At 36.1% G+C, this 72,089-nt stretch overlaps 3 protein-coding genes across 8 annotated transcripts in view; all 3 read right to left on the bottom strand.

Annotated features, from left to right (window-relative positions):
* LOC136039910 (BICD family-like cargo adapter 2) overlaps positions 1–15,432 on the bottom strand; it is a 154,797-nt gene extending 139,365 nt beyond the window's left edge. The window contains exon 1 of one of the 2 annotated variants that reach the window (XM_065723901.1): positions 15,297–15,432. The gene's annotated coding sequence lies outside the window, so the exon portion shown is untranslated. Of the gene's footprint in view, positions 1–8,101; positions 8,202–15,296 lie in introns of those variants that run through there. The other variant, XM_065723902.1, reaches the window with a different exon arrangement.
* A 13,979-nt stretch (positions 15,433–29,411) lies between these two features.
* On the bottom strand, positions 29,412–62,108 carry LOC136039909 (mannose-6-phosphate isomerase-like). Of its 5 annotated transcripts, none has more exons than XM_065723896.1 (7): positions 61,994–62,108; positions 45,031–45,339; positions 41,639–41,783; positions 39,631–39,792; positions 36,729–36,893; positions 35,023–35,225; positions 29,412–31,722 (listed from the first exon to the last, which is right to left on the bottom strand). In XM_065723896.1, exons 1-7 carry the CDS (start codon positions 62,042–62,044, stop codon positions 31,516–31,518), a joined length of 1,242 nt encoding a protein of 413 aa, XP_065579968.1. In that variant the 5' UTR covers positions 62,045–62,108; the 3' UTR covers positions 29,412–31,515. The 5 variants fall into 5 exon arrangements, with proteins under 5 accessions (XP_065579968.1, XP_065579969.1, XP_065579971.1 ...); XM_065723897.1 differs by lacking the exon at positions 61,994–62,108 and adding an exon at positions 56,030–56,051; XM_065723899.1 differs by lacking the exon at positions 61,994–62,108 and adding an exon at positions 50,003–50,091.
* Positions 62,109–62,398: 290 nt separating this feature from the next.
* LOC136040025 (uncharacterized) lies at positions 62,399–64,423 on the bottom strand. Its single transcript, XM_065724090.1, has one exon. It carries the CDS (start codon positions 64,421–64,423, stop codon positions 62,399–62,401), a length of 2,025 nt encoding a protein of 674 aa, XP_065580162.1.
* Between the last annotated feature and the right edge of the window lie 7,666 nt (positions 64,424–72,089).

Below are 72,089 nucleotides of genomic sequence, written 5' to 3'. Positions count from 1 at the left end.
GAATGTGGCTTTTGGGTTTTCTCAAAAGAGTAGCTAAAATTCTAAATTTCCTCGTGATTCATGATCGTACATCAGAGAAAAGAGGACTACTTGATCATATGATGTCAGCGCAGTGAGGATGCAAAAAAGGATGGAAATGATGATGTTAGCATGTAAGGTTCACTTAAAAAAAAACGTAAAAGAAGACTTTTTATAGGGACTTTTTTCAGTTTCGAAGCATTATAAATACAAAAGTTAAATTTTGGCATAAAAGCTAAGGATGGATTAAAATGAATATGATAGTGAAAATGAATAGAAATCAAATATCTAAAAATGCGTAAAAGTAGAGACCAACATTATATAAAAAGGGTGTTGATACTCCCCAATATGCCGCTCTCTACACTATAGTGACTATTGTTTCTCATCGCTTAAGGATTGTATCTTCTCACTTAGGAGCACAGTGCTCAGGAGTAACGTAATAAAAGTTTTGAAAAAGAGCGCATAGAGTGCAAGTTGAATGCTATTGGCGTTAGAAGAAACAAGAGAAAGATAATCTGAAGTCTAGAGTAGACGAGAAAACTCAAAAACATTTGAGGGGAATCCAAATTTTTTGTATATGTCATTGAATAGTGGTTTTGCCTTATATTTGCATCTCGGTAATCTCAGAAAATCGGCGGTGCACCTGTGCCAAAGTCTTTGCGGTGTCGGAGGGTTGAAATATTTTAGGTGGTACGCAACCGGTTTTCGTCGCGGCTTCGGGGACTGTTCCAAATTCCTACTTTCAGGTTTGTTCTTGACGTTTCCAATTCAATGTTCTTTTCAAGCTAAGATTGACGGAAATTCAGGCAAGCATAGCTATAGCACTCTCTGTATGCCGGCCGCAATTGAGGCTGCAAAGACGATTTTTTCTCGTTTCTAACCTGTCATCATCAATAACTATTTGACATATTTATTGAATGTTCCCAAGTTGTCGAGACCAATAGCTTTAGCATTTATTTTATAAATATGAATATTGTACAGTAACTACCCATTTACAGTATAAAAAACAGCAAATGGTTAGTACTCAAAGCAAGGATTTAATATCCATTTCAAATTAATAACAAAAAATATATATAAAAAAAGATTTTCAAAGAAAAGTAGAGCCATATCAAAATATGAAATGAGAGGAAAGTCGTCAGACCTAAAGTCAAATGGTTATCAAACTTGAAACAAACAAAATTACTGTGAATAAAACATTGAAACCCAAAAGAGCAAAGATTGAAACGAATAATCGAGTCAAACTAAAACGAGTGGAAGCTATTACAGAAAAGAGCAGACCTACAGCCCCTAAACCTTCCAAAGGCCAGAGTGTGATTTGCACTTTATTGAAAACGATTCTTATTCTGAGAAGTGTGTTTCTTATTCCTAATAATATCAAAAAACAATGAAATATGTTTTTGGTCCCATGTTAGGAGGAACCGTCCTCCTAGGCTGTTTTTTACATTAGGCTCCCTTTAGCCGAGGGAATCACAGACGTAAACTTCAATCTGGTTAAGACAATAAGTTTTTTCGTTTCTATGTTTAGTTGTGAATTGGGCCCCCATGACCTAAGGACTAAAGGGTATGAGTTTGAGTCGATTTGAAAAAAATTGACCGTATATGGGGATCTCCTTATCTCGTCCTAATGGTTGACACGATCCCAAGGTGATCACATTTACCTTTTCCAGTCTTTTTCTGTATTAGGGTCTCCATAATTCAAGGCTTAAGGATTTAAGTTCAAAATCGGTGATATAAAAACATTGACCCTTTTTTGGGACTCATTTTTCGGGAGTTCGTGTCCCTAAATGGTTTTTTTTATTAGATTCCTCTTTGTCCAGGGATTTACGACTATAACCTACAAATGATGAGGGACAACAAACTTTTTGGCCAATTTCCGGGCCTCCAAACACCCACCCATTTTCAATTGAATATATGTGTCACTTTACCTAGGTAACAAACCCTGGAAGTTTTGAGCCAATCAGATAGCAGTTTTGAATACACTCCTCTTTTTCCATTATTAAACCTGCCTCCAAACAACTACGAACTTGTGTAATTCAAGTCCCTTACTCCAGAGACTGGGGAATCATGTCATCCCCCGGAGCCATATTTGTTGGAGCGTCCGACAGTTTTGAATAACTTACTTATCTCAAATTTGGTCCGATATCATGGAGGGTTGTGAGGGCGGTAAGGGGCAGTGAGATATGGCATGGAAGGGGACTGATTTCCCTTTAATCACTTTTAACTCTAAGAAACGCACTAGGAATTTCAGTTTCCATTCAAATGAGTCCCTTCCGAAGTTCCTACGTTCACTCCTTCCCCTCGTAGCGATTAGAGGCAAAATAAAGAAACCCTCAAGAACTATGGATTGACATGATTTTACTAACCCTCCCCCAAGCTGAATCCCTGCTTATTACTTGTATATCTCTATAAAAAGAAACATTCCTAGCGAGATTATTTTAAACTAAACTGTTGCCTCACATATTTCTGTTCGATCACAAACCTCAAAATGTATGATTTATATATTTGTCCATTGATATAACTTCGTCATATTCATTTATTTTCGTCATATTCAGCGATTTAGGACCTTTCAATTTATTTTTGGCCGAAATTGCTTTTTTGAAGGTTGTTCTAAATAAATCTCGTACATATACGAAAAAGTTGAAAGAAAAGTTTTGCCAGTTTTGCCTTACAACTCAAATTTTTCCCTCAGATCATTTTTAAAAGATAACTTTTAAAAGAAAAGAATGACTCTCCTGAAAGGATTTTGACATAAAGCCAAAAAATTCAAAAAAAAGTGCAGCGAAACCTGCTTCTGATCAATCAAAAAGAATTATGTTTGGTAGTTATTATACTTATTTTAATTTTTCTCTACTTTTTGGCATGTATTTTTGTCTTTTTGCCTTAGCGCATCAAGCCCATCCTTTTTGCTGAAAAAGTGATAAAAGGGCTTGCTTTTGAAAAACTACGGAAGTGGATTGTTCAAAAGCGAAATTTTTATTAAATCCTTTGACAAATCCCTCAACGACATGTTTTTCTCAAGTTTTTCTTTGGTTCACATATTTTACTTAAACCATTACTGGAGCTTGTCTGCGGCAGAAGGACTCAGAAATATGAATTTATGATTTCAATTTCGAAAATTTTGCCAGTTTCCTTACAACTCAAATTTTTTCCTCGGATCATTTTTTAAAGATATGGAGGCGTAGCTGTGAAACTCTTGAATTTTTAGCAAAAAACCACGTGGAAGGATTTACGTATTCCAGTCATTCTGAAGGACAAAAATAGGTTTCCATCCAATGGCATTGCACTTGCATTAATTTTGTCTTACTGTTGTTCACTTTTAAAGCCATCTTTAGTTACTTCTCTGAAAAATGAAGGAGTTCTACGTCAACTTACACAATATTATCATATTCCTAGCTTATCAAAAATGGCTTAAGTGGTAGCTATTCAGCTAAATGACCTTTCTCTACTCCTATGTTTCGCATATGAATTTTATATTAAATAAATCATTTCAATATAAATTAGAAAAAATTGTTTTTTTTCACTGTCTTTTTTTAAATATTATATCCGTTGTTCTATATTTTCTCTTGTTTTATTGGCAAGTTGAAAGGAAGTGTGGTCTAAAAAAATTACTTAGAAAAACCACGCCCTTAATTTCAAACTAAATAAATAACCAGAGGTAAAGCTATAGAGTTACCTATAATATTAAAGACCATAAAGGCTTCAATGTTTTATTATTTATTATTCAAACTCAAAACAACCAGAAATTGCTATCAACGAATAAACGAAACCGAAACGAACAGAAATTAAATAATTAATCATAGCAAATAAACATACAAAAGGTACTAATATAAATGAATAAATCAATCTCAAAACAAGTAAAAGTTAAATTGAATATGCATATTAAGCTTAAAACGAACCACAAAAACAAAGTTTGGCTACTGTCCCCTTCCCAAACTTTAAAGTCTAAAGTCTACTGCGTGATTGGCACTTTACTTAAAACGAATTATATTACAAATATTTTTTTTTTGTACTTATTGCAACATTGAAAATAAAATGAAAATTAAAGTGATATAGAATCTTGAACTGATTAACTTTCAACAATTAATATCAATATAAATCAAACATTCAGTTTAATTTTGTTAGTTCTTTCCAAGACCGTTCAAAACACATATAGCATTGCAGTTAGGGAAGCGGAAAGTAGCAAAACTCTTGTTTGTAGTGGAAACTACGTTTCTTGAACAGTATTAAATTTAAAAAAAAAAGTTTTTTTCAGCTGAAAGTAAGGAGCAGCATTAAAACTTGAAACAAAAAGAAATCACTACGTATATGAGGGGGATTGCTCCTCCTGAACACCTTGCTCTTTACAGTGATCTTTTTTTTATAATAATGCCAGGAAATTTATCTCCACCTCCATGGAGAAATCCCTCCTCCCCACGAATATATTAACTAGACAATTCAATTCTGGCGAGAATTATTATCCTTAGTAGGTTATCTCCACGCGTAAAATTGAGTCTGCAGAAAGAAAGCAAGACACAAGAATCATTTCGTACAGGAGTTCTGGTAAATTTCCCCAGTGTAAAATTCTCCCTGAAAAATTCATCCCCTGGAAACTTCCCTCCCCATGGAAAGTCCCCCAGCGAAAAATCCACCCTACCTCAAAAAAATGTATGCATACTTCCCGATAACAAATACTATACGTATACAATGTACAAACCGTACAGCTTAAGACTTTCTTCCAGAGGCTGTAGGGGGGGGGGGTCAGGATATCTCCAAAAGCATAGTTATCTGCAAAGGCATAGGCATAGGCATATGCAAAAACGTCAAAAAAACCATTGAAAATGCGTTTTTGATTTTTATTACGTGTTTACGAGTCGGACAAACATCTTGGAAGGAGGGGGGCTCAAACCTCCTAATCCCTCCCCTGATTTTGGCCTTGGCCGTAACTAAAACAACCAATCTTCCATATTCTTCATATAAAAATATTGAACTCATGTATAGTAGGATGATCGAAATAGACAATATGTTTAAATTAACAAGTTTAGCAGTCGAAAACTTTGCATTCAACGTGAATCATAGTCTTATGATATCATACTTCTCTACTCAAATGTGTAATCACTGGCCAACCTTTATTTTTTGTAGGTTTGGTTTCTGTTGCCTCGTTTTGGCAGCAATTGTTGATGGTTAAGAGGAAATTACTGTAGACCGAGGAACTACACACACCCATTCAATGGTGTGCCTGACTTTGTACCTCTAATATACTCTCCTAATACCTCCTGCCATTCTGCCAAGTCTATGTGCCCACTTCGTACCTATAATTCACTCTCCTAAAATCTCCTGTTGTTCCTCCAAATCTTCGTAAAATTTCTTTAATAAATTTAATATTTCACCAGCGCTCTCACCTTATCAAAGGAACATAGACTAGTAATTAATGACTTGTCCGACCAATATGTCTTACGACCTGTTCGCTTTTCTATTGTGTATACACCGCTTCACAAATTTGTGTAGCCATCCCTGGAACAGATTCGAAGCCCTATCCGTACCAGAGGAAGCTGAATGCGAAACAGTATGGGAAGCCATGAAGGACGCTACTGCAAAGTAGCTGAATCAACCCTGGGCATCCATAAGAGCCCTAAAAACCAGTGTCTGTTCGAATGAACATTGGAACTAATAAAAAAAAAGAAGAGGAGAGTGTCTATCCTCCTATTACAAGTCCCTGATTGTCTTATTTTCTAATATGAGCAACATAGAGCTCTTGACAAAGCTGTCAAGAAAAGTCCCCGATCTGATAAACGAAATAACGCTGCAGGCAGAAGAAAATAAAAAAGATAAGACTCTAGAACCGTATGCAGAATCACCAGTAATATCATAGAAAAACGACCGACAAGTAGAGACAGCCCTGTCAGAGATTCGTCAGAAGTACTGGTGACAGATAAAAGTACAGACAACAAAATATGGGCAAGCCATTTCGAAAATTTACTGAACAGCCCCCCCTCCCAGAAAAAGAGCCCATGACATTCCTGAGATTCCCACTTTCCCCATGAATATCAGCAAGGATCCGCCTTTTGCCAGTGAGATATGAAAAGCAGAAAAGAAACTGAAAAACGGAAAGTCACCAGAACTGGATCCACAGATATCCACAGAGATGATAAAGGCATCAATATCCTCATGTAATTTCCCTTTGGCCTTTACTGTTGGCTCGGATTTAGCCAACAGCCAAAGCACTATCAAATTGGTAACACAAAACACTCATCAGAATATTCAAAAAGGAGACGCAACCGAGCCAGGCAACTGGCAGGGTATATGTTTACTGTCAACACCTAGGAAAATGCTCTCACACACTATCCTATAGAAAATTCAAACACAGCTTAATCTACACCACCGAGACGAACGGTATGGCTCCCAGCCAAATTGCTCATGTGCAGACCTCATACTCACGCTTACACTTCTAACTCAAGAAAGCAGAGAGTGGCATTCAAAGATCTATGTAATCTTTGTGGACTTCGAGAAGGCATTCGACTCCATTCGACTATTAAAGTCACCTCATCAAAAAAAACTATACGATCTGGATTTGAACAATGTGGAGGGCCAAAGCAGAATCCTTTTTTATTTTATTTTAAATTTCATGCCTCAGAGAAATCTTGTATTCATGCTTTCTTTTCCCAGTGAGCCAGCTTTACCCCCCCCCCAGAAAATGCCCCCTAAGGAAAATGCCCCCTCCGATACGGAGAATTCCCTCCTATTTTTCATTTGGATAATCCTGGATTTTTATTAGAGGAAAAATTGAGATTTATACTGTCCTGTTTAAGTCAGGGATAGTCGTAGCGCATTATCTAATGTAAAAACCCACAAGGGTTCAATATATTAATATTTGTTCATTTACTTTTCCCAGAGGCACTGCATGTGGAAGGGGTGGTCGAATATGCTTTGGAGGGGGTTCAGTAAATTGGATAATCAAAAGTTCCAGTACCCTTTTCTAAGATTTAGCCTGGTCTTCAGCCAATTGTTACCGAATGAGTTTTTACTGACTACAGAGTCCTAAAAGAAATCCTTATTTTAGTTTAACGGCACTTGTGTTTCAGCAGTTGCTTTGAAAGAATCTTCAGATAAATACAGAATTAGCTTTAAGGGAGAGACGACAGGAGGTAGAAGTTGGTATATAATCCTCAGGGCCGTATCCATGACTTTCTTTGGGGGGGGGGCTTCGGAACAGGCACGGTCACTTGAATCAGAATCTAAGTCTGAAGGAGAGGAACTAGATTCGAAAGCAAATCCTATTGAAGACAGTGTTAATGATTGTGAACTGTATATTCCGCTATATGATCCAGTGCTTGGTTAATCAAAGTCATCAAAGTGTTACAAACCTCTATTTTAATTGTATTTGGTACTTTTATAAATAAATGAAAAATAGCATGTATATGATATCAGAAACGTGGCTGAATACAGCTATTTAAATATGCAAGTCTGTTAGGGTGACATTTCTTAGATTTAAATGTAGAAAAAAAGACTAATATGATTTTACTCCCAAAAAATGCTTTTTTTTGACAAAATTGATGCCCAAAATCAGACACTATCCAATTGCTCGGGTGTTACCCTAGGCGCAAGATTACCAAAGGGATAAACTAGAGAGTTAATTAAATTGATGAAACTCTAGATGAAGGGGCATTACCTATTTTAAGCCCAGGAGAATCAGAATAATTAAGAAATTTCATTAAAAGCTGTAAGTGATGCTTAAAAGAAATGCTCAACTAGTCTTGTAGCTAAAGGGCAACTTTGAATTACAAATGTTACCTATATGTACTGTATTCCCTAGGGAGTACAATTATTTTACTTTATTTTACAATTTTACCTTATTTACCAATTTCACTTACCGAGTTCTTATTTTACCGTAATTTGCAACACTGCTCAGGAGGGACATGCGGAACTAATGTCTAAAATAGCGACGAAGACCACATTGCCTTTCCATAACAAACAAATACAACGTAGATACAATAGGGAAAGTTTTTTCAAGACAATGGAAATTATTTATGTAGATATTTCGGCCCTATGTCCAAGGGCCGTCTTCAGCACAATACAATACTATATATATATATATAAAAGAACTTACATCAAATTGTGAGAATTAAAACTGAATATAAAAACACTTATTAAAACATTTTTTTTTTAAATATAGCCCTAGCATCCTTACTTCAGCGAAGTTCAACCAGGACTGGCGAAAACAATGAAATGAAGAAATATAAACTCATTCAAACTAAAGAGAATAAAATGATTAGATGCAATTTCTTAAAGCTAATCTTGCTTGTTTAGCAGCCTGTCTCAAAGGCCTTTTCGTAGTTGGTTCAGTACTATTATAAATTGGTTTGGTAAAATATTTTGTTAGATCATTTTAATTAAATTTGAGTATAAAGAATTTAGTGAGTATTCCCCCAAGTCCTGTTCAAAGAATATTTTTATTTATTTGAGATTAATTTCAATTGATTCTCGAACCACCTGTTTTATTCCCAAATCATTACTAATGAGTGAAGAGTTTTCAAAAAGTATCATGTGGACGGATTATTAAATATATGCCAACCTAGAGCAGAATCAAAGGAGTTGTTGGAACCATTTGAAATTAAGGCCTTGTCTATGTCATTTTTATGCTGTTGTAACCTTTTGTCTAGATTCTGATGGGTCCTGCCGACATAGTATTTTCCGCAATCACAGGGTATTTGATAGACCCCTCTTTGGCGAGTAACTGGGGTCTTATCTTTACCCGAATTTAAGAAATTGATGATTTTAAAATTATTAGTAAAAACTACGTACAGATTATTTTTTGTGCAAATATTTTTTAATTTTGTTGTAATCTTTGGGATATACGGAAGATAGACAATATTTGAGGGCTTATCAATAGCCTCACATTGTGAAGTATCTTCTTCGATTTTACAAGAATGTCTTTTTATTCTACGGCTAATTATTTTATTTACAAAAGGAATGGGGTATCCATTACCAAAAAGAATATCTCTGATAAAATTTATTTCTGCATTTATATATGAATGGGAGCAAATATTTAGGGCACGATCAATGAGGGAAATTACAACTGCTCTTTTAACTTGTGGGGGGTGATTTGAATTAAAGTGAAGATATATATTGTTTTGTGTTGGCTTTCGATATATAGTAAAATCCAGTTCATCAGCATTACGAATAATTAATACATCTAAAAACGGTAGTTTATTTTCAATTTCAACTTCAAGGGTGAACTGCAAATTTCGGTCATAAGTGTTAAGATGATCTAAGAAGCCCCGAAGTTCAGCTTCCCTATAATTCCAAAGTGAAATTACGTCATCCATATAACGACCCCAATAGACATGTTTTAGAAAATAAGAATTCAATGCCCAATTCTCAAGATTCTCGACGTAAATATTTGCTAGTAGCCCGGATAAAGGTGCCCCCATGGGTAATCCATTTTTTTGCTGATAAAAAGAATCGCGAAATTGAAAATACATAGAAAACTGATTACAAATTTTAACAAGAGTCATTAAAACTTCACAATCAATTCCTGTCGCTGAAGTCTCGATCAAGTGGTAATTTTCTTCTATTTTGTTTTTTAATAATTCCTCTGAAATGGTTACATCTATATTTGTATACATGGAAACAATGTCGAAACTACTAACTATTGTGTTTTCTGAAATACTTGTGTTGCTAAGTTTTTTAATCAAATCTGCCGAGTTATGAATATAGGAATTTTGAGAATACAATAAAGGTTTGAAAGCTGCACAAAGCCATTTTCCAATATTATTGTTTGATATGTAATTGTGTCATTTAAATGCGAAAAAATTTTGTTGTCATAGTCTGTTGTATTCATGACAACAAGTGAATTGCTTTTGTCTGCTTTAGTTATTATAATAGAAGGATCTTTTCGGAGATTAGATAGTATTTTTATGTCATGCAAATTTTCCGGTGTGGAATTAGTAGGAGGCTTAAACTTTTTTTGGCTATTATAGAGGATATTTATTAGACCAGATCTAACTTCATCCGGGTTAGAGACAGAAGGATAGTGTTTATGCAAAGCGGACTCTAGAGAGGAAACTATATCTGCCACAGGAACCTGTTTCGGTAGAAAAGAAAATTTTGGACCTTTTTCTAGTGTTTCGATTTCCTGGGGTTCCAATGTTTTAGAAGAGAGGCTAACGATAGCAGGCCCAGGAGTGAATCTTGGAGAATAAATACGGTTTCTCATCGAAGATTCATTTCGTAAGCCTTCTAATTTTTTATAGAGGCGTTCCTTGGACAAGCGAAAATCGTGGCTAAACAAATTCCTTTCTAATCTAACAACTTGAGCAAAATCAACGGTGGACAGGTTTTCCAGCAAAAAAGTTTCCAACGATTTTCTCTCTGAAGAAATAATATGTCGTTTCTGTTTTTTGTCCTTAATAATATGGACTAGGGTTTTTAACTGTAGTGTATGGGCAAATTGCGCTTCTTTTCGGGTATTTAAATGTATTTATATCTTAAAGACTTGGGAATAAGGTTTTCCTTTCTACAGGATTCTAAAAAGCTTTCTCTATTGTTTCTACGTTGTATTTGTTTTTTAACTAATGTCTAAGGTAATCTCCAGAAATAGTTGGGTTAGGGGGCTGGTTAGACACTTTCAAAGGATATTTACGAGGTCCATCAAAATTTTTCTTATCAATGGATATAGGACCTAACACTATTTAACTCCTAAGTCTAAGCCAAACCCACTATGAGCCTCTCTTCCCACCTTAACTGCAGCAGTATTATTCTCGCACATTGCACTCATCATTTTATTGTAACGACCCAACTTATAGGATATGACCTACACTGAAAATTTTCTATCGGCTGAATAGCTGAGATGCCTGTTCATAATCCATAAACCTGAAAAACAAAGGGTTCTGGTGTTAAAGAAAATTGTCAAATATTAATCTAAGGGGGAAGATTTGGTCGACGCATCCTCTCCTCTTCCTAGAACACCATTGTTCTTCTTTTATAATTTTATCTAAAGCATCTTTTACTCTAATAAATACCTTCATTTTGCCACACTCAATCTTCTCATTTTTCTTATAAAGATGTTCAATTAAAGTTTTCTTAAAATCACCAAGTGCTCCCTTTTTTCAAAAATCGTATTCTTGACCTTCAGTAATTTATCTCAAATTTTGCGACCATTATATCAAAAACTTATTTACCACAGTGTCAGTACCTAAGACTTGATCATTTTTCAATCTTTTTAGTATTGTCTCTAACGCTTCTTCACAAAATAAATCTTACTTCACTTTCAATTTCCCAAAAAACAATATTTCAGTTTTTTCTATATTATTGCCTACAGCTCAACCACGGTTAACAAATTCACCCAATGTTCTGCCCATCTCTCATTAGCGTGTTTTTTTTTTAGTTTGTTTGTTATAAGATGAAACTTTTCTTACGTTTTAATTCAACTGACTTGATTTTTTTTATTGTCTTGAACGTTGAAACAGCCACCATGCTAACCCTTCTAAGACTGAGATTAATTATCAGTTTACTAAAAAGCAAGATACAAAGTCTGTTTCCCCTTTCACAAGATGCTCTGATTGAACGGTTCAAAAAAAAAAGAAAAGCCCATCTCCATTCGGCCTATTCTGCCGACTTGCTTGTATGGCGATTATGCAACGCTTATGGTCTCCAATCTACGAGCTGTCAAAACGAACCGGTAAACAAATCTCCATTGAAACCAAAGCTGCACAAGATGTTGTAGAAATGCAGAATCGCCAATTGGAAACGCGCTTTAACATACTGGTGACCTGTTACAAAAAACCATTTTTTCGTTAAAAAAAAAACAAACTTAATAGCTTGTAGGATACAACGCTATAAAATAGTACTTAAAAAACCATAGTTGAAGGGTAAGAGTAGAAAGTGATGACAGTCATTTGGTTGGTTCCTTCAAGTTAAGGTAAAAAGTTTGCATAAGACTTAGCGGTTAAACTAGGTAGAAGAAAAGTTGTGTATTGGACAGTCATGATGTGTAATGTAGTTTGAAATAAGTTTTAAAAGATTATACTCTGCCTTCTGAATCCCCAAGACAATTATTGATAATGAACACTAGTGATTATTTAGGAGAAATTTAATATGCGAACTAATTTGATAATTATAACCCAAGTCACTGTAATAGTGTTGTCCGTCTAGTGCGGCGACGTCGATGTCGCGCAGACCAAAAATCTTCGACAAATCTATGGTCTTCACTGGACTGACTTTGATACCAACTAGAGTCTCCTGTCACGTGCTTCGCAAGCTCCTTTCTCGCCGCAGCTTGTCAGGCACACTGTTCACTGGTACGGCCGCCTCCTTCGTCCGCCAAATGACGCAAAAGCACGGGTTGTTTTACTTTAACTCCCCCTGCACGGATGGAAGCGTTCCAGAGGACGCCCACCTACTAGGTGGAAAGAAAAGCCTACTAAGTCCTTGTCCAAACCCACATCCAACTGGAACGAGTCACGAGCCTGGCAAGCAATAGGTCAACCTGAAGGTGCTTGGTCTCATCGTTTTCTGCGCCGTCCTGGGAAGAGCCGTAAGTCAAGTTAAGTCGCTTCCTATGGTAGGGGTGCCCTTAGAAACTTGGGATGGGTCATCTGATCGGGAACTGAAAGTTCTAGGGTCCTTTCTAAAGGCCACAAGGGATTCACAAACGACCAGCACCCTTGCCAGTTTTGCCCCTGGGCAATCCTGAGGCATCGGATGAAAATTTCCAGAAAGACATCTTGCTCATACTAATCGATAGATATGCCTCCAGAAGCAGGATCCACGCAGCCCCCGAATAAGGGTGCTAATTTGTGCAAATCGCCTGTTGTTAATGAATAGGCAAGCCTAGATGATAGAAAAAACGTAGACATGTCTGATTTTGGCCTTCCGATTGACTTGAACCTTCCAAGAATTGTTCCCTGGTATAAGAAGACTATGAATTTATATTCAGAGGGACAGAGCAGTAGGGAGTAAAAAAGTGTCAACTGAATCAGTTTCAAAGTCGCATCCGTATATCGCTGGAATATGCGACCCTAATGTACAAACAAACTTAGGTTGGCCCAAAAATTGTTTTGATCGAATTGAAACTTATGTTCGTAAGTCGTTACGCCAAGAAGAACGGAGTGTAAAATAATTTAAAATATTGGATTTCGTAAAAACGGGCACGAAGAAGGACCAAAATCTCTTTTTCCAGAAGGCTTGAAAACAATACCTGTAGGTACCTAGGCCAGGGACTTAATTCACAGCATATTATTGCAAATATAATTTACTACATTTAATTAGATTGGTTGCTCAAAATATAGTCAAATAATATACAGGATAAAAAAGATAAAAGATCTTCCATAGCCATTGCTGGCGCATACGACATCGAAACTACGTTTCAGTTGCTGGATCTTTTTTACAGGGACAGGTAGCAACCTTGTCGCCCAACTTAGTTACAAGATTCAAGATTTTATTTAAACTTCTGTACAACACACACAATATATAAAAAATATATATTGAAGGGACGATCCCTGGAACCTCCATTGCCAAGCAGAGTATCAACCCACTGTGCTACCACAAGGTATAGTAATATATAAGGGAAAAGAATTGCTGAGAGTTTGATTCGGCGCGATTCATTTATTTATGAGGGGTGTTGGTAAAGTGAAGCAATGTGCCTTCAGGAATAAGGGGTGTTGTTAGAGTGAAGCAATGTGCCTTCAGGAATGAGGAGTGTTGGTAAAGTGAAGCAATTTGCCTTCTGGAATGAGGGGTGTTTATAAAGTGAAGCAATGGGCCTTCAGGAATGAGACAAGTAAGTATTTAGGATTGTTTCAAAGCAGATCTCGTTTTCGGAATTTGTATAGCTTCCTTCAAATGTGAACCTGTGCTTTAGCTTTACCTTTTTTCTAGCTGATTTTGTCCTATATCGCAAATTTACCAGCCCTGGGTTCATTCCAATAATTCTAGATTAGGGCTTTTGCTGATCTTGGGATGAAGTTGAGTTAGGTAACGGAAAAAGTTGAATTAGGTGAGGAATGGAGTCAAATTGTTAATGACTTCCTGCGATGGTATTTTGAACTATCTTCGTCCATTCCTTCAACTTGCAAAGGACACTGACCTTTGCTGACGTTTTGCAATCTCTGTCCTATAAACGTCAACCTTGAGAAATAGATCTAACACTCAAATAAAGCACAAGAAAAGTGATTTAATTCTCATGGTTCAACTGAATTCTGACTATAAGGTTTTATAAATATGTTAATCTATTTTTTAAAATGAGGAAAAGCCCTTGATATGGCTAATAAAACCAAACTGCTAAACCCTATGGCCAGGGGCAAATCTATAGCATCTTATTGGCAGGGGGGCAAGAGGGGTCCATATCCTGATAGTCAAGGGGCATGGGCTATATAATAATTTTTTCTGCAAATTATTAGGGCGCAATAGCCCCTCTTGCCCCCCCCCCAAAAGTCGCCCCTGCCTATGGCTACTGTACCGATAATTTCTTCTGAAATAATAGGAATTACATCATCAAAAACTAGAGCCAATGAAAAAGTGCTTGAAAAGCCAAAATCAAGGAAAACATTTTGTCAAAATTGAGATGGCTCATGAATGACAAATTTGATAGCCTAGCCGACGTGTCATGCATGCAATCTTCTAACCCTTAGAAACAAGAAAAGGGTAGAGATAATAGCTCGATAGCATTGTCCCAAGATATATTTAAAGCCATGAAAACGTTCCTGAAGCTTTCATTACTTAACAACTTTTCATTATAGGCTAGGCATAGCAAGAAGGTTCTCAACTAGGCAAGAACTTTACTTTAATTCAGTTCTATAACACAAAGTTTGTCCAACTTCATGAAAGGTACACCTTAAAAACTTGTTACTTTTTTATGAGTCAGACAAAAAAATTCAGGGGGGAGGAGGGTCCAAACTTGATAGCCATTCTCCCCCTTAATAAAGTTTTGTATAGTCCATACGCCTAATATGGGCTCAATTGCTGAAATTTTCATTCCACGTCCAAGTTTATGTGGAAAAAGGGATATTTTGTTCGGCGGGAGGGGGGTTTACCGAAAAAAACTTACGAAACTCATCAAAAATTTGTTTATATGCATTTTATGAGTCACACGAAGAAATTGAGGGGTAGGATTAAACCCTGCAGCCCTCCTCCTCTGGATACGGCCTTGTACATTGCATAGACCTACGCCTAATATGGACACAATTCCTGAAATTTTCGTACACCTAATAGCCTATAACATGTAGCTTGCTCTCAAAGATAGCAATGCACATGATATGAAATTTGACCTAACTTCAAGGCCATTCAATGGAATAAAACCTTACCAAGTTCTAAAAGAACAGGTCGAAAATCCTTTTATGCAATCATGTACTTTTGAGTCAGCAAAGAACTGAACACTAAGCTCAAAATACAAAACTTGTCATCCATTAACCACATTGCATGCCAATGGCGGTTGCTTACGCTACACCCAAAAATACGATACAATGACACAAGTGGTTAACTATTTACTATTCATGCGAAATGGCATCTTGACTTAACCATCTAATAAATCTAGTAAAAAATAATAACAATAAATAAATAACTAATTACAGGTAATGCGAGGTGGGTTTTCTTGCTTGCAGAAGCATTTGAAAGTAGCAGCTTTAATTTACAAATTTAACTTCACTTTTATATTTCAAGAACTTGTGCAATTAAATAGCTTTTAAAAGTTATAAGAACTACAAAATTAAATTTTCAATTTTTGTGCTTACACTGTGTTATATGTTTGTCTACATATTTGCTTTTGAATAAGTGCAACCGAGATAATGTTGCTAATGGCGTAGCAATAAAAACAAGAAGTAAGAGCTCATATGGCACTTGTGACGAGGCAAGAAGAGCTAAGAGCCAAGAGCTCATATGGTATGAGCTCTAACAAAATTCTAAGAATCAATAGATTGATTTAAAAGGAAAATCAGAGGCTTAATGCCGGTCAGGATTTAAAATAAGACCTCTGAGTCACGATGTCCTTCTAAACATCAAAATTCATTAAGATCCGATCACCCACTCGCAAGTTATAAATACCTATTTTTTTCTAATTTTTCCTCTCCCTTTAGCCCCCGAGATGGTCGAATCTGGGAAAACGACTTTATCAAGTCAATTTGTGCAGCTCCCTGACACGCCTACCAATTTTCATCGTCCTAGCACGTCCAGAAGCACCAAACTCGCCAAATCACTGAACCCCTCCCCCCAACTCCCCCAAAGAGAGCGAATCCGGTACGGTTACGTCAATCACGTATCAAGGACATTTGCTTATTCTATCCACCAAGCTTCATCCCGATTCCTCCACTCCAAGTGTTTTCCAAGATTTCCCCCTCCAACTCCCCCCAATATCAAAGATCTGGTCGGGATTTGAAATAAGAGGTCTGAGACATGAATTCCTTCTAAATATCAAATTTCATTAAGATCCGATCACCTATTCGTAAGACAAAAAATGCCCCAATTTTCACGTTTTCCAAGAATTCCGGTTTCCCCTCCAACTCCCCCAACTGTTACAGGATCTGGCCGGAATTTAAAATTAGAGCTTTAAAGCACAAGGTCCATCTAAATATCAAATTTCATTAAGATCTGGTCACCCTTTCGTAAGTTACAAATACCTCAATTTTCCAAATTATCCCCCCCCCAACTCCACCAAAGAGAGCAGATCCGGTCCGGTTATGTCAGTCACGTATCTTAGACAGGTTTTTATTCTTCCCATCCAGTTTCATCCTAATCTCTCCGCTTTAAGTATTTTCTAAGATTTCCAGTCACCCCCACTAACTACACCACCCCCCCCCCAATGACGCTGGATCCGGTTGAGATTTAAAATAAGAGGTCTGAGTTACGGGGTCCTTCTAAATATGAAGTTCCATGAAGATCCGATCACTCCTTCGTAAGTTAAAAATACGTCATTTTTTCAATTTTTTCAGAATTACCCCCCCCCCAATAGAGCGGATCCATTCAAATTATGTAAATGACGTAGCTAAGACTTCTGCTTATTTTTCCCATCAAGTTTCATCCCGATCCCTCCAATCTAAGTGTTTTCCATGATTTTAGGTCCCCCCCCCCACCCCAAATTCCCCCCGATGTCACCAGATCCAGTCAGGATTAGAATAAGAGCTTTGAGACACGATATCCATCTAAATATCAAATTTCATTGAGATCCGATCACCCGTTCGTAAGTTAAAAATACCTCATCTTTTCTAATTTGTCAGAATTAACCCCCCTCCCAACAACCCCAAAGAGAACAGATCCGTTCCGATTATGTCAATCATGTATCTAGGATTTCTGCTTATATTTTCCCACCAAGTTTCATCCCGATCCCTTTACTCTAAGTGTTTTCCAAGATTTTAGGTTTCCCCCTCCCAACTCCCCCCCCCCAATGTCACCAGATCCGGTCGGGATCTTAAATAACAGCTCTAAGACACTATATCCTTCCAAACATCAAATTTCATTAAGATCTGATCAAACGTTCGTAAGTTAAAAATACTTAAGTTAAAAAGACAGTCTAAAGCCTCCCACAATCTTAGGCGCAAATAACGTTTAAACCACACTAAACTACGAACTTGACTAGAATACGGAATGCACCTTGAAGTTCATTTAGAGAGGGGGGGGGGGTAAAAACACGAGAAACTGGAGAATCATATAAAATATATACATACAAATACGTGTTTAATTTTAAAAATCACATGTTTCAAAGGATGTCAGGCTCGAAGGCATAGTTAGTATACCCAGACATAAAAGATTGTGGCCAATTTCCTCGTTAAGTTTACTGTGCGTTGAAAAAATACCTGTTCAATCAAATTTAAAAGTAACCTTAAATTGACTTTGTACGAATGAAGAAGGGGTGTCGATTATAGGCTAGGGTGCCTCTAATCGACTTTTAGGTGTTTTCTTAAAAAAAAACAAAAAACCAAAAGTACCCCCATATAATTTTAACATTATAGATTTTCTTCGTATCTTCATTAAAAAAAACAAACAAATAATGCAAGAGCCTGTAATGAAAGGTGTAATACGTTTTTGGTGAAGTTTGAGAACTATGAAGTGAAAAAAAAAATCCAATATGATACTTTGGTAAACCCAAATAATCGATCAAATGCACATAATTCCATGTTTTCAATTAAAATATAATTGAAAACAGTTTTTTAGACAAGAAATTATTACAATCGAATTCCAAACGTCTCGTTTTTTGTTATTAATTAAAAAAAAATTAAATAAAGAGTTTTTTCAACTGAAAGCAAAGAGCAACATTAAAACCCAGAACGAACAGAAATTATTCTGTAAATACATTCGAACCTCCCGTAAAATTCCCTATGAGAGATTTCATCCTCGCAGAAAATTCCCTACTCCTCCCCCGCACAATTTCTTGTAGATGATTGAGCCTGAAAAGTTCTTCTTGGCATACTTTTATTTGAAAAATATTTTTAATTTCCAATCGCTTTTCGATCACTCGGGAAATCCCCCCCTTCCTTCTGTGTGAACTTTGGATTTCCCATAGATCCGACCCGCTGAAAATTTCCCCCGACAATTTCCCGAGAACATCTCCACATGCAAAATTGATCTGGCAAAGAGTTGACAAATAAAAAGAATTTCGCCTAGAGATTCTGTCAAATCCCCCCAGCATAAAATTCCCCTGGAAAGTTTCACCCTAGAAATCTCCCTCCCAACGAAAATTCTCCCCTTATAAACCCACCCCCCCCCCCCAACTCAAAAAATGTCGGTATAACTCCCAATAAGAAATACTATACGGAAACAATGAGCAAATTTTATAATTGTTTAGGCAATGTAAAAAATCACTAAAAATAGTGATTAATCAGTAAGGATGGAAAACTTGGAGTGAAAAGTTCAGAAACTATTCTTAATTTTAGGCACCACCACTTCGTGAATCCACCGCTCCTTATCCAAGAATGTCTAATCTATTGTTTAGTTATGAATATGTTATGTATTTCAGCGACTACAAAATGTTCCATATTTCAGTTTACTGTTTCCTGTAAATGATTAGTGGAAGTCCAAAATAAAAAACTGTGTGCAAAGAATGGAAAACCTTTAATATTTACGGAAACCTTTTGTTGGTATTCAGCTATTTAGGTATAATTGAGATGTTTCATACGAGCATGTCCTATTTTTTTTAATTAAATTAATCTACTGTAAGTTTTCTTCTGGTGGCTATTACCCTCCCACACATCTCTCCATCCCAATTTCCCCATTCTCCGCATAGGAGGCAAGATAACCAAATGATTTTACCCAAATTTGCCCTGGCTCAGTTCCAGAATAGAATATTTCGGAATGCCTTGCAACATCAGTCTCAGTAATTTTCCAATAAAAATTGGGAGCCATGATGATAAATATATGACGCATAGGCCTACTTTGTTTCGATGTGGAACGCTCGCATAAAGGTTATAGGCTCATGTTTGTAATTAGAGACTTGAAAACCCTCGGGTAGCAAGTTTTGTGAATATCTAATGCTATTTTTGAAATATACACTTTCTGTGCTTTATTTATATACTCCCGTTTTACAATATCACACAACAATCAGCATGCTTCGTAATAATTCGATACAAAAAGCTGTGGAAATTGGAATGCGTCATGAAAAACGTGGGCTACATGCCCATTTTTGAATGGGCAATGGGCTACATGTTTTGCATTAAGAAACTCGTATTGCAGCTTTAGCCTGATGTTTGTTATTAGCATTTTCAAAAACGCGTAAAATTTGGCATGGTATGAAGGAGTTACAACACAGTAGGATGACCTCAGAAAAATAGAGGCTATTTAATTAGTTTTTCTATAGTTCTAAATCAATTAGCTTCTGTAAAAAAATAATTGATAGCATTTTACGGATGTTCTTAAAAAAAAAAAAAAAAAAATTATTTTACGACACGTAATGGCTGAGATAGTTTTAGACTGATGGATCCTGTAGAAAAAGTGATAAGAGAAGAAAAGTACGGTTTTCGAAATGCCAGAGGATGTGTCAACCAAGTTTTCACTCTTAGGTTAATAGTTTAGAAGTGCCTAAGTTATACAAGACCTTTAGTCCTCAGTTTTATAGATTATGAGCAAGCGTTCGATTTTGTTGATAGACGAGCTTTAGCGAAAGTCTTATCCTAGTGTGGCATACCAGACAAATACATCAAAGTAATTAGTGCTATGTACAAGAATATCACTGCTGGGATTGAGGTAAGAAATGAGGTTAGCAAAACAGGTTTCGTATTAAATCGGGAGTTAAGCAGGGTTTAGTTCTATCCCCCTTTATATAGATCATTTTGATAAACTTTGTCTTAAGGAGCACAGGAAAGGAAATGGAAGAACACGGAATCAAATGGGGAGGAAACACTTTCCAGGGCTTAGACTATGCTACTGATTTAAGCATTCTAGATGAAAGTGTGAGCAAAATAAATGAACTCTTAGAGGTTTTCGAGTTTAGGGTGCTAGAATAGGTTTGAAAATTAATTTTAAGAAGACTAAGTCGCTAAGGCTTGGAATAAGTGAAGATAAAAGTTAATGCTTGGTAACAAACAGATTGATCAGGTAGACACCTTCACTTACCTTGGTAGTATTATTAGTAAGGACTGTGGGAGTAATAAAGATGTTAAAAGTAGAATAGCCAACGCTCTGGGTGTATTTTCGAAGTTGAAAAAAGTTTGGAAGAATAGGAAGATAAGTCTGCAAACCAAAATAGAATATTGGAAGCTACAGTGATGACACTGGTCAAACATGGTTTTGAAGCGTGGGCGCTCCGAAAAGCGAATGATGATTTGCTAGATGTTTTCGAGAGAAATTGCCTACGGATTGTTCTGGGTACCCGATTGACTGACCGTAAATCAAACAGTAGGCTACAAGAAAAGTATGTAACAATCTCCGTTTCTAGGGCTATAGTGAGAGAAAGTTTGAAATGGCTTGGACACGTTCTGCGGATGAGGGATGACAGATTGCCGAAGATTGTCCTTTTCGGCCAACCACCAAGGGCTAAATGGAATGTAAGTAGTCCACGGCTGGGATGGGAGGAAGTCATAAATAAATATTTAAGGGAAACAAGAACTTCCTGGGAGGGTGTAAAGAGGGAGGTTTTGAAGATATCGGGATTGAGGAGGAGCGTACATATTTTTGCTCACCTCAAATAGCTTGGTGCTTCGATAAGTTGTTAGTAGTAGTAGAAGTAGAAGTAGTAATGACAGACATTGAAACAGTAGTATGGGACGTTTCTTTGCTACTTAAGAATTGCCCTATGATTCTAAATTCTTTTTCGAATAAGCTCTCTCTATTTACTCTACAATGCGACCCCTTGCCAGGGTTGCCAACAGGTCAAAAGTTCACCATAATCTGCAGTGAACAAAATCGCTAAATGAGCACTAAAATCACTTTGATTATATCACAGTGATTTTATTCCTTTTTTAAAGTTATGCAAGGGGTCTAGTTTACAATTATCTAGGTCTTTCGAAAAAGCTTAGGCATTTTTAAGGGAACATGAGGTGAGGTGTTTCAAATGCAGTTAAGAATACATGTTTGTTGATGAGGATGGTACTATGGTCGAATAATATTCTCGTCTAACGTGGAAGACGGGGATAATCGAAGAACATGGAACTAACTACGACGGTATGCAATGGCTAGCTTTAGCCTTTTGGTGAAATGCTAGGTTTATACAGGGGCAATCATAAGCTAAAATGTTTGGGGGTTGCGTACTGTGAATTTTAACAACTTTCTGGTTATTTCTACCGACTGCTTTTATTTAAACAGTATTTAATATAAAGTGTATTTGTTCCAAACCTTTTGACAAGGGGAAGAAGTACTTACTGTATAGTTTTACCTTAAGAAGCATTTGCGCAACTAGTTTGCCACTTAACGAGGGTGCTTCCAGCAGGATTCACAAGTTAGGACGGTTTAGTGGTATTGAATAATAAACACTGATTTTATTCTACTAAATTAGGTAAGCTGAGTTTAACTTATAGTGCAGTTTGTTATTCATGGTTGCTGCAATAGCTGCAACCTAGTAAAGAACCGGTCACATCCAGTAATAGCAATAAGTTTTAAAGTACATTACAACAAACATTCTTTCAGTAGGAAAAAATTTTCACTTAAAGGTAATTCAGAACAGATAATTATTTAAATTTAACTAAAAATAAAAGTTTGTTATGGAAACAAATTTTCAGGGATTTTGAGGAGCTTGAAACCCTTCTAAAATGGTGGAAGACCAAAATTAAAAACATACCATTAAGATTGCCATTGTTCACAGATGGCGAATTACAGTGCCCTACCATAAACAAAAAATGAAGCCACTGTTTCGCATGGGTGTTACTGATGTGTCCTTTTTTCCCCTCCAGGGCCGATTGCATTGATCCAGTTGTTGCAGATGAAATATCTGGTGCCATTTGTAAGTAAGAAAAGAGATAACGCCACAGCAAAGTGTGTTTTCTATCAGAAAACATCATTCTTGATCAAAGAAGAACTGAGGTATCAAAGAAGAATGTCAGGGGTATTCAAACTTGAGTACTCAGTCTGCAAGCAAGAAAGCACATACTGCTATAAAAAATGCAATGAGCTTATGCCTTCATTCATATGACTTTTTACTTTCATGCTTACTGCGTCTGCTTTTGGTAGCAACTGGATGAAAAGTAGGCTAGAATAATGTCAGGGGTATAGCTTTTCACGAGACATCGTAAATACTCTCTTTTGACAAAATTAAATGCAAAGATTGTCTTTTTATGTGGTTAAACATCCCCAATAGCACACTCTACATGTTCTCGTGTATACCCTCATATGTTCCTGAGATGTTGTAGAGCTGCCCTTTTGACAATCTGGATACATACAATACCTTTTTATTTAGTTTTACATTCTTCTCAACTTTTCCTGAAAGTTTCAATTTAATGCCCTATTCTGTTGCTGAGATGTTGCAACTATGCCATTCTGACAACCTGAATGCACATAAACTCTCTGGACTTAGTTAAATTTTCAGCTTAATAGCCTTAGACATTTCTAAATATTGCCGATACGCTTCTTTGATAACCTCCATGCATCGAATGCATTTTGATTTAGTATTATATTACCCTCGATTTTTCTGAAAGTTTCGATTAAGTGCCCTTTTATGTGCCTATGATAATGCATGTATGCTTCTTTAACAACCTATGTGCTGACTAAATTCTTTTGATGTAGTTCAATAGTAGCAGTAAAAGCGGCAGTAGTAGTAATAGAAGTAGCCATTAGAATTCCAACTTAATACCCTCATCAATTCCTTGGATATTTCTGGTACGCCCTTTTGACAATCTGCATATAAAGTATGTTTTGATTCAGTTCAATATCCCCCTCATCGTCCCCTTTAAGTTACACGTTAATATCCTTAGCCTTTTTCGTGACCCAGAATCAAGCATGCCATCTTTGCAGGTATCAGAATCTATACGTAGACAATGGCCAACATGCCTAACTTACACTATGATGGGCATTTCATCTCCGCCGGGTTATTTTTTGAAGCTAGCAACAATTTTAAACATAACGGCTATCTCAAAATTGTTATCAGATGTCTTAGGGGGGAGGGAAGCAAAAAGCGGCGTTGGAGGGGTCTGTTATCCTCACTTCACTTTTGACTCTTTTAAAAGGTACTAGAACTTTCGGTTACCGATCGAATGACTCCCAACCTATTATGGGCTCGATACGTTCGCCCCTGAGAAAAAAAACACGTAGAGCCAACTTTCCTTCTTACTTAGGAAGCGCTATGGCACTGCCTATGTTTTATATGCAATTTTACATATTTAAATGTTTCCAGTCGCAGACCGAAGTACTTACAGTCACAGTCGCAAAGTAGTTGCAGTCACGGTCACTGTCAAAAGTAGTGGAGTTAAAATTAGTTACATCCATGAGTGTTCGCAGTTGGAAGTAGCCACAGTTAAAGGATGTCGTAAGTCGTTGCAGTCATAGTCGCAGTCTCAAATAATCTTAGTCATAGTCATAAGTAGCTGCAGTAGCAGTAGTAGCATAAGTAGTAGTCGCAGTTATAGCAGTAGTAGTAGTAAGAGTAGTATTAGTAGCTCTGAAAGTTTCAACTTAATACCCTCCACCATTACTGAGATGTAGCTGATACACCCTTTTGACAACCTTCCTGCACCTAGTGCCTTTTGATATAGTTTTACACACCACTCAAATTTTTCTCGATTTTTTCAACTTAACACGTTATTCTGTGCCTGAGATATTGCATATAAGTAATACAGAGGGCAGAAATACAGAGGCATTCAAAAAGACTCAGATATGTAATTTTACACTTTTCTTTTTCATCAAGATCACGCTCCTTTTCTAAAATTATGCAAATTTGGTAATCCGTAATCCCAAAACTTTTGACATAAAAGTTTAATATCACTTAATGTTACATAATTATAATCAACACGAACAGTCAATTCTTTTGATTCATAGATTGTTATTGTAATCATTTTGTAAGTTTTTGGTATTATTGGCAGTGTTATTTCTTTGCGCAACATGCATTACCACGAACGGTTCGATTAGTGATCATAAGGCTACAGCGGTTTGTGGTCTAAGTTAACCTATGAAAATTAGACAGCATGTACTGAGCAGAATTTCTGTCGTGTTTGCAAATAACACCGGTGGGTTGTGGTATTTTAGCTTAGCCAATCAAAGTACAGTTTATCTTTTCCCTCAATATTTGCACGGTACATATATATTCAAGGAATACAAAGGAACTGTCCCATTTGTAAATTCGGTAGTCTGTAATTGAAGGAATTAATTAACAATTTTCTTCTCAAAGATCGAGAATACTGCAGAAACTTTATAGTCATCAACATAAAGGCATTTTACACCACTTCAAGATCGAGGGATGAATTTACATACCTTCTTCTCCATTTCCTCTATCACGGCGTTTCCAAACGAGTTAAAACACTAGGTAGCTTACTGCACGAATCCTGTTTCTTTGGTCATCTAGTCCGCATACTAGCAGAAAAAATCACCAGATTTTTTTTGAATTTGATCCGTCAACACAATGCTGGAAGCAGTATCATGGAAGACCCTAAATTTAGCCAATTCAAGTTATACTCGTTTTAAGATTTATTTATTCATTTATATTAGTAGCTGTGATATGTTTACTTAGTATGGTTGTTTATTTGATTTCTATTCGTTTTGGGTTTGATTTATTCTTTAATAGTAAAAGTTTTTTCTTCGTTTTAAGCTTGATTTGCATATTCAATTTAAGTTTTACTGGTTTTAAGATTTATTTATTCATTTATATGGTACTTGTTGTATGTTTGTTTCTTTAATTTCTGTTCGTCTGAGGTTTAATTTATTCTGAATAGTAATTTCTGGTCGTTTTGAGTTGAAATTATTACAGATTTTAATTTTGGCTGATGTTATTTTTTTTTTAATTAATTCTACAAAAGACATAACGCAAGATTTTCGAAAACTGCCAAAATTGAGGCTTAAATTTCATATTGCAATTTATCCCATAAACGTCAAAAATCTAAAATTAGAGCTTAGATGCAAGCTATTAATTATTTATGATTTTGAACGATGGGGAATTATATTCTTTGTACATTATAGGTAAGATGTAGCTACCAGCTTTAAAAATAACACCAAATTGGCTGTCATAATTTATTTTTCGTCTTTTGGCTAGGCAATTGTTAATGCAATCAACGAAAAATAATAAACAAATGCAAAAAACTTAGTTTGGCTTGGCATTAGGACCTTCATTTGTTTATTCCGATTCCCCAGCAGGCGGTTTAAATGACCGCTTTAGCCATCGATCCATAATATTTACATACAACAAAATGCCTTGAAAGCTCATTTAAATACCAGTAAAGTGCAAATTATGTTCTAGTCTTGAGAGGGCATGGGGTTGTCAGCCCTACTCATGTAAATTTCAGCTCGTTTTGAGCTTGATTCGGTTATTTATTATAATCTCTGTTCGTTTTCGGTTCGTCATGGGAGGGAAAGTTTGTGGGGAAGCTTTCCAGGAGAAATTGTTGCAAGAGTAGGGGGGATTCCCTGACATTATTTGAAAGACCGTAACAAATTGAACAAAAAATTCAACTTGAGGTAAGGAGCAACATTAAAACTTAAAACAAATACAAATTATTCCGTATATGGGAGGGGCTGTCCCCCAGACAAAAATTAAATAAAAATATCATGGTAGTGTCGTTATCATGTGGTGTATCATGGATTTCCTGACATTATTTGAAAAACGATCAGAAATTCAATAAAAAAGAAGTTTAAATAAAAACAAATATAGAGCAAAAATACGAGCAGAAATTATTCCGTTACATAAAAGGAGCTGTCCTCTCCACAATACATCGCTCTTTACACTAAAGCTTTTTATTACTTTAAAAAGCAGAGTTACACAGAATCAAACTTTAACATAAAGAGGGGAGTATTTTGGAGGGGACATACCCTTTCATATAACGGAATAATTTCTGCTCGTTTTAAGTTTTAATGTTGCTCATTACTTTCACTTGAAAACTTGTTGTTTTATTTAATTATAGTAAACAACATACTTTAAATTATAGTAAAGAGCCAACTCTGAATTATAGTAAAGAGCGAACTTTAAGTTACGGCAAGGAACAAAATCTAAATCGTAGGCAGCAAAACTTGTCTGCCTAAGTAAAGAACGATGTTGGCACAATGTATCATTTTTTTTTTCTGACTATTTTTGTTGTTGTTGCTATGGGATGTATTCGACTTTTTCTAGGTTGGAGCTAACGCAGCAAACACGATTTTGCTTTTGCTCTTTTGATTCATTCATCAGCTTGTACACTGTCGTAAAACGTTATATATACTAAAAACTTCCTCTCCAGCTATCCTCCAGGAAACATTTTTGCTTTAATTACGTTGTTATTTAGTTCAATAGCAAGAAGACGTTTTCCTTGCGTGTACCCCCTGAAATATATAAACTATCTAGTAGCGTAATTCTAATGTTATTCTTTAGAACGATAGTCTGCAGGGCATGACGCCATTATATACTGATAGTCTAACGTCATTACATCATAAATCATGATATTGGTTTAACTTTTTATGTCATTGCCATATGGCTATAACCTACGGTTACGACGTCATTCATAATCATGAATACAAAAATGCAGTTTTTCATCAAAAATTGATTTAATTTAAATATTGTTTGGGTAAGCTAAACTGATTTGACCCAAACTGATTTCACCGGCAGAGCCGATTGTAACTAATTTCCGTCACTGGCAGCCAATGAAAACGCTTCTGTTTCAGGATGCTGCTTGCGTGCATGTTTTCGCACATGGTAAAGTTAATTAGTCAATTCAAGTAGGATCTTATCCAGTTTTTTTCTAGTTCTTATCCAATTTTGATTTTTATCCCCTTACTTGACCAAATATTATTATGAATTTGTTGAAATATGTGTGAATAGGGAGAAGGGAGGGTCATTGAACCTAGGCCTTAGCTTTAGAATTAGTTGTTTTCTTCTGGTCGGATTTAAATTTTAATAGGATGTAGTCTTTAGTCTAGGAACACAGAAAAGTCCTAAAGAAAATTGAAAATCGAAGAAAAATTGAGAAGAAACAAAAGTTTTATGGTCTCAAAACTGTTTGCTGAGATCAATGTTCTAAAACCTCAGGTGGTTATCTATTTCCGTGCTACTGCGATGTTCCAGTGCTGGGAGAAAAAAAGAAAGAAAAAGAAGACACGTTCCGGTGTCAAACACTTCTATGTAATTTCCAAGAACTTGCTTCGTAATTACTTTTAGCGTTGAAATGAAAATAAATAAATTATATCATGAACGAACTAATTTTATATTTGAATGAATTTTTTTCACTTGGTAGTTTTTTTTCAAAATTCTTTTTTTCCAATTGCAAAGGTCACTAGGAAGGGGATTATTTCCACATCATTTTAAGGGTTTTCTATCACGGAGATTTCAGAGGTAGATTTCATTTTGGTGTTTTGCATTTTGGTACCATAAGACATTTTATGATGGTTTTGTCATGGCAAAATTGTAAAATTCGCATAAATGTGAATGATAGCTTCCACATCATAGGCTGCGCAATAGCACTGCCAAAGTAAAGAGCAATGTGGGTACAGCTTATTATTATTATATATATTTTTTTTAGACCTGGGCACTTCGTCCAGAAGGAGTTGTCGAAGAAACTTCAAAAGGGGCTCATTCGATTGGAAACTGAAAGTTCTGGTGTGTTTTTAGTAGTCGGAAGTGATTGATGAGAAACCAGCCCCTCCACCCAAGCCCATCATTTCCCCAAACACATCAAATCAAACTTTTGAGATAGCCATTTTGTTCAGCTTAGTTCTAAAGGTCTAGTAATTATGTCTTTGAGAATGACACCCCCCCCCCGCAGAGCCCTCAGGACAATGGTTATAAGTTATGCACTGGCAACAAATAAGGTCTTTATGGAAATTGTGGTCGTATAAACTTCGGAAGTGTCTCACCGGATTGGAAATAAGAAGTTCTAGTGCCCTTATTAAGAGTCAAAAAGATTGGAGGGTAACTAGCCACCCCACACTGAATTTTCTCCAAATGCATCCGATAGAGATTTTGAAATTTCCATTTGTTAAAAAATAGTCCAAAGATAACACAACAAGGTCTTTGGGGTTGATACAAGCCCTCAGAGTCTGGAGGCAGGGGTTGCAAGCTACGCCCAAGAGGCATATAAGGTTTTTATGGAAAGAGTGGCCGTGTCAACTTCAGAGGACTTTCATTTGAATAGAAATGTAACTAGTTCCCTTTCAAGAGTCAAAATTGAGGAGGGGCAACTATCCTTCCCCAAGACACCCTATTTTTCTCAAACGCATCTGATTGAAATTGTGAGATAGACAAATCGTTCACAATAGTTCAAAGAGAATTTAACAATGCCTCTAGGGTGGACACAAACCCCCAGAGCCAAGGGGAAGGGTTTTAAGTTATGCCCCAGGGCATGTAAGGCTTTTATGGAACGAGTACTTGTATAAGCTTTGGGTGGGGCTCATTTGAATGGAAGTCTGAAGTTCTAGTTCCCTTTTTAAGAGTCAAAAGTGAATTGAGGGCAACGAGCCCCCTCCTCCAAGTCTATCATTTTCCAAAACACACCCAATCAACATTTTTAGAAAGCTATTTTGTTTAGTATTGTTGAAAGGTGAAAGGGATGTCAGCCTCCGCAAAGTCCTCAGGGCAAGAATTGTAGGTTAGGCAATTCGTTCATTGTTTACATATTGTATATATTATTGAGAAAGGTATGTATGTTTGAACTTTACTTTCTAAAAAGACGAAGAACATTCAGATAAGCCTTTCAGAGGATTTTAATGGGAGTTCTGAACTAAATCAAAACACGCTATGCGTACAGAAATCGTCAAAAGGGCGTAATTCAGTAAGAAATGAGCATATTAATTTGGATCTTCCAGGAAATGATAAGGGAAATGATCAAAAAGGCAATATTTATGTGCCACCCTTTCTACTACAACCACAACCGCTACTACTGCTAATAATAAATCCATTAATAATAATAATTTATTTGTTACCCGCTTGTTTTGACAATTTAAGCGAATTAAAAACGCTAAGGAAAGAAAAACAAAATAACACAGACAATACAATCAATTTCAGTCTAATCAAAGGGTGGTAAGGACCCAAGCGTTGACAGGCCTCAGCACCTAATCTAGCATAGAGTTTTTCATAAACACAAATATTATCCGTCGCACAAAACTTTCTAATAATCTTCCGATTTCTATAAGAACGCGGCAACTACAATAAATATTTGCAAAAACGAAAATACAGAACTCTTATACCTTGTAAATCTTGATGATTAAAAAACGGGCGCAAACCGGAAAGAAACAATACAGTGTGATTGCATTATGTAGAATAAAGTCTGGATAAAGCCTTTCATGAAAATCTGCCTCGGTTCGGGACAATTTTCACGTATCCAATTTTAAGTTTACTTTTAATATCATTAAGCCCACAAGATCGAAAAGCCGATAAAGATGAACAAATACTAAAATCAAGCCACCAATTTGAAGAAACGAGTTTAACTGAAAAAGAACCACGAGCAAGATCACTACTTTGATATTGAGCATTAAAAACTAAATATTCACATTTTTTAGGATTAAGTTTGAGGCCGATTTCCTCAAAAGACTTAGAAACAAGCTGGGTCGACTTAATTAGGCTAGATTTAGTGCGCCTGATCAAAAGTAAATCATCTGCATATGTAATATACAAAAGATTAGTTAGGCTTAAGAAACATGATGGATTAATACGTGGTAAAACAGAATAAAGACAAGCATTAAAAAAATAAGGGGATAGGACTGCTCCATGCCTAAGACAAGAACGGATAGGTCTTAATATTACCACACTACTCCATTTACAGTGTTTAGGGGAAATTTGAACTAAATCAAAATACACTATTGGCATGTACATTATCAAAAGAGCGTATCTCGACAATTGATTTGGGTATTAAGTTGGAACTTTCAGAGAATGCTTATAGGGGAAGATCATCTGATCAAATGGGAACATGTGCACGCCTCTACTAATATTACTATCAGTGATACATTTACTACAGCTACTTCAACTACTACTTCTATTGCAACCACTTGAAAGGCTAAGAGCATTAAAATAAAAAATTTCAAGAAGTATAATAATATACAGGTAATCAAAAGGACATATCAGCAATGTCATAGCAATGGTCAACTGCATTAAGCTGCAGGGGAGGGGGCCTAGTTGCCCACCAATTTTTTGGTTACGTAAAAGGCCACTAGAACTTTTATTTCGATTTACGAGCGTTTTTATGAGTAGTGAATGTACATAATTTACAAACTAACTAACGTAACGAACTTCTATATTCGTATATTCTTATTACGTATGAGGTGGCTCGCCCCCTCGTCAGTACCTCGCTCTTTACACTAAAGTTCGAATTTTGTTCCAATTCTCTAAAAATGACCCCAGAATCACAAAGGCCGTTTAATTAGAATAAATAGCTCTTTTGTAATTACTAAAAATACTTTAGAGTAAAGAGCAAGGTATTGAGGAGGGGACAAAATCCCTCATACACGAAATAATTTCTGTTCACTTCAAGTTTTAATTGCTCCTTAGTTTCAATAGAAAAAACTCGTTTTTATGTAATTTCTGAACGTTTTTGAATTAACGCAGATTTTTTGATTTTGGCTCACAGTACATGAATAATTAGAAGAAAATTTACATATTAATTTTATTTTTTTTTGGCTAAATGGTATTCTCAAAGTTTTTATTAGACGATTTTGAGAAAAAAGGGACGAGGGCCTAGATGAGCTCTAATTTTTTGGATTAAGTAAGGGGGCCTAGTTGACCTCCAATTTTTTGGTTACTTAAAAAGGCCACTAGAACTTTTTATTTTATCTACGAACGTTTTTATTAGTAATAAGTATACTTAACTTACAAACTAACTTACATAACGAACTTCTATATTCATATATTTCTTATTATGGATATGAGGGGATTCGCCCTCTCGTCAATACCTCGATCTTTACACTAAAGTTCGAATTTATGGCTTCTAACCCACCCCATTAGCTTGAGAAATCAGGGGACAATGGAGGTCATGTGGTTTATGAGATCTCTGAACCTAAAAATAAATGTTATGCAGACTGAACATTAGTAAACGCCTGATAAGCCAGAAACAAACCACTTTTTGAATGAATCTTTAACTTTTTAAATGCAGGTATAAATAATATTGTTCCTTGTTCCAGATTTTTCCCTTCATCAATAACACCTTCACCAGTGATTATGATGACAATGCTGCCAGTTCGTGGAAGAAGCTGATACTCAGTATTAATCTTGTCTATCTGGAAAATGAAATAAAAGAACATAATAATAAATTTACTTAACTGATAAAATATGATAATTTATACAACACTATTATTTTTATACAATTAATGTAAATTCCTACATTACAATTAATATAAAAATGAACTCATACTTACTACCTTCACTAAATTTAACCCATAAGACTGTTGCTTAACCGCGCCTCAATGAAATATACACAATACTTAATATATAGAAGGGTGTTAGCTTTCATTCCAGTGATTGAGCAAATGAAAAAGAAATAAAAACAAAAGGTTAATACGTGTCACACTTTTATAACTTTTTAAACACATAAGATCAATTTGCTAAGTCTAGATAATCGTATTAAAACAGACAAGACAATAGAGAAATTGAAATTGTTCATGATACGAAATAAAAGCTCGCAAAAAATGATTTCATCCAATACTATCAAAAGCAATGTCTAAGCCAAATCAACTAAAGACTTTTTTGGGCTATCGAAAGAGCCCTGAATCAAATGGTTAAGTAAAAGTCTCCTAGACTTAGATTACCCTGATGATTTGAGTGTCCTAGATGAAGAAGTCCGCAAAATGAATAATTTTTTCGCAGCTTTGAGAGTTCATGGTGCAAAAATAGGTTTAAAAATGAATGTTAAGAAGACTAAGTCGTTAAGACCTAGAATAAGTGAAGGTGAAGAGGTGATGTTCGGCAACGAAAGGATCAATCAAGTGGATAACTTCACTTACCTGGTAGCATTACTAGTAGGGATGGTGAAAGCAGTAAAGATGTTAAAAGTAGAACAGCCAAGTCTTAGGTTGTTTTATCACAGTTAAATTTTTATGAATGAATAGGAAGATCAGCGTGAGAAGTAAAATTAACCAAGTGCGTGAACCAAGACTGAAATATTAGAAGCTAGAGTGATGACAGCACTCAAGTATGGTTCTGAAACGTGGACACTCCGAAAGAAGGAGAAGAATTTGTCAGATGTTTTCCAGAGGAATTGTCTATGCGTTTTTTTGGGTGCCCGTCTGGCTGAATGCATTTCAAACAATAAGTAGTGCAAAAAAATGTAGTTTTATTCAGTTTTCTAGGGCTATAATGACGGATAGGTTGAGATGACTAGGAGACATTATGTGAATGAAGGACAATAGACTACCAAAGTCTGTTCAGACTGGCTAACCATTCAGGGTCAAACAAAAAGCTGGTCGTTCCCAAACGGGGCGGGAGAAGGTTGCAAGGAAAGATGTATCGGAAATTGGAACTTCCTGGCAAGATGCAAAAAGGGAGGCTTATTCGCTTTCTTTTCTTTTTTTTTATTTTAAGTTATTATTATTAAACTCTCTTATTATCTGTGTTTCATTTTTTTTTCTCTGGACATCATGTAGCAACGAAGACGGTTTGGCAAATGTCCTTGCCAAAATCGGCCCTTTAGTCGTCTTGTTGAAAGTTTACCATTTTGGTTTTTGCCTCTCACAATTTTTAACTTTTCATCTGGGACATTGTTTTGCAATCAATTTTCTCGATATCCCATGAGGCGATCTAAAGCTTCTAATTTAAAGATTCAATATACCCCGTTAATTTTCATACTTAGAAAAATAGCACAAGCAGCAAATTTGGCTTATTAAACCTGTCTATTCTACAAATTATCATTCTAGATGGTGTGACCAAAAAAAAATCGATGCTTATTATTGGATGATATCACTGTAGGTAAATTTAGCAAGTATAATTAAACTCAATAATATTTGGCTACCATAGCCTCGGTTGTCCTGTGGTGGCGCAGTGGGTTTGACCTTAGTTTGGTAATACGGGACCCAGAAATCGAATCATGCTGCAGGAATGCACTGCAGGGATCTAAGTAGTCAAGAAGCGTCGTTAATCTGATACAATAGAATAGTATCGGCGCGTATAAAAAGCTCCTCCCTATTTATCATAAATTATTCTGTTTATGAAAGGGGTTGTCCCTTCCTCATCGCCTCCTTCTTTACCCAAAGGTTTTTTAATGTTATAAAAAGTCGAGGGTACAAACCCCCTCATATACATTATAAAAATTAAAAAATATAAAAGTTTGTAACGTAAGCTAATTCTTTAGTTACGTATATTTTTTACTAATAAAAAAATTCGTTAAAAATTAAAATTTATAGTTGCCTTTTTATGTAACCGAAAAATTGCATGGCAATTAGGCCTCCTTCCCCATCCTTTATTTCTCAAAATCGTCTGATCAAAACTAAGAGAAAGCCATTTAGCCAAAAAAGGAATTAATATGCAAATTTCATTTTAATAATTTATGTGTGGAGAGCCAAAATCAAACATGCATTAATTCAAAAACGTTCAGAAATTACATAAAAAAACTAGTTTTTTTAACTGAAAGTAAGGAGCGACATTAAAGCTTAAAACGAACAGAAATTACTCTTTATATGAAATGGGTTGTCCCCTCCGCAATTCCTCGCTCTTTACGCTAAAGTTTGACTCTTTTAAAGTTTGACTTTTTAAAACAATCAAAAGCTTTAGCGTAAAGAGCGAGGGATTGCGGAGGGGACAACCCATTTTATATACGGAGTAATTTCTGTTCGTTTTAAGTTTTAATGTCACTCCTTACTTTCAGTTAAAAAAACTAGTTTTTTTTTTATGTAATTTCTGTATAACCCTATTCCCGAGAGCATTCGGGCGGTTGAGCATTTGAAAATTGAGCTTACTTGGGATTTCTAGAGAATTGAATAGTAAAATTTATTGGCTCCACTGCTGGTAAGACTAATGAGAGCCTTACTTTGTCTTTTTACGAAAAGAAAACAAACAAAAAGAAAACTCTGAGATTTATTACAGAAAATTGAAAATATCCAAGATTGGATGAAACTGCCAACTATTCAAAAAGAGGGTCTCGTTTCATTTGTATGACCTAGGATGAATCCAGGCAATCATTTCACCTCCTAAGTACCATATAGTACCTGACAAAAAGAGGCTTAAAGAAAATCAGTGGCCAAAATTGGCTTCTGTAAATGCAAGAAGTCTTTCAATTTAGAGATATTATGACAAAGAATCACAATTAACCAACCGAAAAAGAAATTAATAAGCATAGAGTTATATAATTGTTTGCTGTCTTTAATTAATTACTTTGCGCTAAAAAAGGCTTATAATCGGTCTTTGCTTTGTTATCTATCTGTCAGTTTTTAAGTTGTTTTGAAGTAAATAAAAACACGGTAATTACTTAATGTAAAAGATACGATCAAAATCATTTTCATCTGATTTATGATTTTTTTTTCAGAAAAGTATCTCGAGCCCATAAAGCAAATTTTTTAAGATACAAAAACTATTCTTTTTTTACTTACTTTTATTCTAGCCAGAGCAAAGTCTGGAACAGGGGGCTTGCAGACTTCAGTAAACAGATCTTCTCTTTCCCATTGGACCAAATATGAACCTTTAGATTTGCTCTCATAATCCAACATTTCACAGAGCACTTCCACATCTTTAAATTTGGGTGTTAATCCAGCTCGTACAACGTTGTCGGAACACGCCATACACTCAATACAATCTAAAAAAAGAAAAGAAAAATTTGATATTCAAACACAAGTATTATTCAGTCTATTGGAATGCGGGGGTCAAAAACAAACCAATGAACGTTAGGGGTACCTGTGACAGTACCCTACGATAAGTAATATAACTAAAAGCTAACGTAAAATCTTTTTTTATAAGCCAAAGTCTTTAGCCTATAATTGCTCAGCCGTACATTGGCGTAAGAGACAAATACTCTGATATTCACTCTGTCTGGAAATATCTTCGACCAAGCTCAAGCAATCAACACTGACAAACTCCATCCTATCTTGGGGTAAGGGAAACTTACTCACGTAATATAAAGAGAAACCCACTTTTAATTCACAGACCAAATAAGGAACGTATGGTTCGATCAATTACTCTTTTTCACGAGGAGACCAAGAGAACACGACCAAAAAGAAAAAATAATAGTCAGGATTGAATAGAGTTTTGGTATTCAATTCACCAAACATCCTTAAAATAAAACATGTCATCTTTCTACTGTAACAAACTATTTAACTTCAAGTGAATTTAGTTGGATCTGAATCAGCCATGGAATTAATTGCTACGAAACATCAGACGATATTTCATTTAGACGGAGTTGCAGGGATTGGAATTAAATCATCTAAAGAATAATTGAAGGCTAAATTAGATAAGAGGTGAAAGGTTATTTATCTGATACCCAAATGGGTATCCTGATACCTAGCAAAACGACTAGCTCATTTTAATTTCTTGAAGCGAAATAGCGAATGATCACTGAATTAGCCTATAGGTATGTTAAGATAATTTAACAAACTACTAAACGATAAAATAAAAATCACCACAAGTAAACAGATGAGCGACTCAATATCTAAAACCTGTTTGGTAGATTCGACCACATGGCTAAATCTTGAATGAATCAAATATAATAAAAGTATTTTTTTCATCTGTTTCCCTTGGTTCAATTTTTTGTTTCCTTTTTATTATTGCTGCGAGGAAATTCGAATTTTTTTTTTGGTTAAAATCATTTACCGATATTCTTCTTGTTCTTAGTCAAAGGTGTGCTTTGTTTTTATTTTTGGAGTTGTCCGAAAGATGATGTAGATATATTAATGTTAGATTTCTTTTATACAGTTGTAATTGTTTTTTTTTTCCTCTTCATATATATTGTTGTGAACAATAAATAGCGACGAAGTCCTTCTGATCAACTTCCCTAAATTAAGGATTCTAGAACAGTTTAAACAAGATTTTAGTTTTAATGATCTTATGATTCTTTTATATTTTCATTTGTCTTGCAGAGGACAGCCCTTGGGTATAGGATCGAAATGTTTATTTGGGGTTAAGATTCCTGTGTCTTAAGAAAAACTCCCTGTTGTTTCTACTCGTTGTTTGTGTTTTTGTGAGCCTTGTTCTTAAATAAAAAAATATTGTCTTCCTCTTCTTCTTGCTTGGTTTAATATGGAGACGCTTTTGCATAATATTGTCACCGGAATTAAATTCTGCGACTAAAATTTGTAAAACTTACCTCCATAAAGGTAGGCATGTGGGACATTCGGGCCAAGAAACATAGCCTCGCCTTCTTTTAGATGAATAAAATTCATAAAATAGATGCAGAAGCAGCCAACATCATCAGGAAAATCCTTATAAATTCTTTTGAATAAGTCAACAAGAATATCATCTTTTTTGGATTCTGAAAGAATAGGATTTAAGAATATCAGCCGATCTGAAAGATTTAAGACATTTATTATTCATAACAAAAATTAAATCCTTGTCAAGGAAATGATAGAAAACTTTAAAGACGATACAAGTTGCAACAAATTCTTCTAAATCCTATTTGATTTAATCCACTTTCGTCAGAGTTTAAAATCAAAAAATTAGATTGACAACTTTAAACATTTAACTACAATTCTGTAGTAATTTCATTACCATTTTCTATACTAATTCCCCAGGGCTATTTTTACCATAGAATTTAGAAGGCTGGGCTTGGATTTCTCCAGAAATGATTTTTGGAGCTCATAAAACAGATGAAATTAATTTGATACTTCGATCAACGTTTCACATAAAATGCGAGAAATCGTACATCTAATATATCAGCCTTTCTCAAGCTATAAATATTATTTGGCTTGGGTTTTACTATCCTTTATCATTAAGGTTTGGCCTAGTGGTAGTGGAAGTCTTATTTTTATTACCCAGTGTTTAACTGTAATGGAAAATGCTACTGCTATTTCTTAAAACGGAACTTAGCGTGAAAAATTACATTTTCGGTTCAAAAAAAGTCCCTTTTCTGATGGCCCGGTCCCATGCTTAATTTATCTCTTAGATCAAATAAAAACTCATTTTTATTCAAAATGAAGACTTTTCCTCATGAAGATCCTTCATATACAAAATCTCATGAAAATAAAAAAAAAGATTAAACATTTTTCCACAAGATGAGAAACACTTAAAAACACTCCAAAAAGAAGGGAAAGATAGATGATATTTGTTGCACTTCACTGCAACTATCTTGAAGAGCCATTTTCAAGAAAAATTTCTGATTTTATCAATAAAAAAGTACTTGGGCAGGTTTTCCTAGCGAACATTCCGCTAAAACATCTACTCAGAAAGTAAGTTGAAAACACATATTAATACAAATGGAAAAAGAGTATCAGGAACTTACATAAGAATTCTGTATTAAAAATTTAGCAACAAATGTTCCCGTCTAAATTATTCAATGACTATTTAAAATATTATTTCAATAAATACCAAAATGTTACTCCATAGAATCCAAAAACTTTTAACAGTCAATAACAGTAACCAAAATAGTGATGACTTATTAAAGAGCGATTATTGGTTTATATAAATATGATCGTCCCTTACTTGGTTGCTAGCTACCGCTGCAATCCTGAAAATGATTCGACAAGTTCATTATCGTCTGTGGTCCACCCAGTCCTAACAATGATATAATGCTTTCATTCATAGTAATAAAAATGTAGGCTACCAAAAACAATATCAGGATACTATTACTACTACTGCTAACAACTCACTGCAGGGCTAACCCAGCTACGCACGCTCCTCCTCCATCCCAATCTTATTTGGAGCCAACTGGATATTGTTTTCACGTTTACGAATATACTAGCTCCACAAGGCATTACAGGCCACAGCGTGAGTCTAGAGGGGCCAAATGTGGCCCAAGTACTATAATTTGTGCAGACCTTTACTAAACAAATAATACATAAGATATTATCAACAGAAGCAGTGTGGCAGCAAATTTTCCCCACTACCTCATTCAATGCATCTAACCTATTTGACAGTAGCGAAGCCACAATATTGTTTTTAAAAGCAATATTAGTCTACAGCTCGATAATTCCTGGCTGAAACTCAAGAAGAATATCAAGGATAGGCTTAGAAATAAAAAATTAAAACACATCTTTAAAGAAATAAAAGAGAAAAAAAAACTTGTCAAATAAAAATCCCCTAAGATACTTATATTGCAGGTGGACTATTATCCGGACCTGGCTGGAGCACAGTTTATGACTTGAAGAGACAGCAAGGGGGCCCCAGAGAAAATATACAGAGTAGATACATTCATTTGTAAAATATATAAAAGTAATTTTCTATACGAAAAGTATCTTTTTAGGGAATTAATATTCTATACCCTAATTAAATAGTACACGGAAAAAATTGAAGCTTGCATTACCAATATACATAGTTTATGCGGTAATAGAGAGTATAAAAAGGCAAAATTCTGTTCTTCATGACGACTGACTTGAAAACTGAGTAGAACCTATAAAAAATACATTAAATTTATATATATGGCCAATACTCGCTCTTTCTCATTAGCACGAGTTGGAGCTCAATTGCGTCTTTTCTGGCGCCGAAAGTTTTTCGACTATCAGTGGAGCTAATTGGTGTAAACCATTGGTGTAATAGGTTTTACGAGCTCTAAACAGAGCCCCCATAAAACCTTCCCTAGTTGAATAAATTTTATATGCTCATGGACGGACAAGCAGTGTTTTTTGCTGCTATTTTAATTCAAAGTAACTGAGATAAGGTGAATTATGTAATATAAATGTCTTCCACAGATTCGAGCTTGATTTTCAAAGCAAAAAACAAAGCAGTTATTATAAGTTTAAACCTTTTATAAAAGAAACAGGGATCTATATAAAACAAAGAAGTAAAGAATAATACACACCTTCAACACAAATTTTACAAAGAGAGCAGAATAGTCTTACAAAATTAAATAACTCTTCTTTTTGTTAAGTTTTACTAAAACAAGCTGTTTGGGTAAGATCGTGGTCTTCTTCATTCAAATGCAGACTGAATATTATGTATCTATCTGCATCGTTGCGGCACTACATTTACTTAAGAAAAAAAAACCATTTTCTGCCAATAAAATTTCTGTACTTCCAAATAAGAAGAACTAATAAAAAAAATAATATATAAATTACCTTCAACATCCGAATTAAGAAGGAACCCTTCACAAGCAGCTTTGACGTCATTGGGTGGACACGTCATTAGCGTAGAAAAGGATTCTTTTACTGCGTTAGGAGCTGATACCTTCAGCAAAGAAACATTTGAATCCCCGATTAGCATAGATAGTGATGGTACCTCTGTAAGGAGAGACACTTGACTGAACTAAAATATCTAAAAAGTTTCTAAAATAGTTTTCAAAATGATATTATTATCAGTTATCAAAATGATAACTGTATTTAAGCATAAACCAAAGCATCATGATTGCATTAAATACAGGGTCGTTGTTACCACAATTTCTTAAGTGATTAAAGATACAGAACCGCTTAATTTGAGATCCACCAATTTGGGAAAATTTGCAAAAAAAAAAATGGTAGGCACAACACGTGACTGGGTAGAGAATTTAAAGTGCCGAAACCCTATAGGCAAGTGTATTCTCCTGATGAGCCCTTGTGTTGGGTTGTTGCCTCTGAATTATTTGTCTTTACTGTTTTTATTGTTTGGTAAATGACGACTTATACTTATTGACGACATGACTGCCAGTCCATGGATTATTCTTTATGGTTGATTGTGTATGGCTATGCTGTTTGACCTATGTGATTGTATGGATGAGTAGGGTTAAGGCCTCGTTCAAGTGCTGATCTATATTAATCACTAATTTAGGAAAACAGTCTTCCTTTTCTCCTTCTGTCTCCTTTTTTTAATGTGTTTTTGCTGTTACATTGGTGATTTCTCTTTTCGTAATATTATATTTTATATTGGGTCTAATGCAGTGTCAAATTTATATTTGACAATAGTTATCTATATAATTTATATAGAGACAACATAAACAAAGGTACAAGTTCGCAGATGATTGTTCAATAAGTCTACTACGATTCCTTTCACAAACACACGACCAACTTGAGCCCCTGGTTGTAGAGCTTCGGGATCAAGCTGACCAAGTGAAGCTCCAGCTAAGTCTCGAGAAAAGCTGTGTGTTGTTTGTCAACTTCCTAAAGAAGAAGAGCATTGACGAATCTGCACCTCTCCAAACAAAGAAATCAGTCAAAATACTCGGCATTACACTAAGTGACGATCTTAGGTTCGGAGATCACATCAATCAGATCACAGCAAAAGCAGCTGGTCTTCTAAAATCCTTTGCAAATCTCAGAATGTTTGGAATGACAGAACAACTCCTTCTTTCGTGCTACAAAACTTATGTAATGCCCATAGTCATGTACGGCTGTCCAACTTTTAAAGAGGGAAAAGAACTGTTAGAATGCCCGCCTACACACTCAACGACAAGATTTTTAAACTCCTTCGTTCCATACTACGTGAAGCACTACAACGACAATATCCTCAAATCAAAGTGATAGCTCATCATGTGTGTTCTTTATGTTGTGTCTTTTTGCGTTTTTCTCTTATTTTTTTTTTTTTTGTTTAACGATACCCATGTTATTGCATTGTGATAAAGGGAAAGAATAAAGATTATTTATTTATTATATCAATATTTCATTTTTTTTTTCTTTAAACTGACCAAAATAGCAGAGGCGGTCTAAACCACAGGGATTAAGCCCATATCTGCATACAAGGGAGTAGAAGAGAAGGTGGTATATTTTCCTACCATGATTAGTTAGATTTTTGTTCTCTCCCATGGCTCGCTTAGGTTTTCGGCCCTCGTAATTAGCACTCGACTCGCTCTGGCAGTGCTTGAGCTTTTGAATTTCTTATTTGGCCATCGCAGAAGTAGCTCTGGATTGTGATATAACTTCGTGTTTGTAGATAAACTTATCCAAATATATTTAGCATTTTTTTAAATCGACAATTTATAAAACATTAATTTAATTATACTAATTATGTTTAAGTTAATTAAGTAACCTACAATTTTCTCGAATTGTTTTTTTTTCGCAGCTATTATGATTGTCAGAGTTGGTACAACTAAAGTACAGTGAGTAAAAATGTCAGTTATAACCTCTAGCTACGGTAATAATGATATGACCTTCATACTATCAACAAATTCGGCTACTTCTTCCACAGGTCGAAAGCCACAGAGTGCCTCAAAGTCTCCAAAAATTGGAACAGTCATTTCGGGCTTATGGTTGGCATCTTTGTAATGCTCAGGTTTTAATTGGTGCAATAACTCAGCATGTTTCTGAAAATAAAAGAAGATTTAAGACAATCAACATAAAAATCAGCTTTACTCAACCCATATAACCAAACAGTTTATAGGACACTTTTCCTGAACAGAGTGACTATTTCGTGGATCTTCAACTACTGATCAAATTCACAGTAGCATATTTGTTTTAAAAAACGGACAGGTGGGGGTGGTAATGACGATGATGGGAAAAAACATTTCAGGACCTTTTATTCGGACCGTTGTTTCATAAGAAAATTTCGTATCTGAACCCTCGACAAAAGAAAACAAAATTACGAGATACAACCCTGAAAATCTTAACCTTACTTACCTATAAAAACGATGATTTTGACAGGCAAAACTTTTGATCATGTTTAGCATACTGTCCTTTTATTTTAATTCCATGGACACGAGGATGATGGTTGAATCTTTCAGGTTCTTACGTTTTACCTTCGAACCCGGTCCTTAGGATTTGTACTTAATAGTTTTTATTTCGGAAAACATTGTGTTGGCTGGAGTGGCTCAAGGAAGCCATCCAGGACCACTCTTTTCCTGGTTTGACGACCCAAATTGCAATTCCTAAAAAAGGTGATCAAATAAATTCCATTTAGATCATCAGACTGACAAGGTGAAAATTTTGAAATAGGCTATGGGCTAATAAAGACAGTTCCATTAGATTATACTTTAATTTTTTGAAATAAAAATATTTTCTTCAGTCATAATGTTGAGTTAATTGGGTTCGATTAAATAAAAGTTCAGTGACATCAGGAAGGGCTGAACTGAACTGTGGGGGTTGAGTTGCAGGAGTTGGGTTGAATTGGTATTGAGCTAAATGGGGTTAACTTAGCATGGTTGAATTAAATTAGCATCGGGATAAATGTTGGTAGAGCTAAATGGCGGTTGAGTTGAAGTAGTTAAGTTCCAAAGTAACAGATGATGTCATGTGAAATTTTATATGGTATAAGATAAGTTTCCAAAAGAGCATAGATTCAAGTAAGCAATAATTCGTTTTACTTACAAAACGAATTTTATAAACATATATCAATTCGTTTTTTTATGAGCACATACGATAACTTGTCAGGGGAAAAATCCCCTGACAAATTAAATATTTTAAAAAATCCATGAAAAAAAACTGACCGGTAAAGAAATAACTATTTTAATCTTAGAATAATCGCAAAATTGACACTTCCTCATGACAGATGGCATTTGCATCTAGGACCCACCGTAGAAAAAGTGGGGTAGCATAGTAGCAGACCTACTTGGCAGTTTCCATGGACAAGAGAAATTTCTTGGCAGAATTTAGATTTCTGTCAAATTTTGCCACTGGTAGCTTTGGAACTTTTTCCGCACCTGCTGGAGAAAATCTCTGAATCTTCATTTTTCATCTAATTGCTATGGTATATCAAAATATTTATTTTTCAGGTTTTGAATTGCCCATTAATATAAATGAATCTTCAAATCTGATGAAGACTACGAAGTGGCTACACCAGTAATTACAATCCCTATGTGAACAGATTTGTAGAAAAACAAAAATATCTAATACTTTGCGGCAGTGCAACGGATAAGACCGTACCTACTGATTGAAGGTATTTTCCCCAGCAGGTCCGGAAAAAGTTCCAAAGCTGCCAATAGAAGAATTTGACAGAAATCTAAATTCTGCCAACAAATTTCTTTAGTCCATGAAAACTGCCAAGTAGGGTTGCTACTATGCTACCCCACTTTTTTCACCGTGGGTCCTAGATGCAAATGCCATCTGTCATGAGGAAGTGTCAATTTTGTGATTATTCTAAGATTAAGATAGTTTTTTCTTTCCCGATCAGTTTTTTTTCATGCTTTTTTTAAAATATTTAATTTGTCAGGGGATTTTTTCATCTAATAAATAAAAACCAAGTTATCATATGTGTTAATAAAAAAAAACGAATTGATATGCGTTTATAAAGTTTGTTTCATAAGTAAAACGAATTATTAATTACTTGAATGCGTTAGGCCATTGTCTAAAAACTGCTAATGTATTTTACGTGCTGAAAAAGTTTCTCTGTAGTGAATGGGCCTACAACCCTGTATTAAAAACAATAATATCGCTTTTTTGCATGGTTATAATGTATTTATTTCAAATTCTTTTTTCTGCCAAGGCTGCCAGGATATCTTAAGATCGAATACCAGGATGCTCTCGATACCAGGGAAATATCCAATGGGTCACTTAGAAGTTACTGCCTCTGTCTACGCGTCGTTTTACCAATTCTTCTTAAAAACTCCTTCCTAAAATGTCATATGGCACCTAAAGTGGCACTCTCTGGTGCCATTTCTGTAGTGGAGGGATTGATACTCCCTCTTCCCACAGTTATGGACCCTCACACTGGCCCTGACTTACAAACCTGTATTTTCAAAATATAAATGGTGTGAAAAAACAACTTTTCCGTATACTGAATAATGGTTTGCGTTGTGCAGGTACCGATCTCCTGACTCGATGCCTTCGGCCGAGAGTGCATTACGTGGTAGGGGGCAAATCATCAGACACTTTCCGTGCTTTCTCTTCAGATTTCTTCAGGTACCCATTTAGAGCTGGGTCGACTCTGGCGAAGCTTATAGGGTCACACCATTAACCCCCATTCCAAACCAAATAACCAGCACCACCAGGACTCGAACCTCTGACATCAAGTCTGTATTTCGAGTCCCGGGCGTTAACTACTCGCCTAGGATTTTTTTTTCTTGTTTTAAGTGTTACCCTTTGTGTAGTTATTCTCGTATTTAAACCAACCAGCGAATTCGCATCCTTTGAAATTATGAATCATGATTATATCACTACACTCATGGTGTATTTTGTAAATGGTGCAAGAGATAAGTTAAATAATTTTAGCCGAAAGAAGTCATTCGAAATAGTGGGTATAGTAGAGCACCAATTAAGTTGCGTTAATAGACATAAGCTGGAGGTTTCTTGGGAACACGGGTTCTTCGTCCGTCCTGCAAAAATTACAGGAGGTCGTCCCTCTGGCGGCATTATGATTGCAATAAATAAGAACCTTGACGTTGATTTATTTGAAACTAATGGTGTTTTTATTGCTGTTGTTCTAGTCAACTGATCTCTAGCCTACTACAAGAAAAAAAAATCAAAGTGTGCTGGAGTCATTCAAAATGTACACTTTAACCTAAACTTTCCTCTTTCCCTTTGTAAAAGGAGGTCCTTCTTAGAAAAGTCTTAGGGTCCCTCCCAATATGTGGGCAAAATATTTCTTTTAACTCTAATTAATATGAAGAAAACAGTTACCTTGTTTGGATGTGCCTGGATGGACAACGCCTTGGCTACAGACAGTACTTTAAATAAAAACGGTAATCCTATTCCGAAAGTTTCAATCTCTTCTGGTGAAAGCGCAGTAGGATTCTGAGCAATGAAATCATATAATGACATGTCCAATTCTTTTAGAAACGACGGTCCCGATCTATGAGTACCCATCCAAAGCTCTGCATAAGGGACTTTTTCAGATATGTTCTGCTTGTGCAATCTTGCCACCGAACTTGATGATCCCAACTTTCCCCAGGCATAATTCTGTACAGAACATTTCAGCTCCATCTGAAACTAAATTTAAGAATTACAAGACTGGAAATATCTATTGTAAGGATTTTTAGGAAAATGGATAAAAATCCTGCAAAATAAACATGTTTTCCTTTTCGAGTTGGCGACACACAACGTACAGCAAAACTCTATGAGGCCAAAACAGGTAAAAAAAAGGATTAATTGATAACTAGATAGCCATGAATCACAAGGAACTTCACATTTCTACAAAATGTGGCAGGGCAAATGCTTCTCATTTTCAAGCAGAAATTCAAAACCAACCTCAGAGAAGGGCATCTTGGAAAAATTATAAATCTAATCAACATAAACCTTCAGTACTTGGTGTATACGGACTCGGTGAACTAAATGATAATGGTGTTTGACTGCTGGATTTCTGTGGAATACATAGTGTGATTGTTGGAGGAACTTGGTGTCCCAACAAAGATAGCCTACTTACAAGTATACTTAGATGTCTCCTCATTCCGTAACTCGCAACCGGAATTACCATATTCTCATTATTTGTAGTAGACAATGGGTCCTTGAAGACCTGAGGATCTAAAATAGCTACTACTGCCTTTCTTTTGGATTTCCCAGTAGGAAGAAGCTTTTTAAGAAGGTTGATTTTTTGTTGGTGTATTGTTTCTTTATCCCTAAAAGGATTGGATACTACATATCACTAAGGTTTATCAGATCTCCTATGTCAATAAGTTTTAACTCAAAAAAGATCTACAGCTTTTCTTATATTCTAAGTGAAATAACGGTATCATGACACCAGATAAAAGTAACCCCCAGGAACCAACCTTAAATTCAGAACCATCAGTGACTTATTTTGCAAAGTATATTACATTAAGAAACGAAATTTATCCTTTGTTCTTGTCTATGTTATTAGGGAGGCCATTAGTGTCGGTATTTAAAAATCATTTGTAAGCCAACTCGTGCTCCTGTACTTTTCGTCTTCAGGAACATCGACTTTTGGCTTGGGAATATCCATTCTTATTGACTTACATATAAAATCATGGTTACACTGTCAGCTGCAACCTAGTAAAGAACTGAAACTTAACAACAGAATTTTAAATAAATAACTGAATAGAAAACACGTTTTCAGAGAAATTGTTTGATATGACAAAAGCTGTCATTGACGCTGACTATAAAATGGCAGCAATGGTTCAAGTTAAATTTTATAATCTTGTAATTCAAAAGCAAATTTTCAAAAAAATCGAAAGAGCCTGAAACTCCTTGAACATGGCGGCAAATCGAAATAAAAAAAAAGTCCATTGGAATCACCATAGCCGAAAACCTTTAACTGGAGGCTAAGAATTCCTATCTCGGAGACAATAAAATTGGGTTCTAGCATTAGCAGAGGTGACTTGTCTCCCTTTTTTGCCAGCACTAACAGACTGCTAGGAGGTCATGGAGAGATGAAAATAGACATATTTGAATGCTAATCTCTACGCCTAGCCCCTCTTAAATAGAAAAGTATAGATTGCTTACATAATGAAAACCAAAACAAAAGAACAACTATATATTGCACAAAAACTAATGTAACAAATTCAAAATAGGATGTCTATTTAGTATAAATACACAACTTTTTGAAAGTTAAGAATTGAATAGGGTGAGTGCCCCCAAGGCCTATCATTTCGCCAAACCTACACAGGGGACAAAACACTTTTTAAGCATGGGCCATTCATTTCATGAAGAAGTTTCAGCAAGGTTTGGGATTCTAGCCATATTTTTGCTTAGTGACAGCCTAGTACTTAATTCACAGATAAAACACACTTTTTTATAATTACCATGAAAATATATTTCTGCAAGCTGGTAGAAAAAGATAACGGGCTAATAAGTGGATAGAGAAACTAAATAAGAGGGCGAAGTCTCTTTTCTAATGCAGTAAAATGGTCGATATCCTTGCCCCCATTGAGACAATTCCCCTCCTCTTTATTGCAGGCTAAGACAAGTAAGTTGCTAAGCCTTTCATCACCACAGGCTGTGCATAAATATATTTTTCAGGTTGAACAATCTCTCGTTTGTCAAAGAAGTCACTGGAAGAGAAGTCATATCAATAATTTTGACAAGTTCACTGAAGGCATTTGACCAATTAATGAATCAAGTGAAGAATAGAGAAGACTTGCTTTGTCAATCTGATGGTCAACACTTCTGTCAAAGCTACTTCTCCCCCTGGAGTAGATAAAAAAAGTAATCCTTGGTCACTGAAAGGTGTTTTCTTCACCCAGTAATCTCCTAAAGATGGTTTTACGTTTGTTTCACTTACATCACCAGCCAGAATTTGTCAGTTCAACAGTCTATCAAGCTATTCTTAGTTACTTAGATAAGTTAAAGAACTCTGAAGTAGTGAATCCTTAGGTTCTAAAGATCATTTGAATCTGAAAGGATCTGGCAAAGCAGTTTTCCATCAGTAGGGGGAGCTCTGTCCCCCCATCTGTCCTGTGTAAGCTTTTAATGATGTTTAAAGTAAAGAAAAAGGTATTGTAGGATGTTCAAACGTAGTTTGGATTCACTTAATCTATTAAGTATTGCTTAATTAGCCAAATAGCATTGGGGCAAGAACATTTTCCCAGATCATTCAAGCCTTATATTTTAAAGTCCTTTGGAGTTCTTTGCAAAAGATTCAAAAACATTTTCTTCCCAGGCTACTTTGTATAGAAGATGCAGTTATATATACACGGGGAGGGGCTCTTTTGATTGGAAATCTAAAGTACCCTTGTTAAGGGTCAAAAGCAATTGGAGGGCAATCAGCATCCACCCTTCCCTTTCTGCTATGTGGCCTGCAGAGTCATACAAACCTGAATCCAAATTTTGAAGTGATTATTTTGCTCTGAAACGTTTGAAGGTGTAATAAATGTTCTTATGGCGTCAACATAAACTGGCTGGAAGTTAAGCAACAAATAGTCCCTGTCAAATTTAGAATATATCCACAGTGGATACATCAAATAATGAGGTAAACTCAGAGTGTATATTCAATCAGACTATCACAGTGTATCTGCAATACCTTGGGAAAGAATGGGAGGTTGAATTACAGCTTTACTGGAGTTTTGGGAAGGGCAAGGGGATTCGAATATCATATTAAAACATACAATAAAGTAACAAAATTAAGTAACGATTTCATTAATTTGTGACATCCTTTGTTTTTAATATTTATTTAAACAAACAAACTTTTGAAGAAGAATATAACGTAAAATGTTTTTTCTTGTGAAAAGACAAATTAATGGTGATTTCACTCCTTTCAAAGGCTATTTTTAGTGGGACCATAGGTGATATGGCTTGAATCTCCTTCCCTGGACTGTTGGAGCTGGATCTGTCAGCACACCTTACAGCAGTGAAGGGGTGTGACTCTATCAAGCTTAACGCTGACCAAGATTTCGTCTGGTACTTTCTAGATGTTCCAAAGCACTGGCAGATCAGCAGGCAAAAATCCTATCATCACAATTTTTTTTTTAATTAAAATTTCAACAACTAAATCCCTCAGATGTTCAATTGATCCCTTGATGATGATTACTGCACATCCCTGGACATAATTTTTGACAGTAAAAGATACACTTCAAATTGATTTCTTTGGAGTTAAGACTACCATCCAAGAAACACAACCAGACATATTGAATAATATAATACAAACTTTGGAGAAATATTAGATAAACCTGGCTACTTTGTCTGAAACCTGAGTTCAAAACACTAGAATGTGAGAAATTTTATGTGCAATAACCAGAGAAAGGTTGGTGCCCTTGCAAAGAACTTGAAAGTAAAGAAGTGCCTTATTGATAGGGAGCCTGTGAGTTAGTGGATCTTACAACCAAGCTTTGCTACTACTGAGGCTAAAATGACTAGTTGAGTCTAGTCATTCTAAAAAGATGCTTTTGATCAGCTATTGATGGATGTAGTGAACAAAACATACTGGCAGAACATTCTCAAAATTTGTGGTGACTTTAATGCCAAGGCTGGATCTGATGCACCTTCAGTACTTGGTGAGCTAAAGGATAATAGTGTTGTACTAATAGAGCGGTAAGAAGACTTACCATAGGGCTGACAGTTACTCAGATCACCTGCTTAATGTATCCAAATGTGAGCTGAAACTGAAAGTTAAGAGTAAGTCTCAAAATATGGTGAAGAACTTTGCTGTGGACAAGTTAACTGATAATGTGTTGGGGTATGGGTACACATTTGCCCTTGAAAATTTTGTTGGTACTCTGTCTAAAGTGGAGCATGCCACGGTAAACTTTAGAAATCTGTTCCAAATACTGTCAGAGAGGCAGCAGCAAGACTGATCAGTAAAAGCTATCAAAGACAGAGGATGAACATGGTTTCTAATAAGGAAAAGAAGTGTTGTCAAGGTTCTTACTGATACACCAACTTCTAGTCAGAATTATGATAGAGAGTATTATAAAAATCTAAAACAGCAGCATAAAAAGTGTGCACAAGAAAGTTGAGAAGGCTACCAGGGACAATAAGCCACAGTACACTGAAAACCTTACTGAAAAAGCGTGTAAAAATAGACAAAGAGGTTAGGCCTTATATATGTCTTTTAAACAGTAGGTTAGCCTACCCTAAACAGTAAAAGACTTGATTTTAGGCAGTATAAGAAGCAGGTGAGGGTAAAGAGCCCAAAACTAGTTAACTGGTTGACCTATCTGTTAAGTTACTGAGCTCAATTAGCCTAATTAGTCATGGCATTTACCCCTATCAATCCTAAGTTGCGTTTGATTCAACTCGAAAAAGTCAACTTAAAAGTTGACTTTTTTCTCTGCTGCCGTTTTATTTAGTAAAAAGTTGACCTAGAAAGTCAACACAGAATTGCGAATCGAACGCTTCAATGGCAAAAAATTTAGACATATGAAATCGTTTAGTCTAAAGAAAAGACAAGGAAATTGTTAATAGTGGAAATAAAGCTTTTCAGTGACCTGTAAGTAATCTTATGCATATTCCTTAGGATTTAAAGTTTTTTTTTGTGTTCTAGGCCCATCTTGCATAGGCTAAGCTTAATAAAGAATGAGAAGAAAATTTTTATTACCTTAAATTACCTTAAATCGCACTGGCCGGCGAATAAGGTTGGGTGAACATCCTGTAGATTCGCCGGTTGAGTGATGGAGGTGGAAGTGCGTTGTCTAGTTCCGTTGAGTAGATCCACTGGCCTCCCAGTGTAGTTTCCACTCCATCGCTGCCCAGTCTCGGTCAATTGCTTTTTTGAAGTTGTCAACAGTTTTGGACTGAACTGTTTCTTCACTAAGGGAATTCCACAGTGGAACAGCACGAGTTGAGAAGAAGTTGGAACGTTCTCTCCGTGAGCTTCTTTGTTGCTGGAGCTTCTTGGTGTGGCCCCGGGTGTGGCTAGAGAGCGACTTATTAAAAAGCCCTGGTGTGACACCATTCTCCAGCAGCTTGTGGGTCAGGATTGCATCTCCGCGTTTCCTCCTGTACGTCAGGGTTGGGAGCTTGAGTTTCTTGAGGCGTTCAGGGTACGAGAGGTTCTTACATTTGGTTGGTAGTTTTGTAGCCCTCCGCTGAACGCTCTCAAGGATCATCTTGTCCACGACATAGTGGGGAACGGCAAGAGAGACTCCGTACTCAAGTTGCGGTCTGACCAGTCCTGTATATAGCTTCCTGATTGTCCTGGGAGATCAACTGGTGATATTACGTCTGATGAGACCAAGGGACCTGTTGCCTTTTGCAGCTAGGTATTTGCTGTGACTATGGAATTTCATTTTGTCATCAACAATGACCCCAAGGTCTCTTTCTTCGGTGACAGTTTCCAAAGTTATGAGCTTCCCAGTACGATCTGTCATTGTATATGTCATTCCTGGGTTCTTAGGGCCAAGATGTAGGACTTTGCACTTTTCAGCATTAAACTCGAGGGACCAGGAAGAGGACCAGTTGTTGAGGGTGTGCAGATCTGCCTGCAGAGCTGCGCACTGTTGGTTGTTTGCGACTGGGCCAAACAATTTCGAGTCGTCTGCAAACAGTTTAAGGTCATTTTGCACTGACTGGGCTGAGTCATTGATGAACATGTTGAAGAGGGTAGGTCCCAGTTTAGTTCCTTGCGGAACTCCGCTGAGCACTGGAGTTGGGTTTGACATGATTTGATTCCCCTCCTCATCATACATCATCACCCTCTGTATTCTATCCTTGAGAAACTGGATAATCCATTCTCTTACATCTTGGTGGAGTTGATAGAACTCTAGTTTCCTTTCCAGGTACGAGTGTACTACCTTCTCGAAAGCTTTGGCTTGGTCCAGCAAGAGTACGTCAACTGGAAGGCCTTCCTCAATCATCTTGGTGATTATGTCATATGATTGAATTAGGTTTGTCTCCACAGAGCGACCCTTCCTGAAACCATGTTGTCCATCGTATAACAGGCTGTTAGTTTCCAGATGTGCAACGATTGCATCATTTAAGACGCCTTCCATGACTTTTGATGGGACAGAAGTCAGGCTGATGGGTCTGTAATTCTGTGGTTTATCTTTCTGTCCTTTTTTGAAAACTGGCATGACATTTGCTGTTTTCCAGTCAGAGGGAATAGTTTTGGAAGCTATTGACATCTGGAATATTCTTGTCAGGGGTTCCGCTATTTCAGCTGCGGTCTCCTTCAGCAACCTAGGATGGATGCCATCGGGTCCCTTTGCCTTGGATGGGTCCAAAGTTTTTAGGCGCTTGTAAGTATCACAAGCTGTGAACTGGATCGGTGGCATAGGGTGTTTGATGTGGGTGGTTGGCATATCCGGTGGGGGGTATCCAGGGTCTTTAGAGAAATTTGACGAGAAGCATTGATTGAGGGTATCTGCCATTACCAATGGGTCGGTTATTTTGGTTCCATCGCTGGAGGTAAAATGATGGATCGACCTGCGGCTTGGGTTGTTTGAAGTGACATATCTCCAAAACTTTTTTGGATTGGTTTTTGCCTCTAGTGCTATCGACTCCTCATATCTTATGGTTGCTTTTCTGGTCGCATTTCTCAGTTTGTTCCTGGCCTTTTTGTACTGCTCTAGATGGGCTGCACTCTCACAATTTTTATACTTTTTCCAAGCTTTCTTTTTCTTATTAATGACTTTTTTTAGCTGTGGTGACATATACGGAAGGGTTCTGGGACGTTCTGAGAAGTAAGTTTTCGTATGCTTCAACTCAAGACTCAGTAGTATGTCCTTGAAAAGCTCCCAGGATGCTTCAGTGTCTTGTTGCAAGGAGTTTTCCCATTCAATCTCTTGTAGGTCCTGGCGTATTTTCTTGTAATCAACAAACGTTCGTTTGATTTTGTTGGTTGGTATCTGATTCAAGATTATTGCACTCAGGATACAAAGATGGTCGCTTGCTCCAAGGGGGGGTAAGTTTGCTGTTGACATAATTTTTTCGGGGTTGTTTGACAGAACGAGATCAAGGAGAGATGGAGTTTGATGATCTCTATGTCTGGTAGGGAACTCAACTGTCTGGACCAGCAGGTTATCAGCAAAGGCTTCAAGAGTTGGATTGGTATAGTTGTTTTGAAGAGTAAAGCCTAAACCATCGACCCACCTGGTGTCCGGCATGTTAAAGTCTCCTGTGATGATGACATTTTTGGGGTTACATATTGTCATTTCATTTATAATATTTGCCACATACTGAAATGATTCTTCGGAGCTGGGGGGGGGGAAGGGCTACGGTAAATCACACCAATTCTAAACTTTTCAGACCCTACTGTCAATTCAACCAGGATAGACTCTACCCAAAAATAATTGGCACTTGTGAAAAGGTCAAAGTTATTTACCTTCAAGGCTGACTTGATGTATATGGCAACTCCTCTCCTCACATTGGGTCTGTCCAGATTCGAAATGACTGTGTATCCTGGTATCTGAATATGGCTATCCTCCAGTCTATTTTGAGAGTTTTTTGGGCAAATTTCACTTAAGCACACAACGTCTATATCTTCGTGAGCCAGCAACACTTTTAGCTCATTCAGCTTGTTTGGCAAGGAGTCAATGTTTGTTGACAACACTTTCATCACTTGTTTCTGTCTGCTTCTTCTTCTTCCTGAGCCCGCTGGAACTAGCACGTCATCGTTGGATGACGGACTTTCGTCTGCTTCGCTAGATGCTGCGTCAGTTGAATAAGAATCTGGCGAGTTGTATTCCGATTCAACAGAAAGAACGCAGCTAGTGTCAGATTTGGCAGTTTCAAAACTGCATTCCGATGAATGTTCTTGAGCTGATATGGAACTACTATATAATACACTGTTAAATGACACTAAACTACTATTTACATGTCTTTCGTCTGGCTGTGCATCTAGTGCTCCATCGCTCCCAATGCTGGGGGTGGAGCTCGCTGACCGTTTTTTGAGACGACTTTGCCGTTCCGTACTCCGAGGTCAGTCTCACCGTTTGCAATCCGTCTTTTAAGTTCCTCTGTAGCGCTCTTACGTTTAGCTCTGTCCTCTCGGGACTCATCGCTGTGGAACTGTATGTCTGCTTTCAGCTCGACGGATTTTTTCAAGATCTTTACCTTGGTGGCAATGTCTGTAACACTAAAAAGAATCAGGGGAGGGCGGTGTGGGACTTGCTGGGTGGGTGGTTTGTTTGCACCGAGTCTTTTCAGGTTCAGAATTTTGACGCCGGGAAGACTATAATCTGAGGCTAGGTGCTGGATCACAAAGTTTGTATCATCGTCTGTAGGTGAGACACCGTAAGCGATGAGGTTCAGTTTCCTGCGTTGTCTGTCCCTATCCTGCCTCATCACTTTTAGGACTTGGTCCTCTAGGTCAGTACCAACTTTTCCCTCCGCGACTAGTTTAGAGATTCTGCTATCGACATCAGCAACAGAACACTTAGATGCCATGTCTCTTTCAATGTTGGAGATCCGATCACTGAGTGGGTTTACTGCCTCGCTTATTTCTTTTGTGATACTGTCCTTAAATAAGTCGAACGAATCATCAAACTTTTTTGTGATTCGATCTTCAAACTCGAAAAGGAGGGTTTTTACTTGGTTACCAATGTTACTTTGATTGGACGACTGCGGTGCCCTGAGTTTGCACACTGGGCATACCCACTGGCAACCAATTCGCCTTGTCATCTTTGTGAAAAGATTGTACTCAGCTAGGGGCATCTCCAAACACTTTATACATAGCCAATTTTCACAAGAATCACATTCAAGGGCAGATGAGTTAGGGTCTAATGCTACCGCGCACGCTGAGCATTTGTCTTGGCCTTTAATCGGACTGTCTTTCTTCCGCTTAGATGACTGCGATGCCATCTGTGGTTCTTTCTCGAAAAGTCTGTAATTAGTTCGTACTCGTACGCAGATGAGAGTGTCAAGTTTGTGGGCACGGATTCAGAACTTGGGGGACCTGTGGGAAGCGCGGATACTCAAATCACCTATCCCCAGCAGTTTAAGGATGGATATCCCGCCGGTACCAATACGGCTCTTCGTGTTTGTTATCGCTCTCTTCTGCACAGGTTTCCCCAAATGCAGAAAATAAACGATTCAACTTACGTAATCTGTGGCTTTATCAAAAAAAAATAAATACTTCGCAAATGTATTGTGGCAACACTGTATAGGTAGATAAGGAAGAACGGGAAGATGCGCAATTCCCTGGAGAATTGAAAACAAAATGAATTGCCCAAAAGTCTAAATATATCAGTCACAGCACTGAGGTAAGTCCCTTAAATCAACACCTAGGGTAACACAAGACCAAGGAAAATGCAAAAAACAAAGAAAAACAGTTTTATCTCACAGTTTAATACATATATATCCAGGGTTCAAATTTATTCAGCCACATGGATGAAATAAATTTGAAACGTAGAAACGTACCAAATCTAACAGGCCTAGTTTCTAAACCAACCTATAATTTTTAGTTGAAAAAACTAAAAATTATAGGTTGGTTTGTAACTTTATATTATAGGTTAGTTAAAAACTAAAAATTATTGGCTTCTTTTCCCAGTAAAATTGGTGCAAACAGTATTACTGGCTTTCATATAAAGTGATTATACCACTCCATGCCCTTTTTATCCTCTTTACAAATATAATAATTGCTTCTACCACAAATTCAGATTTAAGCACTTTTTGACCTCTTAAAAATGACCTATATATGGGGTCATTACAAATCTGTAATAGTTTAGAAACAAATTTGGGCTATATATTTGTACATCAGGGGGTGGGGGTAAAGCATAGCATATATTAAATACATAAACTAACCATTGGTGTATTTTTTTTATGTGTTTGTACTGTTGCACTGGTGATTTCTCTTCTCATTAAAATTCAATGTGCACAAACACATAAAAAAAATACAGCAAAGGTTAGTTTACTTATTTAATATATGCTATGCTTTACCCCCACCCCCCTGATGTGCAAACATATAGCCCAAATTTGTTTCTAAACTATTACAGATTTTTTATACCCCATATTTAGGTCATTTTTAAGAGACCAAAAAATGTTTAAATCTGAATTTGCAGTACAAGTGATTATTATATATGTAAACAGCATTAAAACAGGCATCAAGCGGAATATTCACTGTATATGAAAGCCAGTAATACTGTTTGCACCAATTTTACCCTTTTCCCTAGTTATATAGTCTGTATTCATTGAGATTGCTGTTTAAACTGAATTTTTAACATAAAGTAGGGGCAAAATTTTACTTTGGCTACTTTTGACTATCTTTGAAAGAGGTTAGGTTAGGAAAATGAAACTTTCAGGGATGTGTCTACAGGCTGAAGTATGTCCCAGGAAAGTATTTTGAAGTATCTACCTCCATTTCTTTTCCCTCTAGATGGTCCTGAAATTTTGGGTTATCAGTTTCTTTTTCTCTGGCTTTAGTTCTGAAAAGACAATTCCTGTTGATTTGCCTTACTGTTGTTGTAATAACACTGGGTTTTCTAAATTTAGAAATAATCTTTTATGCCACCTCTCTAAAGGTTAAATATTTGGCAGATATTATTTATTCTCCATGATTTTTTTTTTATTGGATTTCATATGATCTCAGTTGCTTTCTGTTAAACATGCATTTATTCTAAAAAATCAAGCTTCTTTTGAGAAAAAATTTGAATTATTTTTCTTTTTACATGTTGTATAAGATGTAAAGGAATGCCTGACCCTTCATTTCATAGATTTAACTAAAACTCTTTGAGGCATCTTGTATCAAAATACATCTGACACATTTTGATGGTTTTTATGGCACTTGCTATTAACCAAGTGACATATAGCAATTACAAATTCTGTTGGTCCTGGTTTTGCTACTTTAGGCACTTTCAGGTAAGCTAGGACAATAAAATTTGGCAGGCATATCAGGGACTAGGACTAGGACTAATTCAGAAAAAATAAAAAAAAGGAGGTATTTTTAAATTATAAATGGGTGATGGGATCTTAGTGAAATTTGATGTTTGGAAGAATGTTGTGTCTCAGAGCTCTTATTTTGAATCCCAACCAGATCTGGTGACATTGGGGGAGTTGGAGGGGGGAACCTAAAATCTTGGAAAATTGCTTAGAGTGGAGGGAATGAAACTTGGTGGGAAAAATAAGCAGAATTCCTAGATATGTGATTGAAACAAACGGAACGGATCTGCTCTGTCTGGGGGAGTTGGGGGGAGTGAGAGTTAATTCTGAAAAATTAGAAAAAATGAGGTATTTTTAACTTATGAAGGAGTAATCAGATCTTAATGAAATTTTATATATCGAAGGACCTTGTAACTTAGATCTCTTAATTTAAATCCCAACCGGATCCAGAGTCATTAGGGGTGGGGGAGGAGTTGAGGAAACCCCAAATCTTGGTAAACACTTAAAGCAGAGAGATCAGGATGAAACTTGGTGGTAAGAATGAAAACAAGTCCAAGATACATGACTGACATAACCAGAACAAATCCGCTCTGGATCTGCTGACATATGGGGGAGTTGGGGGACCCAAAATCTTGGAAAACGCTTAGAGTGGAGGGATTTGGATGAACCTTGGTGGGAAAAATAAGCAGAAATCCTAGATATGTGATTGAAACAACCGGAACGGATCTGCTCTGTTTGGAGGATATTGGGGGAGGGATAGTTAATTCTGAAAAATTAGAAAAAATGAGGTATTTTTAACTTATGAAGGAGTGATCGGATCTTAATGACATTTTATATTTAGAAGGACCTTGTAACTCAGATCTCTTAATTTAAATCCCAACCGGATCCAGAGTCATTAGGGGGGGGAGGAGTTGATGGAACCGAAAATCTTGGGAAAAAATTGTCTTCAAAAGTGCCAAGTTTAAAAAGTTCTGTTAATATTCTTCTTGCTGATCAGTATAATTCTTTTTAAAATTCCTTCTATTTAAAACATTTTAGAGAGATTCTAAGCCAACCATGGGTATATTGCTGTCACAAATGATTTTGCTCAAATGAACTGGTGGAAAACAAATAGAACAAACAATTTTTCTTTTTTTATTATTTCAAGACTAGAATATCACAAAACTAAGCATTCATATTGCTAATTTTTTGTTAAGTAAATACAATCCCTGATGGAGTTTTGTTGATACCTGTCTTAAAATTTATTTGTCTAAATACAATACATATTGTTTATGGGAAAGCAGTGAAAAATGGCAGCAAATATGACTTGAGTTTTTTTTTTTATATTTTCTTTTTTCAAATAATTTTTGTTCTCTGGTGACATTTGCGTTCCTTCCTAAGTGGCTGGCACTCTAGGTTGAGAATCCTTTATCCAAAGGGCACAGGTTTAATTCCTCGCATTAGCAGTTTATTTGGTTTGAGACAAAGGTCAGTGATGTAACTCTGTAAGTTCAGCCAGAATTGGCCCAAACTTAACAGGTTACCTAGAGAAATCTAGGGTCAGTAAGCAGGAAGGGCATGCAAAAGTATAGGATGACTGGCTTGTAGCTTCCTATTGCACTTCCTGGCTAAAGGATCACCTGGTCCTTTCTGGGCTTCTGACTTAGCCATAGAAGCTTTCTTTTAAACCCATTAAACATAAGTACAAAGGAAGAAATGCCAGTAAGGTGGTCCTTCCTTTTCAATGAATTGTTGATGTACAGACAAGAGTGTAGGTCATAAGAGGTGGCTGGTGAATGTTTTGCAAGGTTTAAAAATTTAGGGCAATTGCTCAGGTTGGCACCTGAGCACAAAAGTAAAATTTTGTGAATGGTTTTTCTTTGTGAATGTTATATTTATGTCATGTCCAAAATTTTAAAGTTAATCTTCATTGTTTTGTTTTAATTTCCATGGCCCTAGGCCTTTAGTGTATTAAAACCTACTTATGCCCATCCATTTTCTTTTAAACAGAGAGGAGTTCTATGTTTCCTAGCTTCAATAAATTTATATGCAATTTTGAGACCAGGGTTACGAAGTAGGTCAAAACTTGCAAGTGGAACTATGATATGACTAATTAATTTGTAAGAAATGTATATCAATTTAAAGATTTAAAAAACTATGTAGAAAACAAACAAGACAAATAAATAAAAGTATCCCTTTACAACCATTTAATTAAGTGTAACAAATGTAGATCATCCCTATGATTGAAATGAACAAAGCTTCAATTATGAATCTGTTTTCTTTAAACAGACTGAAAGGGCAAACCTCCAAGCTATGACAAATTCAATCTCACTTTTGATCTCTTTCCTTTTCAATAGGAACTTTCTTTGGATTTTTTTTCAACCAAGAAAAAACAGTAAGGGACATGATCAGGTATAACTGACCTTCCACTAAGCCTACATACCCAGGGGAAAATTGTGCAGCTATACTAATAATTGGTAAATTTTTTGTTGTTCATATGTTTGATTTATTATGTTTTTACAAACATAATAAGTGCTTCAACTACAAGTTTTTGTGCTCTTGAAAATGACCTAAGTATACTCAAATAGTTTTTGGGTATAAATAGCTTAAAACATTGGTCTCAAACTTACTGTTTCATTATTAATCCATTTTTTACATGTTGTATAATCTATGAGCACTGATTTTCCACAATTAAGTTGGATTAATAAATTTTACAATATTATGCTGTATTTCTTTTTCTTTGATGCCGAATTTTCAATTAAGGTATGTGTTTCTGGTCATTTTTTACAAAATAATGTATGTTTTTCACTGCCAAAATTTGTTAGGTTAAGTAAGGTCAAAAAGTGCTTAAACTTGAACTAGCAAAATAAGCAATTATTATATTTGTAAAGAACATACAAAAAGGCATCAAGTGGTATATTCACTTTATTTATAAATCAAAATATGAACAACAAGAAATTCACCCCTAACATGCCTAATTTGCAAATATATAGCCCAAATTATATATTTCCAATGTTTTCTGCCACCTTTTACCTGTTTTTCCAGTTCTTGTTTTGCCACAGTTGCCTCAATTAACAGGTACTAGGGTTGAGGGATACATTGGCAGAATCAATAGAAAATATGTAATTTCAGCTATAGATTTCCATATTAGGAGGGTTGGGGCTAAAGTAGAGCAGGGCTGCATGTAGAATGTGTATGTAGAAAGCTATAATTATTATGTAAATTACAAAGAATCATCTTTTTTTAACAGGTTTTCTTCTATAGGTCTACAGGTCCTTCTCTTGGCTTATACCACATCAAGCATTATATAACCAGAGAAGAATAAGTAGCAAAAAGATATATATACATAAGCACATGTTATTTAACAATGACTTCTCTAGTGCTTAACTATGACCCCTTAGTAATATTAACAAGAAATGACGGTAAAACTGGTGCAAACAGTATTACTGGCTTTCATATAAAGTGAATATACCAGTTGATGCCTGTTTTTATAATAATCGCTTCTATTACAAATTCAGATTTAAGCACTTTTTCACCTCTTGACCTCTTAAAAATGACCTATTAATGGGGTCATTACAAATCTGTAATTGTTTAGAAACAAATTTGGAGTATATATTTGCACAACGGGGGGGGGGGGGGTAAAGCATAGCATCTATATTGTATATGTAAACTAACCATTGCTGTTTTTTTTTAATGTGTTTATGCACATCAAATTTTAATAAGAGAAATCACCAGTGCAACAGCACACACATAAAAAAATTCCAGCAATGGTTAGTTTACATATTCAATATATGCTATACTTTACCTCCAACCCCTGATGTGCAAATATGTAGCCCAAATTTGTTTCTAAACTATTACAGATTTGTAATGACCCCATATATAGGTCATTTTTAAGAAGTCAAAAAGTGCTTAAATCTGAATTTGTGGTAGAAGCGATTATTATATTTGTAAACAGCATTAAAAAAGGCATCAAGTGGTATATTCACTTTATATGAAAGCCAGTAATACTGTTTGTACCAGTTTTACCCAATGGTAAAACTGGTGCAAACATGTATAGGTAACAGAAAAAGTGAAATTTAGTGTAAATAACAATCAGGAACTGGATACTGGCTCAAGGGGGCCAAAAACAGGGCTAAATAATTGGAGTTCAAAGAGCGTGGTGATTTTTTAGTGAAAAAAATCACTTCCCTGGCTAGTTTAGGACTTGTAATTAATGAACCTACTGAAACTCACTGTTTCATTACTAATCTATTTTTTAAATGTTATATAATTCACAAGCACTGATTTTCGACAATTAAGTTAGATTTATAAATTTTACAATATTATACTGTTTTCTACTTCTTTGATGCCAAATTTTCAATTAAAGTATGTGTTTTTGTTCATTTTTGACAAAATAATGTATGTTTTTCACTGCCAAAATTTGTTAAGTTAGCTAAGGTCAAAAAATGCTTAAATTTAAAGTAGTAATATAAGCAATTATTATATCTGTAAAGAACATACAAAAAGGCATCAAGTAGTATATTCACTTTATTTTTAAGTCAAAATATGAAAAAAACAAAAAATTTACTCCCGACCTGCCTAATTTGCAAATATATAGCCCAAATTATATATTTTAAATGTATTTTGCCACCTTTTAGCCTACTTATTTTTCCAGTTCTTGTTTTGCCACAGTTGCTTCAATTATCAGGTACTAGGGTTGAGGTATAGATTGGCAGAATCAATAGACAATATGCAATTTCAGCCTTAGATTTCCATATTAGGAGGGTTGGTGCTAAAGTAAAGCAGAGCTGCATACTTCTCTAGTGCTTAAGTATGACCCCTTAGTAATATTGACAAGAAATGAGTAACAGAAAAAATGCAATTTGGACTAAATGGCAATCAGGAACTGGATACAGGCTAAAGGGGGCCAAAAACAGGGCTGTATAATTGGAGTTCAAAGAACTCAAATTATACATTAATTTTAAAAAAATCACTGTATATGTGATTTTTTAGTGAACTAAATCCTTCCCTTGCTAATTTAGGACTTTAAATTGATTAGCCTACTGAAATTTACCTATCCTATGCAATTGAAATATTTTACCTTTTCAGAGCATTAAGACAATCCATCACAATAAAAAAAAAATATCCAAGGCATCTTGAATGGAATGACTAAAAGAAGACAAATGAAAATCACAATTTACAATCTAACAATTAAACTTCTGGCCACACAAATTGTATTAGGATACTCAGCTCTGAAATAATTGCTCAAGTAGCTTAGTAGTAACTTTAACTAATATTGCAATAACTTTATAAGATTTTTCTTAACCATTTTATTATCTACCTATTCCCCCCTCCCAGTAAAAGAAAAAACCCAACCACCCACACAAATAAAAAGCCAGCTTTAACTAGGGTAATAACATAGTTTTTGAGTCTATTTTAGTGCAACCTACCCAACAACAAAAAATCTGGGTCAACAACTCACCACACTGGTACACAAAAGCACTGCCTTTATCCTGGATCCATCTGAAGACATACTCCATGATTACCTAAAATTAAAACTTTTGCCTTCTTTCCGAGTTAACTTGATACGAACGTACAAAATGTAAAAGTTGTTAAAAGTCAACTTTTCATTAACTTTCAGTCAACTTTTACAAATCGAACGCTCAAAGTTAACTCGGAATCGCAAATAAAACGTCGAAATGCTGGTTTCAGTCAACTTGAAATGTGATTCGAACGCAACTCAAGCCGTCGTCGTCGTCGTCGAATTAAGGTCCTTTCTGCTTCTTTTCGAGCCTCAGGACCTTGTTCTCTTGGTTGATTCCTTCTCTTCTATTGAAATAAATTGAGCTTTACAGTCCGCCACTTCACTTAATTATATAACTTCCTACTAAATCACTGACTTAATTTTCGATACGTATGAACATGTCAGCTTACACATCTCTACACTGTCTTCAATATTTTCGCATTCTCCCAACATAGTTTCCACTGTAAGATGGATATTCCTAGTCCGACAATATCTTTTCACTTCTAGTCTTTGTTGTTCATGCGCAGGACACCTCAGGAGTAAATGTTCCCTTGTCTCTGGTACACTGCATATGCTGCAATTCCCATCTTCACCAAACATTCTTGCTTTGAATACTCCATATCCAGCATGACCTGGACGTAGTCTGAAGATTATTCTTATTTGCGTTCTACTGAGCTTCGAGTAGATTTTCGTAGGCTGAAGTTTTGTTTTCTTAAGAGCAAACATATTTCCAGTAACGTCTTGGATATGTTGTGCTCTAGCTACTCGCATCTGTTGCATGGCCGATCGAATGTTGTTGATGACTGTTGGTGCGAATTCTTCCACAGATGTTCCATTAGCAAGTGCATCTTTGGCTCCCTGGTCTGCCGCTTCATTTCCTTCTATCCCTCTATGCCCTGGAATCCAGTGCAGAACCACAATGCTTCCTTCATCAATCAATTTACTTATCGTTTCATATGTAATGAGGACTTCCCTTGTTACATTTTTTGCGTGAATATTCTTCAATGCTGATACCACACTCTTCGAATCAGTGCATATCAAGAATGCGTTGCAGCCATATCTGGGTTGAATGAGGTGCTCTGCTGCTTTATTGACTGCCAGGAGTTCTGCTTGAAAGATGGAGGTCCTGGGATGCAGCTTATATTTTTCAGCTATCCGAGATTTAGGGATGACAAAGGCGGCACCAGCTTCGTTTTCCGTTTTCGAACCGTTCGTATATATTTCTAGATACCCATGATATTTTTCAGCTTTCATTGCTAAAAATGCTGGTACAATGGCCTTCCTTTCTTCAAAATTGGTCTCGCAAACCAACTTGTCCACCTCCCATGGTGGTGGACGTCGAGGGTTGCACACACTCAGCATTTCTGAAAAGTTTAGTCGCACTCCTTGATTTTTCATCAGTTCTTCAGCCTTTTCAAGGACATAGTAGTTTTTCCTTTTCTTTGTTTGGTTGTTGGCGTATACTAGTCCGGGCTTTACAATCAGGGACTTAACTGAATGGTTTTTGTCTGCCAACCATACTTTTGACGTATATCTGAGGATATGCATATTTCTTCCTGTCTGGAGATCTTCTAAGCCACTTTCTGATGACATGAAGCCTATGGGTGTAGATTTTCTTGCCCCGTATGCAATCCGAAGTGCTGAATTTTGTACTGTGTCCAACTTTGACAATGTTGATTGACAATCTGACGCGCTGATTATTGACGCATATTCGAGTTTTGCCCGTATGTACTTAATATAGAACTCTAGGAGAAATTCCGGTTTAGGTCCCCAGTTTGCTCCTGAGATCGTTCGTAGCAAGTTCATTCTTCGGATACAACTAATCTTTGTCTGAAATACGTGTTGTTTTCCAGTCATCTTGTTGTTTACTGTGTATCCTAAGAAACGCGCATTTGTTACGTATTGCATTTCCTTTCCACACATTGTCAACTTCTCCGGTGTTTCGATTCTTCTGTTGCTTATCATCATAGCCTGGGTTTTGTCTGGTGAGAATTGCAGATCAGCTGACGTTGCCCAATGTTCTAACTTTGTCATCATTGCCTGTGCTTTCTTTACTACTTCCTTCATATTATCTCCAATTATCCAGGATGCATTATCATCAGCAAAAATGGATGGTCTGCACTCATCATCATCTAATGGCATGTCATATACTCCAATATTGTAATAATCTGGCCCAAGTGCAGACCCCTGCGGAACTCCTCTCTTTGGTTCTACTTCAACTGTGGAAACTGATTGGCCAACTTTTACAACAACAGTACGTTCTGTCAGGTAACTCATTCCAAACTGTACAATGTTTCCAACCAATCCCATTGCCATCATTACTTCTAGCATTTTTCGATGAACCAAGTTGTCAAAAGCTCCTCGCACATCCAAAAATACCACTATCATTATTTTGCCATTCTGTAATACATAAAATGCATCTCTTTGGAGTAAGACCAAATTTTCCAAAGTGCTTCTGTTACGCCGAAATCCACACTGATAATCTTTGAGCCCTTTCTTTTCTTCTATCAACCATGATAGTCTATTTTTTACTAGCCTTTCATAGACTTTCCCCAATACTGGTAAAAGGGTTATGAATCTGAAATTCTCAATCTTCTCTGAGTCTTTTCCTGGTTTTGGTATCATAATCGCTGTCCCTTTTTTTCCAAATCTTGGGGAAATATTCGGATTTCCATGCTTTATTTATGATCTTCAGCAGTTCCTTCATCCATATTTCAGGCAATCTTTTGACAAATTCTGGGTAAATAAGGTCATCTCCTGGTGTGGTGTTTGGCAGGTTTTTCACGACCTCATTTACTTCTCTTTCTGTGAATGGTCTGTTATAATCTTCCATTCTTTTCTTTTGGGATACTTTCTTGACCTTCCAAATTGTTCTGTTATAGTCGTTTTTGGAGGGGTCCTGTCTTCCTATTACATTCTTCAAATATTCTGCTCCAGCATTTGCTTTATCTATGTTATCCACTAATATTTCCCCATTTACGACAATTGGCGGATTATCCTCCCTAGCTTGGTTTCTTGTGTTCATGCACTTGATGAATCTATATACTTTTGTACTGGACTCTCTAAAATCTAGATTTTCCACAAATGTGTGCCAGGAATGCCGTTTTGCATCCTTCACTTTCTTTCTAAATCTAGCATGAGCTTGCTTCACCTTTATATATCTGTCTAGGGTTGGGATTCTGTCATACTCGTGTCTTCTCTTCTTCAGTTCTTTTTTAGCTTCCTCACAGTCCTCATTCCACCAGGGTGTACTTTTCTGTCCTTTCAGGTTATGCTTATTCTTTGGAATTGTTTTTTCTGCTGCCTCCAGCAATTTCCCCAGAACAATTTCTATTTTTTGGTCTACTTCCTCCGCAAGCATAAGCATTTTATCTATCTCCATGGATTTCAGTGCCTCATCAAATTCTGACCAGTTAGCTTTCTGGATCGAAAATCTGGGGCTTGATGGTTCACTGTCCTGGTCTTGTTGTTTCCACTGGATGACATATGGTTGTGGTCGAGGGCCTGCTCTACATACTCCTATGAGGACAGTAACTTAACTTTTCAGTTCCTTTATAGTGTGGAATACTGAGTCACTTTTTCAACCATTTACAGCGCTCTTCACAAGTCGTTAGTCTGTTTCTTATGTAACCAAGAACATGGCTGCTCCTCTCTTGCACGTAGTTCTAACCATGGAGAAGCTGAGGGTTATTCAGGCTATGTTTGGAGTATTTAACATTGTTTCTTATTTCTAACTATCTGCTTCATTGAGGCAATATAACTTTTTTTTTCCTTAAATTTGTTTTTAATACTGAGGATTTGGGTGATGCAATACGTTTGCCCTATTATAAAAGAGACTTGCTGTCTCAGTCTAGTCTGCCAGAATGGATATGCTACTAAAAAAAGAGAGAATATCCGTAAAAAAGGACATTAAAATTTGTATTCCGTTTTTTTTCTGTCCCAAAAAAGTTTAGCCTCCTAAGTTATTTGCTTTTTCAAAATACTCTTCGTTCTGAGGAATATCAAAGGTTATGTTTATATGTATCCGTAAAATGAAGGTTCCAAAGAGAAAAGAAAAAAAGAACATTTAATATGTAAACCATGTTATCATTAATATTATACCCTAATTTAATTTTTTCATACTTTTTGATAATCATAATAATTTAGTAAGTGCGTTTCTTGAGCCAAATTGACATGCCTCTGTGCATTTGAACATGTTTGTCTCCAGAAATTGTCTGGGGTTGGTATATCTTACAAATCGGTCTGCCCCCTTTCCCTTTATTCTTTACTGTGCATTTAGTAATGCAGAATAAAGGGTTGCAAAAGGATTTTTTTTTTAACAATTTAGATAGCGTTTAAAAAAAGAGAAAAAAACGTTTCAGGGAAATTTTATCGTTGTGAACTGTTGGATGCAGGAGTTCTTTTAGTACCAAGGACAATGAAAATGAAATCTGATTGTTTGAGCTGGTGAAGTGAAAACTTGCATGACCCTCCATTCCCTACTGTGCTTTTAGTAATGCAGAATCCAGGGTTGCAAAAGGAATTTTTTAACAATTTAAATAACGTTATAATAAAATGAAAAAAAACCTTAAAAAGAAAAAAAACGTTCCAGGGAAATTTTATCGTTGTGAACTGTTGGATGCAGAAGTTCTTTTTAGTACCAAGGACAATGGAAATGAAATCCGATTGTTTAAGTTGCATGACCCTCCATTCCCTAATGTGCTTTTAGTAATGCAGAATCCAGGGTTGCAAAAGGAATTTCTTAAGAATTTAAATAACGTTTAAAAAAAAGAAAAAAAATGCTTCAGAGAAATATTCTCGTTGAGAACTGTTGGATGCAAGAGTTCTTTTAGTACCATGGATAATGAAAATGAAATCTGATTGTTTGAGCTGGTGAAGTGGAAACTTACATGACCATAGGAACAAAATTGGTCAACTTTGTGTAAAAATTGCGCCTTTTGTTGCAGTTATTCCGATTATTTCTTCTATTAAAATCCATAATTCATTTCCTTATCAAAAATTGCCAATATTGCCAATTTAGATAAGAACTAGATAATATAAGAACTGCTATAGATTAGACAGTAGTACTACAACAGATTAGATAAGAGCTGCTATAGGACTAAATCTCGAAAGAAAATCCTTCACTGTAAATAAATACTGTCACCCTTTTTGCACGTTTTGAGTTTAACTCGGTTATTTATTGTAATTTCTGTTCGTTTTCGACCAATTGACCAATTTGACTAATTTCGCAAGTTTCCACTTGACGAATTCAAAAATCAGAGTTCATTTTCGCCGTCCTTGGTACTTTAAATCAAACAGTTCGTGGTAACGAGCTGTAGTAAGGAGCGACCCGGCTCAATAGTGACCGAAACTCTAAAAAATGGAATTTTGATACCAATAGTTACATCAAAAGTATCGCATTTTAATGCTGATTTTAAATATATAAGTTTCATCAAGATCAGTTATACCCATCAAAAGTTACAAGCCTGAAAAAATTTGCCTCATTTTAGAAAATAGGGGGAAACACCCTCTAAAAGTCATACAATCTTAACGGAAATCACACCATCAGATTTAGCGTATCAAAGAACCTTATTTTAGAAGTTTCAAGCTCCTATCTACAAGAATGTGGAATTTCGCATTTTTTGCCAGAAGACAGATCACGGATGCGTGTTTATTTGTTTGTTTGTTTTGTTGTTTTTTTCCCAGGGGTGATCATATCGACTGAGTGGTCCTAGAATGTCGCGAGAGGGCTCATTCTAACGGAAATTAAAAGTTCTAGTGCCCTTTTTAAGTGACAAAAAAATTTGAAGGGTACATAGGCCCCCTCCGACGCTCATTTTTCCCAAAAGTCACCGGATCGAAATTCTGAGATAGCCATTTTATTCACCATTGTCGAAAAACTTAATATCTATGTATTTAGGGACGACTTACTCCCCCACAGTTCCCGTGGGAGGGGCTGTAAGTTACAAACTTTGACCTGCGTTTACATATAGTAATGGATACTGGGAAGCGTACAGACGTTTTCAGGGGGATTTTTTTGGTTTAGGGGGTGAGTTGAGGGGGGGGGGTTACGTGGGAGGATATTTTTCATCGAGGAACTTCTCACGGGGGAGGAGAAAAAACAATGAAAAAATAAATATGAAAAGTTTTTTCTACTGAAAGTAAGGAGCAACATTAAAACTTAAAACAAACAAAAATTATTACATATATGAGAGGTTTACCAATGAAAACGTTTGTAAAAAATTAAAAGTTTTAGTTCCCTTTTTAAATAATCAAAAAATTGGAGGGCAACTAAGCCTCCTCCCTTCCTCCTTTTTTCTCAAAATCTTCCGATTAATTGCACCTAATTCATATGCAAATTTCGTTTTAATTATTTATGTGGGGAGAGCCAAGATCAAAACATGCATTAATTCAAAAACGTCCAGAAATTAAATAAAAAAAAACAAGTTTTTTTAAAATGAAAGTAAGGAGCAACATTAAAACTTAAAACGAACAGAAATTACTCCGTATATGAAAGGGGCTTTTCCCGCTCTTTACGCTAAAGTTTCTTACTGTTTTAAAAAGTAGAGTTAAGAGAAAGAGTCAAACTTTAGCGTAATGAGAGAGGCGTTGAGGAGGAAAAGCCCCTTTCATATATGGAGTAATTTCTGTTCGTTTTAAGTTTTAATGTTGCCCCTCACTTTCATTTAAAAAATCTTGTTTTTTTTTATTTAATTTAGTACCAAAGACAATGAAAATGAAATCTGATTGTTTGAGTTGGTGAAGTGGAAACTTGTTGCCATGACCAGTTGCAGTCATGTTGCGTCCTGAGGAAGTCAATATGGTAGCAACAAAATGGAATTTCCGGATGAGAAATTAATAAAACTTTAAAATAAATGAATAAACTTTTTCTATAATGCCTTTACGGTGAGCACAATAGATATATCTAGATATCTAGATCAGAGCTTCAATCTCCATTCCACATTTTAGATATTTGACCTGAAATCAAAATATGATAAAATACGGTAAACCCTCCGCTTGTTTTGTAAAGCAAGATAGCAGTAAATGACAATGCTGGCTAACTTTTTTAATAAGACCGCCGAAACTCCAGGAAAAAGTATTAATTCTTCTTCGTATACCTTCTAACTTTGACTTCCTAACTTTCTGAACTTCAGTAAGAAGTTCGATGAATGTATATACCCCAGAACTTTCTGTATAGTTGCTACAGCAACACCTTGAGAAACGAGTGGGGGATATTAGATTAACTTTTTTTAATATTCAAAAAACCCAACATTATTTCGTAATTAAAATTTAAGCTGACCGAGGACCCTAATTTGGTGCGTAGACTCTATCCCCACCTACCTATCTTATTTGGTATATTATTTAGGGTCTTTCAAAAAGTCGTTTCTCTGGCAAGCATCAATTCTATGTCAAAATTTTCAATGAGTTTAATATAGGCATATTACCGTGTTCTTTGGACGCCGGATTCTCCAGAAGAATGTGTCACGTATGCAGGGAGGGGGTATTCCCTCAGCATATTCGACCGGTTCGTGAGAAAAATTGAGATTGTAAAATTATCGGACGTAGAATCACGATTTTATCGATGTCGATCTGATAATATAGATTATATCATATACTTCATGGAGATATCAATTTTATTCAGTAAAAATGCCTAGTGAAGCTTTTTAGCCCCACCCCCAAGCATAGAGGAGGGTGTCGACTCTTTTTCTTTGGCCTTGGATCTTTCGCAAGAAGAACTGGAGTTTTCATCATAGGTCGTTAGTTGTTTTATCATTGTTAGTACACGGTTCTACATGGCCAGAACACGATTGTTTTATCATTGTTAGTTGAAAGCTGGGGCCAAGAAGGGGCCCCAGCTTTGAATAGACTTCCTATTTTATTTCGGGTTCGGAGTGGTATAAAATTGTGACTGGAGGTAGTTCGCTGTGTTTACATCATTATACTAAAATTTAAAGATCTTAGCATCTTCAATCTTCATCTCAAAGTAGATACCCTCATTTTGGGGAGACCCTCATTCAGCTCCATGGACTTGAGATGAAGTACAAATATTTCATGACTTTCTTACATATTGACCGAGGAATAGCTTGGATACCTTCTAAGATACCTTCCTTGAGTCTAACAACGGTCCCAAGACTCCCCAAAGACACTCTGTCCTTGAGATAGCAAAACAAGTACAGGTTAAATCTCCCTAAACTTAGTAATTATCTTCTAAATTGTTTTTTCGGTTGGTTTGTCCTCCTTGGTTTTTGTAACAGCTACTGTAAGACAGGACTGCAACTAAGCATTTGACATTGTTACAAAATTAAACCAAATATATTTTTGAGAGTTATGATTGATACAAGTATTTTTACAGACCTGCTCTAAGATATTAAACAGCCTTTTAGTGTCCTCGACTAAACCAGCAGCCTTTTCAATTGTCTTGTTGGCCAACACAGTCCAAGTAATCAATTATTTCAAAGTGGGGAGATAATTCTTTCTCACTCCTCAAGAGCTGTCGACTCTTCACTTTAGGAAAACTTCTTTTATCTGGAAATTTGGGAAACAGCCAATGTTATTTAAGGAAAAGAATGGACGAAGATCCTACTCTATTCAGGGAATTCCGTTGATTCGTGTAATGCGTCCGTTGGTGGCTTCCTACTTATGGTTGTAACTGATGTTGGGGGTAAGACAGGATCTCATTTTTGCTTAGGGCAACTACGGATATGGTCTATATAAAGCTGAAATAATGAAAATGTTTGGTTTCTCATAATTTACATTTTGAATGATAGGCCTATTAACTTTTCTTGTATAGGCTATGAATGAAACAAATAGAATTATGCTATAATATCAGTCATGCCTAACACGAATCATGCTAAGCGTTTTTGGGAAACGGAAAGAGGGGAGGCACATGTACACGATTGGTGCATGAATGACTTTTAATATAAAACAAAATTTTAATGTACTGTTATTTAAATTAATTAAGCCTCAGACGCCAGTATGTGTAATCCGCCAAGGTTTCTCGACTTTCTAATTTTTGTTTCTACTATATTATAGATTGGATAGTGAAAAAAGTAAATAAAAGAAGGTGATGGTGCTACCAGCACCGTCACCAGAAGGAGACGGTGCTGCCAGGTACAAGAAACCGTTGCTGACATTGAATACACTGACGATGGTGTTTTATTCGCAGACTCTGCCGAGAAATAATAAAAAATGATTGAAAGAATAGCAAATATTAATAGTCATGGACTTACGTTTACTATCCCAAGACAGTGTATTTTTAACCAAAAAGAAGGTTTCTATATATCTTTGTGGAGAATCCATTGAAAGGATAGAATAGTTCAATTTAAAATAAAAATTTGGGGGTCACTGATAGACATTAGAGGTAGAACTTCTGATAAGATTCAAGGTATGATTAGCAGAGCATGATCTGTTAATGGTCGGCTCCAGAAATCATTGTGAAAAGCATGGGAAACCACCCTTACAATGAAGGTCAGGATCTATTCAGCACAAGGCCGTATCCATTGGGTTAGGCGTTTTGACCTCCCCCCCCGCCCTCGAAATGTTTGTGTGACTCGTAAAAAAGTAACAAAAATAGATATAAAGATTTTTTAATGAGTTTTTTAAGGGTGTTTTGGTACCTCCCACCCCTCCGAAGAATTCTTGTTTAAAATACTCCCCCCCCCCCAAAGAAAAAATCTTGGGCAAGGGCCTAATTCAGCATGCATGAATTAAATTTTTATTATATGGATTCGATACTTGGTCCATTAAATTGAGGAAAAGAGTCATCTTGACGGACCATCAGCAGTATAAGGCTGGTACAAAAGATAAGTAACCAACAGTTGATGAAATATGTGGACAAAAGCTTGACTTTTCCACAATTATCAAGAAAAAAGTGGATGGCTCAGGTAATAAAACACCTTGGAGAGTGCCTGCCATGCTAGATACTAATATCAGTTAGTTCGTAGTTAGTTCGGCTGTACACTTAAGGCAGAACCCAGTAAAAGCAGTTTATCCAGCAGATTGTCGATGTCGTTGTCGTTGGGCAGAACGGCCTATGTGTCATCTTGAGTAAGTTTACCCCAGATATGATAAAACA

Source organism: Artemia franciscana, chromosome 20 (genome assembly GCF_032884065.1).
Source record: "Artemia franciscana chromosome 20, ASM3288406v1, whole genome shotgun sequence".
In the NCBI taxonomy this organism is placed as follows: Eukaryota; Metazoa; Arthropoda; class Branchiopoda; order Anostraca; family Artemiidae; genus Artemia; species Artemia franciscana.
Note: the sequence above shows the minus strand (reverse complement) of the source record. Positions and strands in the feature narration are given on the sequence as shown.

What these genes read in the sequence shown, in the direction of transcription:
- LOC136039909 (XM_065723896.1), bottom strand. Translation starts at nt 62,044, where the DNA reads ATGTCTTCAGATGGATCCAGGATAAAGGCAGTGCTTTTGTGTACCAGT. An exon ending in TCCAGGCACATCCAAACAAG is followed by an intron (nt 41,784 to 45,030) that starts GTAACTGTTTTC and finishes TTTTATTTTCAG; the next exon opens with AAACATGCTGAGTTATTGCA. An exon ending in TTGCTCTGGCTAGAATAAAA is followed by an intron (nt 31,723 to 35,022) that starts GTAAGTAAAAAA and finishes TTCATTTTCCAG; the next exon opens with ATAGACAAGATTAATACTGA.
- LOC136040025 (XM_065724090.1), bottom strand. Translation starts at nt 64,423, where the DNA reads ATGATAGTGGTATTTTTGGATGTGCGAGGAGCTTTTGACAACTTGGTT.